This window comes from Hypanus sabinus, chromosome 14 (genome assembly GCF_030144855.1).
Source record: "Hypanus sabinus isolate sHypSab1 chromosome 14, sHypSab1.hap1, whole genome shotgun sequence".
Lineage (NCBI taxonomy): Eukaryota > Metazoa > Chordata > Chondrichthyes > Myliobatiformes > Dasyatidae > Hypanus > Hypanus sabinus.
In genome coordinates, this window is record NC_082719.1 from 24,699,651 (window position 1) to 24,771,739 (window position 72,089).

A 72,089-nucleotide genomic window follows, 5' to 3' on the forward strand; every position below is an offset into this window, starting at 1 on the left:
GGGTTCTCTTAAGGTAGCCACAATTACTATGAGAAATAGATAAGGTATTCTAGGAGATGGGAAAATAGCTCCCCTTCGGGCCAGTTCTTTCTACATCAGCTGTTAACATCTTAGACCTCAGACCTGCAGGTGTCACACAGAAGTGCAGCTCCAGTGATGAGTTTTTAAAACAGCAGAGAGTGACAGCATATCAGAAGTAACGCAGGAAGTATAGAGATGTTATTTATCGATGTGCCTACTCTATACATATCAGGTGGGCCAGGTTCAAATCAGGGTGAGAAGTTATTTGTTTTAACGAAAGTCAATGCAGGACATTACTAGGTCAAAGCTAGGTGCAGCTGATTACAAACATGTAAACATAAAGGTACTAGTGAGATTGCAGTAATAATATGACCATAAGACGTAGGAGCAGAATTTGGCCATTCAGCCGATCATGTCAAGAATGATCCCAGATCCCACTCAAACCCATTCGCCATATCCTTTGATGTCCTGACTTATCAGCAAACGATCAACCGCTGCCTTAAATATACCCATGGACTTGGCCTCCACCGCAGCAGCCTGTGGCAGAGCATTCCACAGATTCTCTACTCTCTGGCTAATAAAATTCCTTTTTACCTCTGTTCTAAAAGATTGCCCCTCACGTTTGAGGCTGTGTTCTCTAGCTCTACATACCCCCACCATAGGAAACATCCTCTCGACATCCACCCTATCTAGTCCTTTCAACATTCGGTAGGTTTCAATGAGATCCCCATCCATTCTTCTAAATTCCAGTGAGTACAGGCTCAAAGCAGCCTCATATGTTAACTCTTTCACTCCTGGAATCATCTTCATGAACCTCCTTTGAACTCTCTCCAATAATAATATATTCTTTCTGCGATCTGCGGCCCAAAACTGTTGACAATACTCCAAGTGCAGCCTGACTGGTGTCTTATAAAGGCTCAGCATTATCTCCTTGCTTTTACTTCTATTCCCCTTGAAATAAATGCCAACATTACATTTGCCTTCCTTACCACAGACTCAACCTGTGAATTAAACTTGTGGGAGTCTTGCACAAGGACGCTTAAGTCCGTCTGCACCTCTGATGTTTGATCCTTCTCCCCAGTTAGATAATAGTCCTCACTCACTGCCTCCTGCCTGTCAGTCATTCCTCTGTCCATGTCAGTATCTTCCTTGTAATGCCATCAGATTCTTGTTAAGCAACCTCATGTGTGGCACCTTATCAAACGCCTTCTGAAAATCCAAGTAAGTGATTGGCTCTTCTTTTTCTACCCTGCTCGTTACTTCCTTGAAGAACTGCAACAGATTTGACAGGCAAGATTTCCCTTTACAGAAACCATGCTGACTTTGACTTATTTTATCATTAGTCTCCAATTACTGCAAAACCTCAACCTTAATAGTAGGCTCCAACATTTCCTCAACCACTGCTAGGCTAAATGGCCTATAATTTCCTTTATTTTTCCTTCCTCCCTTCTTAAAGAGTAGTGTGACATTTGCAATCTTCCAGTCTTGTGGGACCATGCCAGGTTCAAGTGATTTTTGAAAGATTATGACCAATGCATCTGTGATCTCCTCAGCAACCTCTATCAGGAGTCTGAGATATAGTCCATCTGGTCCAGGTGACCTATCCACCTTAAGACCTTTCAGTTTGCCTTACACTTTTTCCTTTGTAATAGCAATGGCACTCATATCTGCTCCCTGACACTCATGGACTTCTGGCACACTGCTTCCACAGCGAAGACAGATACAAAGTGCTCATTAAGTTTATTTGCAAATTCTTTGTCCCCCATTACTTCCCCACCAACATAATTTTCCAGTGGTCCAATATCAACACTCAACTGCCTTTTACTCTTTATATAACTGAAAAATCTTTTGATATCCTGCTTTATATTATTGGCTAGTTTGCCCTCATATTTCATCTTTTCCCTTCTTATATTTTTTTTTAGTTGCCTTTTGTTGGAATTTAAAAGCTTCCCAACCATCCAACTTCCCACTCACTTTTGCTACGTTATATGCCCTTTCCTTGACTTTTATGCAGTCCTTAACTTCCCTTGTCAGCCACAGTTGACTAGCTCTGTCATCTAAGAATCTGAGCAGTTATTTCAGATACTGTTCTCAACTATTAAACTAAGTCTTTTCTAATCTTTTAAAGGACTCTGGATGGACAGAACATTTAATTTTTTAAACATTCATCATTCATCATAAAACTATAAGTAGACTATTCCAGGCCAAACAGAAATGTGAAGAACATCCCAGCAGGATATGAAACAAAAATTACTACAAACTCCTGATATTTATTTTCTAACTCTATTCATGACCATCTGATGGAATTTGTTTTTCAAAACTGATCCAAAGGATGTACATCATTCCTTCTCTCTTTCTAACCCACCTGTTTCTCCTACATTTCTGTATCATCTTCCCTTTTCAATCTCCTTTTGAGCACCAACAGAAAAAAAATTATTATACCAGCATGCAATGTTATGCCTGTTATCCTATGCCTGACTTACACAGTAAAACATCTAGAATGGGGAGTATAATTTTAAAAGTTACATTAAGAGAATGAATTAGAAGCACAACTACCTTCAGGGAAATTACAAACAACTCAGTATAATAAAAATTATCATTGTTTTAAAATTCAGTTTTCATCCTCATTTTCCAGCAGACTATAAGAAGTGTCTTTTGTTGCCTGTTACAGCTCGTGTCTCTTTTATCTGAACATCAAAAGCTGCTCCCCTGTGCTAGTTAGAGATTGGCCTGCAATGCAGACCTTCCACTGGCTGTCATTTGGTGCCACAGTGCTGGCTGATGCCAGTATAGTATAAATCTAGCCTGCTGAAAGCACCCAGTCTTTTGCTTCAGAGATTTGCCAGCTGATTGCTGCAGGAACAATAGAAATATGTAGCAGTGAGAGAGGACCCAAGCACACATTTTAGATAAATATTTGTAACTGGGAGTACCCTGAAGAGTTTGCTAAATGCTTAGTGTATGTCTTGCCCTGTAGATTAATAATTAACACTGGTGGTGAACGTCTTCTGTCCCCACTCACCGAACCCGCGAACCTAATTACACGATTAGGTACGCGAACATCAATTGGCACAGTCTGCAGGGTCGGCAACGGAACTGAAGATTAAAATGTTTAAAGGCAAATATAAGAGAAAGAACCACATATTGACTGGGACTCCCATATTGCAAAAGGACTAGATAGAGTTTCTCAAATGTGTTGATAAAAGTATCCTCAATTAGTACTTAGAAGTCCCAACGAGAGAGTGTGCGTGATAATTGACCACTGATTAGGGTGACAGAAGATTATGTAGGGGAACGCTTTGCATCTAGTGATCATAATACCATTAGTTTCAAAGCAAAAGTGCAAAAAGATATGTCTGATATAGGGGTTGAGATTCTAAGTTGGCGAAAGGCCAATTTTGATTCTTCCTCAGATATAATTATCCCTCCTTCCTTCTCCTATTTTGTTTTAATGTATGAAGTCGAATGTGTTTTAAGATTTGACAAACCCTTATGCATGTTTGAAAGGATTTTACTACTGTTATCTGAATTATATGCTTTTCTAAATAGCTCTATCAAACATGTACTTGCCTTGGTTACATTTTTAACCCTCCAATTAACATACTGTTGCATCTCTAAATGCTGATTAAAGTCTTGTTTTTCTAGTAAGTGTTTCCCTTTAAGCATTTCAATACTGGACAGTGTTCCTTCTTTCATTATATTACAAAGAACTGTTATTCCTTTAGCTGTCCAGTCCTTAAATCTAGCATCCAGTTTATTCGGTGTAAAATCCGAGTCATATGCACACCATTTAAGAATTGTAATATCTCCCTCTAGTTTATATTCTTTTATAATAGTTTTCCATACTTTAAGAGTCCATTTCACCCATGGGTTATCAATCGTATTTATGTAACTTTGTAGGTTGTTATCAGCCAAAATTGCCTGTATGGGGATGGAAAGTATCCTCTCTTCAATGTTTTTCCATCAAGCATCATAAGACAGGTTGCACCAGCATATAATAATCTGCTGCAAAATGCTGCAAAATAATAATCTCTGAGAGAAGGTAGGCCCCATCCCCCTTTTCCTTGGCTAATTGCAAAGTTTTGAGACAAGCTCTAGGCCTTTTGCCTTGCCATATATATCTTCATAACATATTGTTCCATTCTTTTGGTTAATAGCTATCGGTAAGGCCTGAAAAAGATATCAGAGTCTGGGCAATATATTCATTTTAATGGATTCAATCCCTGAACTGAGACTAAAAAAAAGGAATTAGGTTCATCTTCCTTAATTGTTTTATTTAGGCGAATAATTGCATTCTGATAATTTTGCCAAATCTTTTGGCATAATGAAGCCTAAATATTTGAAAGGCTTTGTTTGCCAAGCCCAGGGTTATCTACTTTCAATTTCTCATGGTGGGCTACAGTTATATGAAAGTAATTGGGTTTTATCTATGTTGATCTTGTATCCTGATAATTGACCATACTGTTCAAAGGATTGCATCAATTTAGGTAAAGAGTATGTTGGTTGCCCTAGATAGATCAAAATGTCGTCGGTGTAACAAGCCAATTTATGCTCTGTCCCTTTAATAGTAATTCCCCTGATATCTTAATTTTGTCTGATGTATTGAGCTAATGGTTCCAGATATAATGCGAAGAGTAGTGGTGACCATGCACAACCCTGTCTCGTGCCCCTTTCTAGGGTAAAACTATTTGATAAATATCCATTAATTTAAATCCTAGCAGTAGGATTGTCATATAGTGCCTGTATAGTTTTAATAATTGTGATATGTAAACCAAATCTATGTAAAACTCTATAAAGAAAATTTCAATTAACTGAATCAAATGCCTTTTCAGCATCCACGGTTATCACTATTGCTTCCATTTTTTTGTATATGATCCATAATGTGAAGTGTCCTTCGTATATTGTCTTGTGTTTAGTGTTGTTGTATAAAACCTGTCTGATTATTATGTATCAGTGTGGGTAGGAACTCTTCTAATCGTTTGGCCATGATGGAGGTAAATAATCTATGATCCACATTAAGAATAAATATTGGTCTAAATGACCCACATTCAATTTTATCCTTGCCTTCTTTCGGTATAGCTGAGATTATTGCCTCCTTCCAGCTGGGTGGCATTTGTACCTTTTTTTAGAGTCCAGTTCAGTGTGGGGAGCGAAACAGGAATTAACTCATTTTTAAATTCTTCACACCACTCTGTTGTATATCCGTCTGATCCTGGTGACTTGCTTAATTTAAGCCTACTAATTGAAGTTTTTAGTTCAGCTTCAGTTATGTCAGCAGTCATCATTCTATTTTGTTCTTTGCTTAAAGTGGGTAACTCTAGAGAATTCAGGAATATAGAGTTTTGTAAAACACTTCAAAACCTTCTTGAATTTCATTTAGCTTATTCTTGATCACTTTTGCTCTTGGATCCCTAATTCTATGAATTGTATTTTCTGCTATCATTTTCTTTCCAGTTTCCACACCAATACTTTCATAGATTTGGATCCACTTTCATAGTGTTTCTGTTTCAGAAATATTACATTTTTTTCCCGATTTCTTGTGTAGCCCAACTATTAATTTCATTCCTATTTTTTAAATTTTCCTCTAATGTATCCTGTGCCAAACTCAATTTGTGTTTTTTTTTCTAGTTCCCTTAGCTAATTTTGTAATTTTTCTGTTTTATTCCTTATTTTTTTCTTACATGAAAATATCACTATAATTATCCCTCTTAAAACAGCCTTCAGAGTATCCCATAGAATCGAGGTGAAACCTCTTCATTATCATTGAATTCTAAGTAAAGACCAATTTTTTTTAATTTGTTCCTTAAAATAGGGATCATTGAGTAGACTTGAATTTAGTTTCCAAGTAGTATTCTTTGGTTGTGGGTCAAAATCAACAGATAAACATATAGGTGCATGGTCACTTACATCAATTGTCCCAATTCCACAGGTGTTTATTTTGTCTTTGTCTTTTCCAACTGTTATGAAATAGTCTATTCTTGTATATACAGAATGGGGGGGGGGGGAGAACACAGAATAATGAGAGTATTCCCTTCTGTTGGGGGAAAGGTCCCTCTATATATCAATTAAACCAACATCTTCAAAAAAGTGTATTAACTTTCTTATTTAAAGACTTTGTTTCATAGGTTTTTTCTATTGGAAGAGTCTAACTTTGGTTGTAATTGTAAATTTAAGTCTCCCCCACATATCAAGAGACCTTCCGTTTCCATTACCATATTAGTAATTTTCTGGAAGAAACTAATATCACGTCCTCAGGGTGCGTATATATTCGATAGTGTAACTGAATTTCCGTCTATATTCCCCCTTACCAGAAAATATCTGCTCTCCTTATCTCCCATTCCGAATACTTTTTCAAAATTCAGCTTGCTTGAGATGAGAATAGCAACTCCTCTCCTATGTCCTGATTTATACATGGAGAAAATTAAATTAGTGAAGCCTATTATCTTTAGTTTTCCATGCTCATTACCACTTAAGTGAGTTTCCTGCAAATATACTACATGGGCTTGTTCTTTCTTAATTTTTGATAGAATTTTACTGCATTTGATTGGATTTAACAGCCCATTGACTTTAAAAGCAATGAATGTTACTTTGTCCTTAGCCATGTGTGTATTTATCTGTCAGCATCTCATTGAAATTAGCAGAATAAAACTTAATCGATCTCCTGCCTGAACAAATAAGAATCAAGAAACGTGAATAAAAAGAAAGGTAATGAAGGTGTGATTCCAAGGCTAAGGTCTCTAGTAGGTGACCTTGGACTGAGCTAGAGGAAACGTCTAGTGTGGAGTATAGCCTCTTCTGCCTGTGTAGCCTCTCCTACCTGTGAGTTGAGGGCCCCCACTGCAGTACCCATAAAAGTAAATGAAAAAATCTATGTTCACTACACAGAAAAGATTTCCCTGTGCATTCCTCCCTTGTATATATTCTCATTTAAGTGGGGAAAAAGGAGTGAAGGAATGAATAAAAATAAAATAATTGAGTAATATAAAATCCATATTGTGATATGTATTTCTTGAGATAAGTATAGCACTGTCAGTTTTTGCTTCTGTTTAACTAATCAACACTTTTGAAATTAGTCAGACCTTATGGCTCTTCTGGAGGGTGTGAGGGCTGTCTTTGGAAAACTCAGTCTCTTCCTAATATTCTTCTCTCGCCCTCCTCCCATCCCCTGCTTTCTCGATTCTCTCACTATTTCCAAAGCAGAGCGGGATAGCTGCTCAGTCAGACTTTCCCTCGGTTTGATCACACTGACGGGCAACCCTCTGGCCTTCATGTCAGCAGTCGCCTCTTCCACTGTCTGATACAGTTGCATCCCACCTTCATAAAACACTCGCAGTTTAGCAAGGTACGGAGTCTGGAAGCTAATCTTTCTTTGTTTTAATACTCATTTTGCTTCAGAATATTCCTTGTGTTTCTGCAGGATCACTGGGAGGTAATCTTGATCAAAATATATCAAATTCCCATTCAAAAATACCTTCTTTCCCCAGGCCTTGCGCAGAATCTCTGCTTTGGTTTTGTGCTGAAGGAATCTGATTACTATTGACCATGGCTTACCCTCCCTGTCTCCAGAAGGCCTCGGAATGAGTGCTCGGAGTGCTCTCTCAGTGTTGAGTTCCTGAGTCGAGGGAATCTCCAGCATGTCCCGTAGTAACTTTTCTGCAAACTTCACCATAGACAACCCCTCCGCTCCTTCAGGAACATTATATATCCTGATATTCTTCCATTGTGACCTTCCTTCTTGGTCAAGTAGTTTATCTTCTTGTTGACTTAACACTTTTATCATCTTACTTAGCATCCGTTCCATGTTTTGAATGCGACCTTCCACCTTTTCAATTCGTGCCACCACTATTTTTTGATTAACGTTGGTGAACTCTGACTTGATATCATTTAATTGCTGTTTTATGTCATTTTGGAATTCCCACATCTCTTCCAGAATTTTTATTAAATTTGCTGCTTCGTCTGAACAAGGTCCGGTGTTAGCCTCGCCTCCACGTGCACGTTCGGAGAGCCACCCATTGCACCCCTCTCGTCCACAGACTCCGCAGTGATGCTTTTTTTGAATCCATTCCTTTTCCCCATTCTTGCCCCCCCCCCTTACCAGTTCAGATATTTTCGAGAGATCTTGTATTTTGAGGATTAACAGGGCAAAATATACATTTTTCAGGAGGAGCTATTATTTTAGTCTGCCATTCTGGACGATGACACTCAGAGTACATTTCTAGTGTCCTCTGTAAGAATGTTTGTGTGTTCCGCCCATGAGTGCATGGGTTTCCTCTGGGTGCTCCTTTTTCCTCCCGCAGTCCAAAGACATAACCAGTTTGTAGGTTAATTGGTCATAGTAAATTGTTCTGTGATTAGGCTAGAATTGAATTGGTGGATGCTGGACAGCACAACTCAGTGAGTTGGAACAGCCTGTTCCTCACCGTATGTCTGAATAAAATTAAACATAGAACAAAACAGTCTTTGGGTTTCTTAACCTTTGCAACAGAGAATTGTTTCTATTCCCCTGTCTATAGTAGCACAAATTACAACTACATTTCTCTTCTCGATCACCTTTTGAATGGCTCCCTGAACCACGATGCCATACTATGGCTGCTCATCCTTCCAGCAGCCCCCACCATCATCCGCATAGGGAGAACCAATCTCAGACCAGCTGGGCAAGCTGAAGGTCTAAGGCTCCTCCAGCACTACCTCCTGAGTTCCTCCTACCCAGTTCACTCTCCATTACATCCTCTTGTTGCAGTCCAAATTTGTTACCCTAATGAGTGTGACTGTCCTAGAGTCCAGGTAACTCTCCACTCCCCCCCCCCCCAATGCATCGCAGTGTATGAAGCTCATCAAATTTGAGCCTGTAGCAGAGGACAAGCAAAAAACTGTTGGAAAGCTAATTCAGAGACCTAGAGTAAATTAAATAGAAGGGTGAAATCAAACTTTATTTTGCACACTGCAACTATGTTTCACATGTTAATCTACCAGACTTTCTAATAATCTGATAAAAGAATTATCAGATTCTAAAACAGATTATTATAAGAATCTGTTTAAGAATTAGTGTTAGCTTGGGCTAAAGTTATGGCTACATTTTTGTGAGGAAATATACAGGCAGCTCCACACACAGCATCTCCCTCATAATTACTGTTTCATTCAGGGCTTTAGCTTGGAAGTTGTGAAGCTGCTAACCATTCATCACCAGCCTCAAATATTGAACTCCACCAACTTGCTCCAATTCCTCAGCATTTTTTCCTGGGGATTTGCCAACAGCACCCATGTTGAGAGACCTAACACTGCAGTGGCATCTTCATGCAATCCAGCGAAGAGAACTGGTGGCAAGATCCAAATGTAATCTTTGAGTAATTTATGAATGGTTTGAATTAATTTTAACAAGCTCTACCCATGAAGCAGTTGCCTAAAATATACAGTCCAGGTATAGCTGCAGCTAATCCTGTCACAAAATTTTAAGAACTATTAACATTAATTAGAGAATTAAAAATATTTTAAACTACTAGAGATATAAAACCATAAAAGGAAGAAAAATACCTTTAAAATATTTGATAATTCAACAATTAGAACATAGTTTCAATTAATTTAAAGCATCTATAAATTATTTAAAGCTTACTTTTGTCATAATGTGGGGGCATTGGGAGCAGACCCAAATGCAAGACACAGACACTGAACTACCAGGAACAGGACTAGGTGTGAGACAGAAGCAAGGAACGTGGGAAAGAAAGGACACTGGACATGACACCAGCCCCGACGAGACTAGGACTCCGGACCTGGGCTAGGACCCGACTAGGATAGGGAACCAGGACATGGAACTGGGGACTAGAAGCCTGGGCTTGGACTCTGAGCCAGAGACTGGACAAAGACCCAGAAGCTGGGTCCTGACTCAGGCTCAAAGTCCAGAACCATACAAGGACATGATGAAGTTACAGGACGAGAGACTCCTGTATGGGACAAGGGAACCTCAGCACAGGACAAGGGAATCCCAGCACTGGGCTGGGCAAGGTACTCCTGCACTGGGCGAGGCACATCAACATGATGACAACAGAGCCTACAGAGATACAGGGACATGGAACATTAAGCAGGGACACCTCCCTGAGTACCTAGGATATAGGGCCAGGACCCAGTACACTGAACACCAAACACAACAAGACAATTCCCAACACTTGGTAGCAGCAAAACAGTTAGACCTATCTAGCAAAGGCATGAACATGGAGAGGAAGTTCCCAACATTAGCTAGCAGCAAAATAGCCAGGCCTACCTAGCAAAGGCTTGGGCATGGACAGACAGTTCCAAACAGGGCAATGCAAGGCAAGCCTGGACTCCAGGCAAGAAGGTGAAGTGAAGAGATACAGACAGGAACAATCCAGCCACCAGAGGCAGAATCCTAAAGCTATTTATGAAGCCAGCCCAAACAAGAAGCAGCTGCCTCAATAGAAACTGGGGAAACCTGGAAAACCTGGAATAAGGAACATGGACCGGACCACAAACCGGAATGCGGATTTCACGGACCGGACCATGACAACTTTTGCCAACAGGAAACACCAGGTTGGTATTAAATAAATTCAGAGAGCTATTAAGACAACATTGCATTAATGAAAGTATTAGCTTAGAAGCTACATGATTTCATGCATACCTTTATAAAAATCAATAAATGCAGTAGAGTATTTTGTCTGCTGCCAAGGATCTTGCCAAGTTTGAAACTGGGTCCTCTGTTCATATGTAATATGTAAGCCTGCAAGCATCCAGGCATGCTCTGTGGTGAAAAATTGTGTGTGATACTCTATTAGCTGTCACCTGTGAGGATTGAAGTTCACAGGTCAGACCGCTGAATGACGTGAGCTTTAGACACGTAAGCAGGTCTATTCTACTTGTGTTTCACTTTATTTGCTCTCATCTAGTGAGTATATACTGTCTATAATTCTGTAGTAAGTATCTCACTAGGGTGTCTTCTTTAAGTTTACTGATTGCTCTCCCCTTACCCATGGACTCTATCTCACAATACACAGCCTACCAACCCCTACCATGGTTTGACCCTTCCCAATGACACCTTCCCCCTTCCATTCCTATAGTCTCTCCTCTCATACAATCCTCTCTTTCCCTCTATAACCAATTACTTTCCATCCTCTTCTTAAATATTCCTCCTCCCAACAACCCTGAAAATGTCTCCTCCACCCATCACAGTTCCCCTCTTCAATTGACTTCTGCACCCACGTAGTTCATTAACTCAGTCCCCAATTGTTCCACAAGCTCCCATTTCAATGAGATCCCCCTCATCCAGCGAGCACAGAGCCCGAGCTATCAAACATTCTGCATATGATAACGCATTCATTTCCAGAATCATCCTTGTGAACCTCCCCTGGACTCTCTCCAATGCCAGCACATCTTTACTTAGATGAGGAGCCGAGAACCGTTCACAATACTCAAGTTGAGGCCTCACCAATACCTTATAAAACCTCACATCCCTGCACTATGACCTCTTGAAATGAATGCTAACATGGCATTTGCCTTCTTCACCATCGACTCAACCTGAAAATTAACCCCTAGGGTGTACTGCACAAGGTCCCTTTGCATCTGACTTTTAGAATTTCTCACCATTTAGAAAGTAGTCAGCACATTTATTTCTACTACCAAAGTGCATGATCATGCATTTTCCAACAATGTATTTCATTTGCCACGCTCTTGCCCATTCTCCTAATCTAAGTCCTTCTGAAGCCTACCTCTTTCCTCAACACTAACTACCCCTCCACCAATCTTTGTACTATCTGCAAACTTGGCAACAAAACTATCTATTCCATCTTCCAAATCACTTATATAGAGCATAAAAGAAGCGGTCCCAACACCGACCCCTGCAAAACATCTCTAGTCACTGGTAGCCAACCAGAAAAGGATCTTTTTATTCCCACTCACGGCCTCCTACCAATCACCCAATGCTCTAACCATGCCGGTAACTCTTCTGTAATACCATGGGCTCTTATCTTGGTAAGCAGCCTCATGTATGGCACCTTGTCAAAAGTCTTCTGGAAGTCCAAATATCCACTACATCCCCTTTATCTATCCGACGAGTAACTTCCTCAAAGAATTCCAACAGGTTCATCAGGCAAGATTTTCCCATAAGGAACCCATGCTGACTTTGTCCTATCTTGTCCCGTGTCACCAATTACTCCATAACCTCATCCTTAACCATTTGCTGATCATGTAACTACACATTTGCAACACAAGGGAAGAGCTGACTGCTAATTTAACTGTCATTGTAATTGTCTGTAATGTTCTTTTAGAGCAGGGATTCTCAATCCTTATTATGCCATGGACACTTACCATTAACTGAAAGCTGCATGGAGCCCAGTTGGGAACCCTTGTTTTAGACCAACTCCAAAGAGGATAATTAATAGAACTAAATAACTATTCAAATGGTAATTTTTCCTTCAACAAAAACACAAAATGTTTGAAACATGCAATTGGTTAGGTAGCATCTGTGATAAGAATGAGTTAACATGTCAGGTTTTTTTCTGTTCCTGCACCATCCAGTGTCTCCTGTTACGTACCCGTGGGTATCTTGTGCCTGTCACATGGCAAATGATGTATTTGAGGCTATGCTTGGCATAATGTAATGGTCTGGTAATGGTCCAGTGACGTAATTTTCCCACCAGTGAGAGGTCATGTGATAGTTTTTTCAACAGGGTATAAAAGGAGAACCCCTCCCTGTGACACGGGGCAGGTCGTAGTTGAATTCGCCACTGACTCCGTTTTGCGGCTGATGCACCATCAATAACTCTCGGAGATGGGAGGCGAACGATAGGCTTTTATTAGCTGCAAGAGACCACGATTAGCAGCAAGAGACCACCACACAACATCCTGGAGACTGAGGGAGGAGCAGAGCCTCCAATTGCCTTTATACAGGGGTCTGTGGGAGGAGCCACAGGAGCAGTCAGCAGAGGGGCATGTCCAGACAGGTATATGTAGTTCACCACAGCTGCGTATTCAATGTTATGACGCAGTTTTAGTAACTTGTGTCCATGGTAACTCCTGCTTTTCCAAAAAAGTGCAGAAAGAGTTGGATGCAGAGTTTTGTCAGTTTTGTCAGTGTCTTTAAGCCGTTTTATTACCTTCAATCATAAATCCCTCAGCAAAGCATACTTCGGCTGGGATCAGCAGTAACGTCATGAAAGAGGATTTAATTACTTCAAAGAAAGTCTCTCCCTTAATTGACTGTGTAAATCATTTTGGACTTTTTGCAATACTACTTTAATGAACTGTTTTCGCATTATCGCTTTAAGAACTGTTCGAGCTGCTGTATCGCAGCCGACTTCCGGTTAAGTTAGTCGTTTGTTTATTTTTGAGTTTTTTTTAGCAGTGTTTAATAAATGTTTTATTTGCTATAAAAAACCTGTCTCATCTATATATTCATTGTTGCTGGATCATAACACTCCAATATAATCACCACTTATTTATTGATTTTAAAAGTCCAGTCACAGTGAAGCTGGAGTTGATTGAAATGTCCAGAGAGTGGATTCACATTGCCTATCTTGCTCTAGCAGAACTTTAATCTATATATCAGAGAGGTATTAGCACAGAGATCTTCAAGTTAGAAGATTCCTAAGATCTAGTAGGGTCGACAATAAACTGGGCAGAAAGAGGAACACTGGTTCTTTTCAGTAGAATGAAGCACATCAATTAGGACATCCAGAGGAATTGAGAAGTAGAACGTTATCCATTCTTCGCAAGTGAAAAAAAAAAGGAATTCTCCAGGCTCTTTTGATAACATTGCAATCTGTTGCTAACGTGGACCCTGTCCAGTTTGACACTATTTTTTTCCCTGGCACAGTAAATGTCTCAGGAGGAATATTTAATGTAGGACTCACCCTCAGTGACCAGACAATGTGATAATACCAGTCTCACATATCCCTGATGACCATTTCCTAAATGGTCAAAACACCACTGTCATCTGAGTGGAAGGTGAAGTCTCTTACATCTCTTGATGGCTCAGGTCTGCTGCCAGATTTGTTTTAATGCTGTGAGTTATTTTGAACTTTTGTCCCTTTTGTCATGTTGGTTAAAGTAGATACACCTATGTGTGAAGCATGAACATCAGCATAGGTTGGTTGGGCTGAACAGCCTGTTTCTGTTTTGGCAGTTGCTATAACAATACTTGACATTTCATAGGATTATCACTTCTCTGTTCCTTACCTTGAGGCAAGAATAATCTTGATCCATACGCTTCTGAGCAGCATTGAATTTCAGGTCACTAGTCTGACTTTAGCCTGTTAGCTTTTTGGAGAATACTGTGAAATGTTACTCAGATATATGAAACTGCTCACTGTTTCCCTCACAGTGAACTTAATGTACTTTTCTTCAGTTATTTATCTGCTGTTTAGCAATGTGTATTGTTAAAATGTAGTAAAATGTCTAGCTTGAATTCTTGCACAGATCATTTAAAAAGAAGTATAGGCTAGGGAATCGGAATTGTTCATTTCTTCTTGTACTTTCAGCTGCCGTTGTTGTCACCAGAGGTATTTGCCCTTGACATTATGTAAAAAGGTCAAGGATTGCAATTACTCCACCGCCTGAATTTGGGAAATTAGGATCTGCGCAACTCTGGGAAGTATCATTGAAGGGTCAGTCGGGGAAAGAGCAGCATTGAGATTTGAGCTGAATGAGAGGTGCAATATTTTCATACAGAAGATTGATAGGCTTTGTTCTTTTCAGGATCATAAAGCTAGCATTCGGCCAAACTTTGGAGATCAATCAGTCTTTCTGTGGAAAGTTCAACAGCGCTCCCTCAGCCAAGGCGCACACTGACTCTTTTATGGTACACATCTTTCTACTCCTGTGGTCAAGTACCTTGCAGTTATTATCGCTTATTTGTTCAAGTGGTAAGGAAATATTAAATATCACAAGTTCTCAACAGAGACTGGATACTAATTACCAACAGATGCTTGGCTGCAGCAGGCAGATAAAGTCTGTCTTTCCACAAAGAAGTTGTTGGAAACCTCAGGCAAGTCTTTGCACAATGATCTGGTTAAAATCAGCTTGAAGTTAACTAGCCTCTTTTTCCACTTTGCATGTTATCTTAACCTTTCTTGTGTACCCCAGATGACTAATGCAGAACTTCACCAGCAATGACAGTACTTCAGTGATGCAATAAACAGATCTGGACATTCTCGTTGTTCAGATCCAATTAATCATGCACTTAGCAGTTGCATTTTTATTGATCTTTTACATACCTGCAGTTCCTTTTCTGTTTATCTGCAGGATTTAATTGTTCTATAATTTCAAAGGTGATCATTATTACCATTATTGAGAAGACTATGGACTCTGCACATGAGGCACAACCTTTTTCTATAATCAGAAAGAAATGTGAGTCTTTTGAGACACAGAGTAGGGAACAATGGTTAGGCAGGAAGAAATGTTAAGTAAATGATTGATTGTAAGCTTCAACTTGATTATTGGTAGAAACATCACTGAAATATAACATCATAAATCTGTCGGATTAATCTAATAAATGGCAGCTCCAGCAACAGACACTTTTGGGTTGCTTTTCTTTCTTCACAATACTTCTTCGTTCTTGTTAAGCTTTCAAGTCAAACCAAGAAAGCAGACCATAACGAGGCCGCATTTAAATCCATGCCTGCAGGAATATGGAGTTAATGGTCTCTTTATTTGTTAAAATGGATTATTTTAAATAAATTACAGAGCACTTTCACTGAATAAACAGAGTCTCAGAGGCTGTGGCATGTGTTACATGCTTAATTTAGCCACAGAATTCCTAAATGACTAGTGAGCTGTATAATCACCTTTGAGTTTAGTGATAGATCCAATTCTTCAGGCTAAAACCAAGCTATTGAAAACTGAAAGGTAACACCATCTTGGGTAAAATAGAAAGTTTAATCTGGAACATATACCTATAATATTTAGGAAACCACAGGGTTGGAGTGTTCCATTAACAGAACACAGGCAGCTTTAGAAGTGAATGATTTGCTTGTCAGTTTAACTTGAGGTTGATATGCTCATTATATCCACAATGTTTATGTTGTATAGGTCCACTTAAATGCTATAAAGAATGACTAAATCAAAATGCATCAGGAAATATGTGCATTGACCAATAAATTTCCACCTGAGATGTTTGCTCAGTATAGAGCAACTGTTTATAATTTGAATAGTTGTTATATACAGTTTCTTATTTGCAGTTTTTTAAATTTTCCCAACATGATCCGGGGTTAGAAATTTAAAAGGCATTCACAGTACTAACATTCTTTGTTGGCCTTGTACTAAACTTTAAGAAATAACTCCAAGAGGTGAAGTACCATTGTAGATATTTCAGGTATATCTCATTTGTTACTTAGCCAGAAGTTTACTGTTTCAAGTCCCACCCTAAGACTTCAGCACAATAAGGTCTGATTGACTGACTAAATCTATTCAATATACTGATTAACTGATATATAATTGACTGATTAAATCTATTCAATATACATAATTGATTTACTGATTTATTTATTATTATGTTTTATTCTTTTTTTCTCTCTTGCTGTTAGATTATGTATTGCATTGAACTGATGCTGCTAAGTTAACACATTTCACGACACATGCCAGTGATAATAAACCTGATTCTGACTAACCAATACAGTCCCGAAGAGTTGTTGTGTGGTCTAGAAATTTGTTCTCACAATGACAAATGCATTTGCATTCTATTCTGTAAAATCATGGTAATGCAGGGCAGAGGAAGTTTAAGTGTTCGTGACTGTATTTAGTAATGTCATTCTGTGATTTTCCAGTGCAGTTTTCATATTGGCTTGGCATCTATGTTCAACATGAAACTCTTGCAACTGTTTAATCCATCAGCAAGATTTTCAACTGAGTCCGTCTAAAAGGCAACCTTCACTAAGCAACCAGATATCACTAATACTGATTGCTGAGGAACGTTATTTAAGAGAAGTAGTGATGATGATTTCATTTGATCTTTGTTCAATGCTGCAGGGAAGATTGTTCTTAACTGAGGCCTACTGCCCCCACCCCCATCTACGGGTCGCCTGCCTTTGTGATACCCTTGCACTAAATAGAGAAGCTTGGCCCATCAGTCTCTCCTGGTACCTCACACTACATATAGAAACATGGCCAGCCCACTCGAGAAACTGGTCCAGACCTTCAAAGGGATCAGCATTCTCCTGAAGAGTCTTGGTGGTGAATGGGTGCATTTGAGATCTGGCTGGTAAGATCTCAGCTACTTGAATAATTGTGAGACTCTATGAGGTATCTTTCAAATGCAATACTAAATTGAGGCTCATCTAAAAAAATCATTTAATATCTATTACTGGTGGTACAATGTATTGTTTGCCACTCTAATGCAAGATTCAAGATGCAAGTAGACATGTACCCCTGTGCAATAATGTGCTTTGTCAGTTAATTATAATTCTACTTTCTTGATCTATTGCAAATTGATACAGCTACTTGCATTTAGACTAGCAGATTTGAACTAACCAATCATTTCTGAAAGTGATGTACCACAATGCAGGCAGCTTCCTTCCATCTACTAAGGTTTGTGCAAATGTCCTCAAAAGGTTCAGAGCACTTTGGGCAAAGTAGCAGTGGACAGTACATGCAGGCATGGAGGCATAGAGCTATGATTTTCTCTCAAAAGGTTGCCAGACTTTATAAGTAATACTTTTGTGTGTTATCCACAATTGCCTTAACTTTGAGAATAATTGAAGAATGGCCCTGCCCACTCTGCATGTTAGAAACATAGAAAACCTACAGCACAATACAGACCCTTCAACCCACAAAGTTTTGCCGAACATGTCCCTACCTCAGAAATTACTAGGCTTACCTATAGCACTCTATTTTTCTAAGCTCCATGTATCTATCCAAAAGTCTCTTAAAAGACCCTATTGTGGCCTCCACCACCATTGCTGGCAGCCCATTCCACGCACTCACAACTCTCTGAGTAAAAAAACTTACCCCTGACACCTCCTCTGTACCTACTCTCCAGCACCTTAAATCTGCATCCTCTTGTGGCTACCATTTCAGCCCTGGGAAAAAGCCTCTGACTATCCACATGATCAATGCCTCTCATCATCTTATACACCTCTATCAGGTCAACTCTTATCCTTCATCTCTCCAAGGAGAAAAGGCCAAGTTTGCTCAACCTATTCTCATAAGGCATGTTCCTGTGGACTAAAAGAAAAGTTGAAGTCACCTTTCTTTGGGATGAAATTTGGGTGACAATGTTAATGCAGTAGTGGAAAGCAACAAATAAATGGCAGAAGTCATCAACAAAAACAGTTTGGGGTGATCCTGAGGGTCAGAATTGAAACTGATACAGGCTCCACCCTTCAAAGGCAAAATCGTTCTGGAAAAAAAAACTCTTGTTTAGCTGTATGATTGAATGGCAATTAAACTTGAAATTGATCTTGAACCTGAGCACATATGAGCCTGCATTTAAGGTTGCAAGAGGTCACAGATCTTGGTGAGGAGCTTATGGGATATATAAATGGAAAATTTTTATGTGTAGATTAGTGACCTCATTTCATCCACTGCAGCAGTGAAGAAACCTCAAAAGAACTTCATTGACTGCAAATTAGGTTAGAGCGCATGAAAGGACCATGAAACTTTACTATTTATATATGACTTTCTTTTTCAGATTGTTATGCTTTAATCAACAGTAAATTTGTAACAAATCATTTGCTTCACGTTCCAAATAATGCAACTGGCATTTAAATAATATACTTTCCTTTGATCATAAACTTAAACAATTCTATTTCAAGTAAAAATAAGTAGTCAATATTTTATAATTAAGACAGCTAATGGGATTTTTCATTAATTTTATGGACAATGAAAAGCTTTAGTAACTATATTAAAAGATCTACAATGCACTGTTCTGAAGTTTTCTATCACTTTTCTGCAAGAAAAGCAGAATAATTTGTTTGTATTCTAAATCAAACAAGTTACATGAATGCTTTAAAAGTTCATTTCCATATGTGTATGTCTGTGTGAATATACAGATAATATATAAATATATAATATAAAAATATTAGTGAGTGTAATATTGTTTAAATTTATCTACAACAGGATGTTTGATGGAGGATGAGTGATCCCTTAAGTACAATAGACACAGATGATATAGACATAAGGCATTTTATTAATATCTTATTACTGGATTTCATATAGAGACTGGACAATAGTTGCTTTATTCCACTTGATGCTGTGCTCTCACAGAACAGGGTACGAATTCCGTAGGCTGGAATTGGAAGATAATATTCCAATGTCAATATGGTGGGGGCAGAATCCAATTCACATTAGCTGAGTGGAAAATTCTGAGCTATGTTGGCTTGAGGATAGAGGTGGATGAAGGAAGGACAATTCTTCACGCTGCTCTCCAGTTTTGAAATCATGGAGATCAGCATCAGGATCAGGTTTGTCGTCTCTGACATGTCACAAAACTTGCTGCTTTCTGATAGCTATACATAACAACTTACTAAGTTACAATAATACATAAATGGTGCTAAAGAGTAATCATGAGATACTGCTTAGGAGGCCTTGGAGCATTCAGGAATCTGATGGAAGAAGAAAAGAAACTGTTCCTAAAACATTGAGTGTGCGCCTTCGGTCTCCTGTATCTCCTCCCTAATGGTAGTAATGAGAGGAGGGCATATCTCAGATGGTGGGGGTCTTTCATAATGCACCACATTTTGAACAAGTTCTCAATGGTAATGAATCTTGTGCTCAAACAGGATTTGGGTTTGTTTAGTAATAATATGATCTTGGAAGGATGTACTTCATCCTGGCATGTTTTTTTAATTAGACTATTTTTGTAAAACAAAGTGCCATCCAGCTACTCTATCACAAGGAAAATTATGTTAAGATCTACAATCTACAATGTCATCAGGCTAATATGATCAGGCTTTATTACAGAGGCAAGCCAGACTTAAAATGTAAGGTGTCAAGAAATAGTACTTATAAATTCTAGCTTAATTTGGCAAATATGTTCCCATCACCAAACTTATAAATGTTTGGAATACCGGAAATCTGGGAAACAAATTGCTGCCTGGTCAGCCAGTTTCACTGGAGGGAGAAACATTGATATTGGGCATGAAAATAACTCTCTGCCATTTATTTTCATTGAGCAGAGATTGAATGTCGTCCTAAAATTATCTATGAAAATTGCAGAAAGCAAGGGAACATCAGTTGCAAAGATTACAGAACACCATTAATTAATGTTTGCTGTGTGGCTGTAGTGACATGGACATTGTTTGTTACAGAGTATCATTCCCATCTGTTGAGTTGCACTTAGCAGCTCAGCTGATGCTGGTTCTGTACCAGCTCCTCGAGAGACTCAGACAGTATAAACAATCCACTCAATGTTATGCAGGAGAGTTGCTGTTGCAGTCATAGGTAGGTGCTCACAAAAGAGTCAAAGGGATCTTAGCAGGATTTTGAAGAATGGGAAGCATGTTTCTCCCAGGAAATAGAAAGGAGATTAAGAAGCAAAGGTAGTGGTCATGTGCCATCAGTACCAACGTCTCAGGTAGGCAGTAAGTGACAAAGGCATTTCGCACCAACCACCAGCGTAGGCAATTCGCTAACAAATTGAGTCTGGACAATTGATTAGCCAACTTGGGCACTGAGTACAGGTGTTGGTTAATGAATTGTCCAGACTCAGCTCTACAAGGCATTGGTAATGCTGCACCATACTGTGTGTAGGTTTGGTTACCCTGTCAGAGGAAAGGTGGCACTAAGCTGGAAAGATTTATAAGAACGGTGTCAGGACATATGGGCTTGAGTTACAAGCAAAGGTGGGCAGGCTACAGCTTTACTGTTTGGACCACAATTGACTGATGGATGGATGACCCAACAAAGGTGTACCCATGAGAGCCATGGGTAGGGTGAATGCACATAGTCTTTTACCTAGGAAAGAGGAATGAAAAACAATAAAGTATGGGTTTAAGCTGAGAGGGGAAAGATCGAGAAAGCACCTGAGTGCCAATTTCTTCATCCAAGGGGTGTCAGACGTATGGAACAAGCTGGCAGAGGATGTGGTTGATGAAGGTACAAGAAAAGTACCTTCTTCTGAAGGCACAACATTCAAAGGACATCCGTGCAGGTACATATGTACTTACGTAGGACGTATGGATATGGAGAAAATGCAGACAAATTGGATTAGCTTAAATGAATATCTTGATCATTGTGCACAAGATTAAATGGTTAGAAAAGCAGAGAAGACAAAGGTTTAAACATGGGCAGAAGAGTTTAACTCTGCATAATGATTCATGTCCAGATGCAGGAATAAGGCAAATGAGTTGAGGGTATTGAAAGACCCTGGAAGTATAAAATTGTGACTGATGATGCAAATACAGTTTTAAGATGGGGAGGACTGGAAGCTCAACAATGAAGGGAGTTAAAGGGGCAATTCTACTTTAGGAAGTGTATAATAGATACAGCATGCTAATAGTCCATAGAAGAGTGAACTTACACACAAACTTCTCATGTGAAAATTTACTCAAGCAGTATTAGTTGGAGATTTAAAATACAGTTAATGTATTAGACTGGGTCCATTTAGTGTAAAAATTACATTGTGCACAGAATACCTAAATTACTTTCAGGAGACTTAACCAGAATGTAACAAGCGAAGAATGAAGCTTGAATGGTAAAAGACCTTTTTTGTGATGATGATCATAATTCAGTTAGTTTCAGCACAGTGATAGAAAAGTTCGTAGATTAAAAAAAAAGAGTAAATGTCTTAAATTAAAGGAATGCTAATTTTAATGAGAAGTAATTCTTCAGAAGTGGATTGAAAGTTCTGTGTAAAGGATAAATCGGTCTCTGATCTTCAAGGGATTCAGGATAGCGATGTTCCCTAAAAGGAAAATCTTGCGACTGTCAAGTCTAGCGTTCACCGAATGATTAATTCCATTGCGAATCAGATGTCAAAAACAGAGAGCTAATTGCAGCAGAGAGCTTAGGATTGCAATTAAACCAGAAATTAGGAAAGCAAAGTATTGAATAAATATCAGTAAATAAAAGAAAAGAAAATCTAAAAATGTCTTACAAGTACTTAGAAAGCAAAAATATAATTAAAGAGAGCATATGACAATTCAGGGTGAGACGGAGGAAATGGGTAAAATACAAGGGGTGATTGATAAGTTTGTGATGAGTTATTAACTTCAAACTTTCTGCATAATCACTCAAAGAGTTGAACTGCACATGCATGTAATAAGAGCGGTATAACGCAGCTCCTTTTACTTTAGGCCACAAACTTATCAATCACCCATGCTGTGGACACTTTCTTGAGGTCCGAGATGCCAATTCCACAAAGATGGGATCCATATGCTCCACAACAGCTGGACTAAGTGTGTAAATGTAGGAGGGGGCTATGTTGAAAAATAGATGTGCTAGGTCTTCTAAAATAGACTCCTTCTACCTTAGACCACAAACTTATCAATCACTCCTCATACTGTATGAATCTTTTGCAACCATTTCTCAAACAACGGAACTGATGTTGTAGTTAGCTAATGAGTGTGAAATATTGGATCAATTAAACACAGTGAAAGAGGAAGTATTAAGGGATTTATCATCTTTTGGTATGGTTATATCACCAGAACTGAATGAAATGTATCCTAAGCAGTTAAAAAAAAAGGGAAATAGCAGAGGCTCTGCCAGCAATATTTCATTCCTCCCAGGAATAGTGCCTAAGGAGTGGACTGTTAACATTGTTTCACTGTTTAAAAAGGGAGGAAGGCATAAACCACAGGGAAGTGACTGAATGCTTTTATTAGAATATGTTCTAAGGGATAGTATAATCTGATATTTAATTAGAGACTGATTAATCAGTGACAGCATCAATTTGTTAATGGAAGTACTTATTGATCATCTTGATTAATGTTGCTGCCAGTTTACAGCTTGGTTTCACTCCCATACTGTTCATCATTAACTCTTACTTTCCATTTTAGCTTCTCTACATTCAAATTGCTGCCAGCTGCAAATATCCACTACATCCCTGCACCCTCTCATCGCCATCTTGATTAAAGTTAGCTTGTTCTGAAATTGACTCTGTAACCTTGCAGTCTCATTTGAACTTGTTGCCAAATCTATACAATTGTCGCTCACTTTGTATAACAATCTGTACAATTCCAGGCCAGGAATCATACCTGACAACAACATACAACACCCAAATCTCTCACTAAAGTTTTCATGAAAGAAATCAATATTAGAATTGAGTTTCTGGTAGGTAAATCTATAACTACCTTCTCCCATCAATGACATTTTCCCACTTTGTTCAAGAATACTTATTAGCCCTCAGTCATCAGACTTGTAAACCAAAAGGGTTCATTCAGCTCCACTTGTGCCATCAATAACATATTCCCTCAACCTATGGACTCACTTTCAAAGACTTTTCATCTCATGTTCTCAATATTTATTGCTTATTTATGTATTGTTATACTTCTTTATCTCTGTATTGTTTGTTGTCTTTTGCACACTGAATGCCCAAGTTAGTGCAGTCTTTCATTGATTCCATTATATTTATTATTCTGTTATGGATTGTTGTGTAATGCCTGCAAGAAAATGGTAACATTCTGCATATGTACTTTGATAATAAATTTACTTTGAAATTTAAACTTTTGAATTGCAGACACTTTTTGACCAGCAATGCATGAAGCAAGGACTGGCTTTCTATTGTTTGTAATTCTTCACTGTAATGGCAAATTTGACATTATCCTCACATTTCCAAAGGCATTTCTGATCACTGCCTGATGAATCAGAATTAGAATTTTATTTCTTACATCTGTCGCACAACATGAGGGAGTAAAAATATTCATGTTACATCTCTGTCACAATGTACAAGCAATAAAGAAGGGAGATGTGTATTGCCCAAACACTAAGATTGTTTTGTATACCTGTGTGTACAGTCAAGTACACAATGTGTACTGATCAATCTGATGGCCTGGTGAAAGAAACTGTCCCGGAGGCCTTTGGTCCTCACCTTAATGCTGTGGTACCGTTTGCCACATGGAAGCAGCTGAAACAGTTTGGTGTTGGGGTGGCTGGAGTCCCTGATGATCCTCCAGGCCATTTGGGTTCAGCCAGTGAGATCAGATTTATTATGATATTGCTCTGTAGCACTGTTGCAGTTCTGAGACAATCCTGTTTGCTTCCAAAGGATCACAGAATAAAAAAACATTTTCTTACACCTACTATTATTGGAGAAGTTAACTTGTTACACAAAATCCAAATGGTAGAAGACTGGCAAGGACAGCATTGATTGTCCTTCTGATGCCTGAGCTTGTAAAATTGACTGGGTGGCTCTATTTTACCTAAAACATTTACTCCCTGGATTTCCTCCCTGTAGCTGAGATCACTGTCCTCTTCTTTAAATAATCCTCCAAAGCTTATCTTAAGAACTGGCAAGCACATTGTGCTCTTGAAGCACATGAAAACATGTTGCATTTGACATTGCTTAAAATAGGTCATACTGGCTTGATAAGGATGAACAGAATATATTGTTAGTAAATTCAATGGCTTTACTTAGCAATGGGTGGGGCAGATGCATCAATAGCAACTTCAATAGAATAAAATAGGTAACGTCAAAGAGAACTTCCAAAAACAATGAAAACCTATTTATCCATCCTTGAGAATTTCCATGTAGATTGGAAGGCATACCGTTGCGTCAGAGAGCTTCTCCTGGGCTTCTGTTCAGCTGCTGTAAGGCTGCTTCTCTGCTTGATTCTGAGATACAGATGTCCTGACAATAAATCTGTTGTTCCTCGGCTGGCTCCAGACTCGCAGGTACCAATGTGTGCGCCTGCAGTCTGGGGCAGCATGCAGGTGCTCTGACTCTGATAAGGGGACGGTCTGAGAGCCAGAGGCAGCAGGAAGAATCCAGATGTTCTGAGGGAATAGCATCTCTGTTCCTGCACAGTCAACTGGACTCTCAAAGAAGAAGGCAGACGACAGTGTGCCCAGACGGCATGACTCTTATCACAGCTTCCAAACAACTGCACAGACTTTAACATGTCTTTTTCTGCTCCTCTTCCACAACAGACAAAGAGGAGCAGAATAGGAGAAACGCTCCTAGGCATCTTTCAGCTGGATATGGATACAGCTCTGAAACTGTAATCTCCCCATAAACTTTGACTCCCTGATTAGTCAGTAGTCTAGCAACCTCTGCCCAATAACATGGCCTGCACTGCCATCTGTGGCAATAAATTCCACAGATTCACCAACCCTTGGCTGAAGAAATGTTTCCTCATCTCTGATCTAAATGGATATCACTCATTTCTAAGGCTGTGCCCTGTGGAAATGGATTTGCCCACTATAGGAAATAGGAAACATGATCTCTACCTTCACTTAATCCAATATTCAAATGGTTGCAATGAGATCACGCCTCCCCCCCCCCCCCCCCCAATTCTTATAAACTCCAGCAAGTACAGGCCGAGAGCTATCAAACACAGCTCACATGTTACCCTTTCATTCCTGGGATCATTCTCATGATTCTCCACTGGAACTTTTTAAATGCCAGCTCATCTTTTCTTGGATAAGGGGCCCAAAATTGATCATAATACTCCAAGTACAGTCCGACCAGTGCCTTTGAAAGCCTCAGCAGTACCTTGCTTTCATATTCTAGTCCTTTTGAAATGAATGCCAGCAATGCATTTGCCTTCCTCATCACTGAGTCAACCTGCAAGTTAACCTTCAGGGAATCCTGGAAGGGGATTCTCAAGTCCTTTTGCACCTCTGACTTTGGAATGATCCACCGAAACCCGCTTCCAAGAAGGGCGCCAAGAAAGCTTTGTCCAAACCGGCGAGCAGGTCTGGCAAGAAGCGCTAGAGGTTGAGGAAGGAGACTTACGCCATCTACATCTACAAAGTGATGAAGCAGGTTCACCCCGACACCGGCATCTCCTCCAAGGCCATAAACATCATGAATTCATTCATGAACGATATTTTCAAGCGCATTGCGGGTGAGGCTTCCCATCTGGCCCATTACAACAAGCGGTCTACCATCAGCTCCCAGGAGATCCAGACCGCCGTGCTCCTAATGCTGCCCAGGGAGCTGGCCAAGCACGTCGTGTCCGAAGGAACAAAGGCGGTGACCAAGTACACCAGCTCCAAGTGAAGACAAGTTTACTGAAAAAACAAACCTGAAAATCTTCTCTCCATTTACAAAATAGTACATATCTTTATTCCTTCTGCCAATGTGCATGACCAAGCACTTAGCCACTTTATATTATATTTGCCATTTCTTTGCCCATGCACCCAGTCCGTCTAAGACCTTCTGCAGACACCCTACTTCCTCAGAACTACCTGCTGCCCCACTTATCTTAGTTTTGTCAGCCATCAATTCCAAATCATTGACGTACGACATGAAAAGAAACTGTCCCAATACCGACTCCTGTAGCACACCACAAGTTATTAGCAGCCGACCAGAAAAGGCCCTCTTTATTCCCAACTCTACTTCCTGCTAGTCAACCAATCTCCTGTCCGTGCTAGTATCTTTCCTGTAAGATCATGCATGGGCTCTTAACTGGTTAAGCAGCATTATGTGCAGCACCGTGTCAAAGGCCTTTTGAAAATACAAATAACATCATCAAATAAGTCTCTTTTGTCTATCCTGCCTGTTATTTCCTCATAGAATTTCAGCAGATTTGCAGGCAAGATTTCCCCTTAAGGAAACTATGATGACTTTGGCCTAGTTTATCACATGCCTCCAAGTATCCTGAAACCTCATTCTTAATAATGGACTCCAACGTCTTCCCATCCGCTGAGGTCTTCCTAACTAATCTATAATTTCCTTTCTTCTGCCTCCTTGCCTTCTTAAAAAGTGGAGTGACATTTGCAATTTTTTAGTCCTCAGTAGTTTCAATAGGTACATTTAATGTCAGAGAAATAAATACAACATACATTCTGTATTTTTTTTCTTTGCTAACTTCCACAAAAACAGAGGCGGAACTATTCCAGAATTTAGTGATTCTTGAAAGATCATTACCAATTCTTCCACAATCTCTTCTGCTACCTCTGTTAGAAACCTAGGTGTAGTCAATCTGGTCTTGTTGACTTATCTACCTTCAAGCTTTTTAGTTTCCCAAGCACGTTCTCTTTAGTATAGCAAAGACACTCACTTTTGCCCCCTGACACTTTTGCATTTCTGGCATACTACTAGTGATCTCCATATTGAAGACTGATACAAAATACTTATTTAAATTCCTCTGCCATTTCTTTGTCCACCTCCCCGCACCCCCCCCCCCACCATTACTGCCACTCCAGCATCATTTTTCAGTGGTCTGATATCTACTTTTATCTCTCTTTTACTATTTATATATTTGAAAAAGATCTTTTTGTATCCTCTTTTATATTATTGGCTAGTTTACCTTCATATTTCATCTTCTCAGCTTTTTTGTGGCCTTCTGTTGCTATTTAAAAGCTTCCCAATCCTCTACCTTCCCACTAATTTTAGCTATACAGTCAGCCCTCCATATCTGCAGGTTCCGTATCTGCGGATTCAACCAACTGCGGATTGAAAATATTCGGAAAAGAAGATTCCAGGAAGTTCCAAAAAGCAAAACTTGAATTTGCCACATGCCAAGCACTATGCTTAATTCCACACAAATGAAGTGATGTGTAGGTTAGTAAAAACTAATTGAGCATTTGCACAATAAAGCAGAAAGAAGCTGAAATTCATGGAAGTGTCAGTGCTACCCCCTACAACGGCAAAAATGGTCTCCCTGGTTCGTGATAAAGTGCTTACAAAGACTGAGAAAGCATTAAGTGTGTGGCTAGAGGACATGTCACAGAAGCATATCCCTGTTGTTAGCAAAATTATGCGTGAAAAAGCACTTAGCCTCTATCAGCACTACTGTGAAGGGATTGAGGGGAGCGAGAGGAAGGAGTTCAAGGCCATTCAAGGGATGGCTGGCTAGCTATGTAAAATGCTACAGCCTCAAGAACTTAAAGATCATGGGAGAATCGGCATCAGCTGATGCTGAGGTGGCATCAGCGTTCCCAGAGGAGCTCAAGAAACTCATAAAAGAGAAAGGCTGCCTTCCAGAGCATGACTTCAATTGTGATGAAACGGGCTTGTTCTGGAACAAGTCCATTCACTCATCATTGTATTAGGTATTATAAAAAATCTAGAGATGGTTTAAAATATACGGGAGGATGTGCGTAGGTTATATGCAAATACTATACCATTTTATATAAGGGACCTGAGCATCCGCAGATTTTGGTATCCGCTGGGGGTCCTGGAACGAATCCCTCGTGGATACTGAGGGCCAACTGTATTATATGCCCTCTCTTTTGCTTTAATGCTGTCTTTGACTTCCCACATCAGCCATGGTTGCTTCGTCTTCCCTTTAGGGTGCGTTTTCATTTTTGGGATGTATCTTTCCTGCACCTTCCAAATTTCCCCCATAAACACCAGCCACTACAGTTCTGCCGTTATCACTGCTAGTATCCCCTTCAAATTAACTTTGGCCAGCTCCTCTCTCATACCTCTGTAATTCCCTCTACTCCACTGTAATTCTGATACATCCCATTTTATCTTCTCCTTTTCAAACTGCAGGGTGAATTCTATCATATTATGATCACTGCCTAAGGGGCCCTTTACCTTAAGCTCCCTAATCAAATCTGGGTCATTGCACAACACCCAATCCAGAACACCATTCTCTCAGTGGGCTCAATAGCAAGCTGCTCTAAAAAGCCATCTTGTAGCCATTCTACAAACTTCTTCTCTTGAAATCCACCAACTGGATTTTCCCAATCCCCCATGACTATTGTGACATTGCCCTTTTTATATGCCTTTTTTTTATCTCCTGTTATAATTTGTAACCTACATCCTGGATGCTGTTTGGAAGTCTGTATATAATTCCCATCTGGGTCTTTTCATCCTTGAAGTTTCTTAACTCTATCCCCCAAGGATTCCTCATCTTCCAATTCTATGTCACCTCTTTCCAAGAATTTGATTTCATTTTTCTTTACCAACAGAGACATCCTACCCCTTCTGCCTTTTTGAAACAGTGTGTATCCTTCGATGTTAAACTCCTAACTATGAACTTCTTTCAGCCATGACTCAGTATCTCCCAATCTCTAACTGTGCTACAAGCTTATCTACCTTATTCTGTAGACAATGTGCATTGATATGCTGTATAATGCCATCAATCCTGTATTCATCACCCCTTTTGATTTTGGCCTCCTGCTACACTTTAACTCATCCCATTTTGCCCTATCATCTGCCTGTGTTTCTTTACAGCCTCACTACACACTGCATCTAGTTGTACACCAACTACCTCATCCTCACCCCTATCATGCCAGTTCCCATCCCTTTTTCAGATTAGTTTAAGCTCTCTCCAAAAGCTCTAGCAAATCTGCCTACAAGGATATTGGTCCCCTTTGGGTTCAGCTGTAATCCATCCTTTTTTATACAGGTCATACCTTTCCTAGAAAAGATCCCAGTGATCCAGAGATATGATACCCTGCCCCTGCACCAATTCCTCCTCCACACATTCATATGCCAAATCATCTTATTCTTACCCTTACTGGCATGTGACATAGAGATTACTACCCTGGAGGTCCTGCTTTAACTCCCTGTACCCTCTCTTCAGGATATGCTCCCCTTTCCTACCTATAGCATTGGTACCAATATGTAGCACAATGTCTGCCTGTCTGCCATTAGAATGCCATAGACCCGGTCCGAGACATCCCTGACTCTGGCACCTGGGAGCAACATACCTTATGAATGCCTCTTTCATAAACACAGAATCTGCTCCTCTAATTATGGAATCCCCTGTCACTCCTGCACTTCTCTTCTCTAGCCTTCTCTTCAGAGCCATGGAGACAGACTCTGTGCTAGGTAACCGGTTGCTGCTGCTTCTCCTTTGTAGGTCATCCTCTTCAACGGTGTCCCACATGGTATACTTATCATTAAGGGGATTGGCCACAAGGGTACTCTGCACTGGCTACCTATTCCATTTCCTTCTCCCGACAGTCACCCAGGTACCTGCCGCCTGCAACTTAGGGTTGACTGCCTCCCTGTAGCTCCTGTCTATCACCTTCTCATTCTCCCATATGAGCTGATGGTCATTACGCTGCAGCTCTAGTTCCTTAACACGTTTCCTAAGGAGCTGCATCTTGATGCATTTCATGCAAATGTAGTTATCAGGGGGACTGAAGGGCTCCCATATTTCTCACGTTTCACACAAGGAACATGTCACCATCTCTGGATTCATTCTCAGTGCACCAGCTATGCACTAACAGAAAAATATCACTAGAAACTTTTTTACTTACTTACTTTGAACCTCCACCTGTGCCTGCCCAGGCCTGTTGAGACAAAGCTGGACCACTCCAACACTGGCCCACTCCAACAATGGTCCCTCAGCTTACACCTCTTTCCTTTTTATAGGTCCCACATGGATTTCAGGCTGCAAAAGAAAGCTGAAGGCTCCAGAACACTTTTCAAACTTCGCGCTGCTTCACCAACGAACGTCCTCTTGTGCTGATTTCATGAAGTCATGTCAGAAATGTGTTAAGTATTAACACATTTATTAAATGTCAGAAAATGTTAAGTATTTTGTGCATGGTGACAAAATTCCAGAGTTAAACAAAATAATGAGTGTACTTTTTGAAGTACTGGGCTTTCCAACAGTACACAAGTGGAAATCAAGAGAAACTATATTTGAATAACAAACATGACTCAGGTTCAGCCTAACCAACTTCTTTTGCTTTGGTTACATGTTCTTGGCCTAGTTGCTCAAACAAATCCCTGACAGGAACAGGACTTTTATCCTTGAACTCTTCATCGCTTCACAGCTCCAGATTTTTTGTTGGTGAGAATCAGTGAAAAGCCTGAGGCAATTTTTTAATCCGGTGGAGGAGATCATGAGGGAATTGTAAATAAAATAAAGGAAGTTCAACAGCAAAAGGCTTGATCTTTCTGGCTTTACAATAAGATTATGACCCCTGGTGATTTAGAAGCTTTGAACAGAGGCAACATTAGAAAGTGGATTCTGTTTTAGTTGCCCATCTTACTCCAGATGCTTGACATGTTTACTGTCATTATCTATTAAGTACGCTGCTCATCTTTGAGTGCCTCAATGGTCACTACTTATAAATTGTTGAGGTGTGAAACAAACTGCTCTAATTCGGGGAGGAAATTCCTATCTCTAAACAAAACAGCCACATAAAACCGTTCTGGATGCTTGTTCCTTCCCATCTAGAGCTATCATTTTTGAAATTCTCAGTTTGGCTCCAAGCCCTTACTTGAACTAGGCCTACCAAGAAATCAGACTGAGCAGGCTTCTACATCAACAAATTCAGCTGCCTTGGCCTCAAAAATATGATCAGTTGTTGTAATAGCAGCAAACACTGTACTTAGCCTTAAGGGAAATATCTGGTCATATGTAAATACTTCCAGGTATTTCATTCCACAAATAATCATTGAAGAGAGGCTACCATGGTTAAGCCATGTACAAGGGAGAGAAGATGAGAGGTTACCAAAATAAACATTTCAAATGGATACCACAAAAAGGAAACAGGAAACCAGGCAGACTCAGACTAACTTCAGATCATACCATGGAAAGGCAGTTTATGAGGATAAATATAAGTAGATGAATCTAGCCCAGGTGTGAGGTGGCACAACAAAATGGCACCTGCTTATTGTGCAATCAGACAAACAGCAATTGGCTTTCATTTAGCTACCTACACCAAGATTTTAATTTTGATGTATGTGGAGACAACGTAGAAGACATGCTAGCTCCAAAGGGTGAAACCAAAAGGTAGCAGCCCTGGCTGAATTGCTGTTGGGATGGTAGCAATCTGACTCCAAGTGGCATGACCTCCAGCTTATTGAAGACCCAGTGCACTGGCCACAGACACATGGAACGCTGCTCCGTGATTGCAATTTTAACAGCAGTCAGTATACTCTGTTGTTCATGTGATTGGTGTGATGTTCTGGCTCACTGTGAACAAAAGATCACTGGAAAATGATCCTGCAGAGGTAGTAATGGGGGACAATGAAATGGTGGATGAACCGAATAACTATTTTGCATCAGTCTTCACCATGGAAGACTCTAGCAGCATGGTGGAAGTCCCAGCTGCCAAGGGTCAAGAAGTGTGTGAAGTTACCATAACGACAGAGAAGGTGCTTGGGAAACTGAAAGGTCTGAAGGTAGGTAAGTCACCTGGACCAGATGGTGTACACCCCAGGTTTCTGAAAGAGGTGCTGAAAAGATTGTGGAGGCATTCATAATGATCTTTCAATAATATCTAGATTCTGGAATGTTCTGGAAGATTGGAAAATTGCAAATGTCACTCCATTCTTCAATATGGGAAAGAAGCAGAAGAAAGGAAACTATAGTTTAGTCAGTCTAACCTCAGTGGTTGGGAAGATGTTGGAGATGATTATTATGGATGAGGTCTCAGAGTACTTGGAGGCACATGGTAAGACAGGCCACAGCCAGCATGCTTTCTACAAGGGAAAATCTTGCCTGACAAATCTGTTGGAATTCCTTGAAGAAATAACAAGTAGAATAGACAAAGGAGAATCATTAAATGTTGTGTTCTTGGATTTTCAGAAGGCCTTTAACAAGACACTTGTGGCAGCTTAACAAGCTATGAGTGGTGGTATGACAGGAGAGATACTTGCATGGATAAAGCAGTGGCTGGAAGCAAAGAGTGGGAATAAAAGGAGCCTTTTCTGGATGGCTGCCAGTGACCAGTGGTTTTCCACACAGGTCTGTGTTGAGACCGATTCTTTTAACATTATATGTCAATGATTAGGATGATGGAATTGATGGCTTTGTTGCAAAATTGCAGACAATTTGAAGATAGGTGGAGGGCAGGTAGCTTTGAAGAAATAGAGAGACTACTGAAGGACTTGGGTTAGGTGAATAGGCTAGGAAATGACTGATGGAATAAAGTGTCAGGAAGTGTATGGTCATGCACTTTGGCAGAAGAAATTAAGGGTTGACAATTTTCTAAATAAAGAGAAAATACAAAAAAACGGAGGCATGAAGGGACCTCAGTCTTTGTGCAGGATTCTCTAATGGTTAATTTGCAGGTGGAGTCTGTGGTGAGAAAGGTAAATGCAATGTTAGCATTCATTTCAAGACAACTCCAATATAAAATCAAGGAGATAATTTTAAGACTTCATACAGCACATGTGAGGCCTCGTTGGGACTATTGTGAGCAGTTCTGGGTTTCCTATCTTAAAGAGAATGTGCCTAAACTGGAGAGGGTTCATAGGAACTTCACAAAAATGATTCCAGGATTGAATGGCTCATCATATGAAGAGCTTTTGATGGCTCTGGGCTGGTATTCACTAGAATCCAGAAGAATGAGGAGTGATTTCATTGAAAGAAATTGAATGGTGAAAGGCCTTGATAGAGTGGATGTAGGAGGATGTTTCCTATGGTGGGAGAATCTAAGACCAGAGAATGTAGTCTCAAAATAGTGAGGCATCCTTTTAGAATGGAGATGAGGAAGAATTTCTTCAGCCAGAGAGTGGTGAGTATGTGGAATTCTGTGGAGGCCAAGTCTTTATGTATATTTAAGGCAGGTTCTTGACTGGTCAGGGCATGAAGGAATATGAGGAGAAGCCAAGAGTTTGGGGCTGAGAGGAAAATTGGATCAGCCTTGATGAAATAGTGGAGAAGACTTGATGGGCCAATTGGCCTAATCCTTCTCCTATATATTATGGACTTATAGGAACCTAATCATATGGCGATGCTTGTACACATCCTATCAGTGAGCTGAGAGATGTGTGGAAGTTGGTTGCTGGCAGAAAATACCATGGAAAAAGGAACCTTGTTGCAGAAGCTGAAATTGGATGGGCTTTGGGATATCTCAGTGGAGCTCTTTAGCAATAAGAATAGATGGTGTAAAATGATGTAGAAATGTTCATACTTATGCTCTGATATTAAATAGTTACATGTACCAGTTTAGGTTTAAAATAGAGTTTGTTGAAAATAAGTAGAAAAGTTGGTAGTTTCATTATTACATCTTTGAAAATCTTCTACCAAATCAATTAATGTCAACTTGCATAGTTAATTAGCTGGTAGTGAATGAAACTAAGTATTCTTAGTTTATTAGGATAGATGAGCATGGATATGATATTTGAAGAGCTCAATTCTATATAAGATTCTTCTTCTTTATTTTTTCATTCATGCCTCTAGTTTCCACCCAGTACAGAAAGAACTAATTTAGACCTTTATGAATATTGGCATGCAGTAGCCTTTGCTGAGAAATAATTAATGTTAGTTTTATAGATGTCACTATTTTGGAGACCAGAACAATTTGCTTGACTCATCTAACTGCTACCAATCCACTTTCCTCCTGAAGTTAAAGAAGGGAAGTCAGATTGACACTGCATCTTACTGGCAAATGAAAGCAAGGGTGGAGGAACAACACCTTGTGTTCCATGTGGGTAGCCTCCAACCTGATGGCATGAATACCGATCTCTCCTTCTGGTAAATAAACTTTCCACCCCATCCTCTTTCTTCTATTCTGCACTCTAACTATTACCTCTTCTCTCCTGCTTATTACTTACCCCTGGGATCCACCCCCCCCCCCCTTCCCTTTCTCTTATGGTCCACTCTCCTTTCTTTCTTCTCCAGCCCTTGATCTTTCCACCCACCTGGATTCACCTATCCCCTTCCAGCTAGTCTCCTTCCTTTTCCGCCGCCTTTTTAATCTGGCATCCTCTCCCTTCCTTCTCAGTCCTGATGAAGGGTCTCAGACTGAAGCGCTGACTGTTTATTAATTTCCATAGATGCTTCCTGACCTGCTAAGTTCCTCCAGATTTTTATGTGTGTTGCCAAGGGCATTTCCTATTTCTTTTGGCAAAACAAAGCAAAGTTTGCCTCAAAGTCCTGGAGTAACAGAATCACATAGCACAGAAACAGACCCCTCAGGCAGCTATCCATGTCAACAGTTCTTCTACCAATTTACACTAATCCTGTACTAAAATCATTTTATTCAATATAGATCCCCCTTAACACCCTTCCCACTCTTCTACACATTAGAGACAATTTAAGTGCCCAATTAACCCACTAATCTGCATGCCTTTAGGAAGAGACTGCCAGAATATAACCTGCAAAGGGATCAAGAAAGAATACAAAAACAGCATTGAGTCCAAAAATGTATCAGTCATGAACAGCAGAGTCACAAGAGCTGATTGGCCTATTTCTGATGGTATCTTTTTCCATGTTTTGTACAAATAATACTAAATTATTGTTATATACCTTGCTTCTTTTATTTTACCCCGCAGATTTGTTTTGTTTCTTGATTCCCATTACTCAACTGCCAATTATGTAAGAAATTCAAATAGGTAAAATATATATATTTTTAAATCCAAATACTTAAATTGACCCATAGAAGTTTGGATGAAAAGATAGTTAAGGAAGCAGGAAAAGCCCATAATCATTAGTTTATCAGAGTAGGACTGACTTTTGAAACAAACTGATCATAAAGGATATAACGCAGATTCAATGCAGGAACAATTTGGCAGACCCTATAGTTACTGTACTGAATCATCTTTGTTAATAGCTTAATTCAAAGTACATTTATTATCAAAGTATGTATGAATCATACAGCCTTGAAATTTGTCTGCTTACAGGCAGTCACAAAGAAAGAAACCCGAAAGAACCCAATTAAAAAAAGACCAACACCCAATGCGCAGAGAAAAAGAAAAAAAAACACAAATCATGCAAACAACAGAAGCAAGCTAAAGCACTCTGAACCAAATTGAGTCCTTTACTCCAACTTCCTGGACCAGCCAGACTAGGTCCAAAGCCTCTGTCTCAATTCATCATATTGCGAGGCAAGTCATTGTGAAGCTCGTAGACATGAAGCACATCAGCCAAACCAGTCTCTCAGCCTCAGTATCATGGAGAGATGAGTGAACATCATGGGAGAGTGAGCAAAATCGGCCTGACCTTGCCTCCGGTCCCAACACCCTGCCTTTCCAGTCAATCTGGGCCAGCATTTAAATCGTCCAAACCATAAGATCATAAGGCATAGGAGCAGAATTAGGCCATCTGGCCTATCGAGTCTGCTCCACCATTCAATCATAGCTGATCCTTTTTTCTCTCTCCTCCTCAACCCCAGTTCCTGGCCTTCTCCCAGTAACCTTTGATGCCATGTCCAATCCAGAATTTATCAATCTCTGCCTTAAATACACCCAACAACCTGATCTCCACAGCTGCATGTGGCAACAAATTCCACAAATTCACCACCCTTTAGCTAAAGAAATTTCCCACATCTCTGTTTTGAAAGGGTGCCCCTCTATCCTGAGGCTGTGCCCTCTTGTCCTAGATTCTCTCACCATGGGAATTATCATTTCCACATCTACTCTGTCTAGGCCTTTCAACATTCAAAAAGTTTCAATGAGATCCTCCCTCATCCTTCTGAATCCCTGTGAGTACAGACCAAGAGTCATCAAACGTTTCTCGTATGATAATCCATTCATTCTTGGAATCATGCTTGTGAACCTCCTCTAGATCCTCTCCAATGCCAGCAAATCATTTTTAAGATGAGAGGCCCAAATCTGTTCAGATTACTCAAAGTGAGGCCTCCCCAGTACCTTATAAACCCTCAGCATCACATCCCTGCTCTTGCATTCTAGACCTCTTGAAATGAATGCTAATATGGCATTCACCTTCCTCACTGTCAAACCTGCAAATTAACCTTCAGGGTATTCTGCACAAGATCTCCCGAGTTCCTCTGCATCTCATATTCCTAGATTTTATCCCCGTTTAGAAAACAGTCCACACATTTATTTCTACTACATGATCATGCATTTTCGAACATTTTCAAAGACCAGATCATTCCCTGCACTAGGCCTCAGGCCCCAGCACAGCAATCCTCTCTAGGTTTAGACCTTGCCACCTAGCATGAAGCCATTCTCAAACTCGCCAAATCAGCTTGATGCTTAAGCAATGCACCCAGGTCAGTTGGATGGGCATCTAAACTCCTCTGCTTTGACTCCCACCCAAATCATTTGCTCCAATGTGTAGTCTGTTGTGGAATGATATGAAGGATATTTGATATCAAATTTATCTCTACTGCTCAATAAGCAAGTTATTTGTTCATTTATTTAGATCAGGTGGGTAGTATTAGTATGCAAACCACACAAGATAATTTTCTAAACTGGTAGCAAGTTCAAAAATAAGATTCAAAGCAACTTAGGAGTCCTCGTGCAGGATAGCTTAAAGGTTAACTTGCCGACTGAGTCAGTGGTAACAAAGGCAAATGCAACATTAGCTTTCATTCTGAGAGGACTAGAATGCAAAAGAAAGGATGTAACACTGAGGTTTTATAAGGCATTGGTCAGATGGCACTCAGGGAATTGTGAGTTGTTTTGGGCCTCTTATCTGGGAACAGATGTGCTGGCATAAGGGTCCAGAGGAGGTTCATGAGAATGATTCTGGGAATGAAAAGGTTAACCTATAGGGAACATTTGGCTCTGGGCCTGTACTCGCAGGAGTTTAGAAGAATAATGGAGGAATCACATTGAAACCCATTTGATGATCAAAGACCTAGATGGAGGGTATGTTTCCAATAGTGGAGGAGTCCAAGACCAGAGGGCACAGCTTCAGAATAGAGGGGTGTCCATTTCGAATAGAGATGAAGAGGAATTTCTGTAGCCAGAAGGTGGTAAATCTGTGGAATTCATTGCCACAGATGGCAGCAGAGCCTAAGTTATATTTAAAGCAGAGGTTGAGAGTTTTTTGATTAGTCAGGGCATCAAAGTTTACATGGAGAATGCAGGAGAATGGGGTTGAGAGGGTAATAAATCAGCCATGATGGAATGGCAGAGCAGATTCAAAGAGCCAAATGCCCTAATTCTGCTCCTATGTCTTATAATCTTATGATTGACATTCCAGGGTTTCTCAGGCAATGTGCATGTCTTTCCTTTAGTCGGCCACAGACTGATGACTGTGGAAAGAGTGAATAGTTGATGCTCCATATTGGAAGTAACAGTCTACCTCTATACAGTTTCAGCCCATTGGCCATTCATGCATGTCAGAAAAATAAGGCCATGGACTTGGGTTTTCATGGAATGTAGATTTCCCAGCACCCTGGGTAGCACTGCTGCAAACACATTGCCTCGTGTCAATTGAATTGTTTCCATAAGCTGAAGGGATTCCACATGCTCACTGTGGATAAGCCATCAGAGGCACTTTAGGAGAATGCAGATGAGAAGCCGTGATATCCAGGGCAAATTCCTTGTTCTTCCACAAATGGTGCAATGGAAACTCTTATATCAGAATGTAAAGTATCACCTCTGGTGCTGTAGAATTCCTACAGTTATTTAGGCATCTACATGCATTTTTGTGTTCATGTTCTGAAGTAGGACTTAACCCACAACCATCTGGCTCAGAGGCAAGATAGCTTTCAACTAAACCATGATTAATGTCTGTAGGATGTGCACAGGGAAGTAAAGGAAATCAAAAAATCAAAAAATCAAAAAAAGACTACAGTATAAACAGTACTTCTTTGCCTGGATCAATAATTAAATAATTCATAAGCAATATTGATACCCTCTATTCAACTTATCATTTGCCAACAATCCCACAGACCTTCTCTTGCTTTATCTCTGAGCACGATTCCAGATCCAAAGAACCAAAGTAAAAATCACCTAACAAGTGAGTTTTTCATTCTATTCCAAGTGTATGTTTCCACGTCAAATTCCAGCTTTAATGTTATGAATGTTCTCATTGTATAATAAAACAGAAGTAATCAGGTTTTTGCATCCCTTTACTCGGCATCTTAGTCTGCCTTTAGATGGTCAATCAGTTGCATAGCATTTGTATAGGGGTTACTGAAGCCCCATCTGTACAGACTCTAGATGGTATTGGAGGATGTCTTTGGCCCGAGAAGTGTGCAATTCAGATTTCACCACCTAGGCTTGAGTGGCAAATGTCAGTAATCACATGGATGTGGTAAACTATAGGTTGTTAGACTGACGACCAAGAGGCCCCTTTGCACAGTGGTACTTGGAATCGATGACGGCTGCAACCCGGGATTGCCAGACAATGTTACAGTGTTCACATTTTTGGAGTTTCATCTGTTGTGGTGGAATCTCAAAGTTGTCCTTCAAATGTTCCATTGGGAAGTGGCCACCAGCACTGTGTTGGATAGGATAGGCTCTAAGCCCCCCCACAAAGTTCAGGAATTAGCTGGTTTAGACCCTGATGCTCTTTGAGATTGTGTAAACAACCCTCAAGTGCTTCACTTAAGTGCTTGGCCACAGAACTCAAGTGGAACCTGGCCCATCAGTGAGCTCATATCTGTACTCTCTTGGTTTCTGTACATTTGATGCTGATGTGTCATCAATCACAGATCCTTCCAATATCTTATTCAGTAAAATAAACAGTCTCTCAGCTTACATTTGCAAAGTTGAGCAATAGCACCTCTTCATCATCATTCTAGTCTCTCTCCAGGGAAATCAGAACTGAGGAAGGGAAATGGAGTAATTTGTGGTCAAGGGAGAGAAAACCTATGACCCTACATTATTTGAGCATTGTGCAACAGAAGAGATTGTAGAATGGTTGGAAGACTTGACAAGCTGTTACCCTCAATGTTACTCCCAAATGGCCTGTCATTAAGTATTACCTCAGCAAAGTCTCTTCAAATATCCCTTCTAGTGAAATGAGAAGTTTGCTTGCATTTCACCTCCTTCCTGCTGCAATACATTAACCTACTTAGGCAGCTAGTGTGTTGTGCTATTGCAGGATGAATTCTTTTCTTTCTTTCTTTCTAAATCTTTTTATTAATATTAGTAATATGGACAGAATACAGATGATATATTGATAAAGAAATTACCAACATACACATTCCATTACATATGAAAAAAACATACATAATAGTTACAATATAAATGAGTTTACCAAGACATAAGCCATAAGATATATGTATGGACATAGTAAATCTAAATATTTCATAATGTATAATATAAAAAAAACAGAAAAAAGAAAGAAAAAAAAACCAAAAAAATTTATATAATGCAAAACTAACTAATCTAATCTAATAACTATAACTAATAAGTAATATAAAAGAAAGAAAAACAAACAAAAGAGAAGGAGAAAAAAAAAGTGGGCTGTTTATAATATCTCACAAAAATAAGTATTCATCAATGCCGTCACTTCTGGTCCTCTCAAAATACATAAGCTAAAAGCTAGGAAATCAAATGTACTTGGCACAGGGTCATATTACATCATATGAAAATGTTGAATAAATGGTCTCCATAACTTTTCAAATTTAATAGAAGTCTCAAAAGTACCACTTCTAATTTTTTCTAAATTTAAACATAACATAGTTTGAGAGAACCAATTAAATACAGTGGGAGGATCAATTTCTTTCCAATTCAACAATATAGATCTTCTAGCCATCAGAGTTAGAAATGCAATCATTCGACGGGCTGAAGAAGATAAATGCTGTGAATCTAACATTGGTAAACCAAAAATTGCGGTAATAGGATGAGGTTGTAAATCAATATTCAAAACCGCAGAAATAATATCAAAAATATCTTTCCAATATTTCTCCAAAAATGAACACGACCAAAACATGTGAGTTAAAGACGCAATTTCAGAATGACATCTATCACAAATAGGACTTATATGAGAGTAAAAATGAGCTAATTTATCCTTGGACATATGGGCCCTATGTACAACCTTAAATTGTATTAGTGAATGTTTGGCACATAACGATGATGTATTAACTAATTGAAGAATTCTATCCCAATTCTCACTAGAAATACTAAAACTAAGCTCTCTTTCCCAATCCTGTTTAGTCTTATAAAGGGGCTCTGAACGTATCTTCATAATTATATTATAAAGTTTTGAAATAAGCCCTTTTTGAAAAGGGTCTAATTCAAATAAACTCTCCAAAGTATCTGAAGGCACAAAATTTGGAAACATAGAGAGTACAGAACTTAAAAAATGTCTAATCTGTAAATATCTAAAAAAATGAAATCTCGGCAAGTTATATCTGTTGGATAATTGTTCAAAAGACATGAAACAATTATCTAAAAATAAATCAGAAAATCTTAGTAATCCCTTAGTTTTCCAAGCTGAATAAGCTTGATCTATAATGGAAGGGTGAAAAAAACAATTAGATACAATAGGACTATTTAAAACGAATTGAGTCAACCCAAAAAATCTCCGAAATTGAAACCATATACGCAATGTATGTTTAACTATCGGGTTGTCAATTCGTTTCGACAATTTAGAAAGAGCAAAAGGGAGAGAAGTCCCTAAAATAGAACCCAAAGCATAATCTGATACCGATTTAGTTTCTAAACTCACCCAACAAGGGCCAAAAGATCCACCCCCATCTTTCAACCAGCATAACAAATATCTAATATTAGCTGCCCAATAGTAAAATCTGAAATTAGGTAATGCTAACCTGCCTTCCTTTTTTGTCTTCTGTAAATATGTTTTACCTAACCTGGGATTTTTATACTGCCATATATATGAAGAAATTTTAGAGTCAACATTAGTAAAAAAAGATTTCGGGATAAAAATTGGTATCGCTTGAAAAATATATAAAAACTTAGGTAAAATAACCATCTTAATAGCATTAATCCTGCCTATTAGAGATAGAGACAAAGGTGACCACTTAGTAAACAAACCTTTAATCTGATCAATTAAGGGTAAAAAATTAAATCCAAACAAATCTTTATGGTTCTTTGTGATTTTGATCCCTAAATAAGTAAAAGAGTCATTAACTAATTTAAAGGGTAAATTTCCATAAATTGGGACCCGTTTATTTAATGGAAACAATTCACTTTTATTAAGATTTAACTTATACCCAGAAAACTCACTAAATTGAGCCAATAATGATAAAACTGCTGGAATGGATTTCTCCAGGTTAGAAATGAATAGTAATAAATCATCTGCATACAAAGATAACTTATGAATATCTGTCCCACGATTAATACCCAAAATATCCTGTGATTGTCTGATGGCAATTGCCAAAGGTTCTAAGGCAATGTTAAATAGTAATGGACTAAGAGGACATCCCTGTCTAGTGCCCCGAAATAGGTGAAAAAAGGGAGATCTTTGATTATTGGTAACCACTGAGGCTACTGGAGTATGATAAATCAATTTAATCCATGATATAAATATCGGACTAAAATTAAACTTCTCCAACACATTAAATAAGTAAGGCCATTCAACTCTGTCAAATGCTTTCTCCGCATCTAATGAAATCACGCATTCTGAAGTATCATGTGAGGGAGTATAAACAATATTCAACAATCTCCTAATGTTAAAAAAAGAATAACGATTTTTAATAAAGCCAGTTTGATCATCTGAAATAATTTTGGGTAATACCTTCTCCAATCTAGATGCCAGTAACTTAGAAAAAATCTTGGAGTCTACATTCAATAAAGATATAGGTCTATAAGAAGCACAATTAGTAGGGTCTTTATCTTTCTTCAATATTAGAGAAATGGAAGCTCTATAAAAAGATTGTGGCAAATTCCCTAATCTAATGGCCTCCTCAAAAACCTTACCTAACCAAGGGGAAAGAGTAGCGGAAAAAAATTTAAAAAATTCAACTGTATAACCATCTGGACCCGGTGCTTTCCCAGAATTCATTGAGGAAATAGCCCCTTTAATTTCTACATCCGTAATAGGAGTATCCAATATCAAAAGATCATCAGATGATAACCTTGGAAAGTTTAATTTCCCCAGAAAATCAGACATGGTATTATAATCTTGAGGAAATTCAGATTGATACAGGGAGGTATAGAAATCTTGAAATGCCTTATTTATCTCATCATGATTAACTGTCAGATTCCCATTCTGCTGACCAATCTTAGTGATTTGACGTTTAACCAGAGCATTCTTCAATTGACTAGCTAACAGTTTACCAGATTTATCACTATGTATATAAAAATCAGATTTAGTTTTCATTAATTGATTTTCAATCGAGGATGTAAGTAATAAACTATGTTCCATTTGAAGTTCAACCCTTTGTTTGTAAAGCTCCTTACTAGGAGCAATCGAATATTTCTTATCAATCTCTTTAATTTTATCAACCAATAAAAGAGTTTCCATCTTGATACGTTTCCTCAAACCAACAGAATAAGAAATAATCTGTCCACGTATATAAGCTTTAAAAGTGTCCCAAAGTGTTCCGCAGGAAATATCATCTGTAGAATTAGTTGAGAAGAAGAAGTCGATCTGCTCCTCCATAAATTTAATAAAGTCAGAGTCTTGCAACAAGGTAGAGTCAAATCGCCATTGTCTAGCATTAAAAGCTGTATCCGTAAATTTCATAGAAAGTAATAACGGAGCATGATCAGAGATAGCTATAATATCATAGTTACAACCGATTACCAATGGAATAAAACAAGAGTCTACAAAAAAATAATCAATTCTTGAATAAGAGTGATGAACATGTGAGAAAAAAGAAAACTCTTTGTCATTAGAATGCCGAAATCTCCAAACATCAAAAACTCCATTGTCAGTCAAAAAGGAGTTAATACAAGTGGCCGACTTATTAGGTAAAGTCTGAATAGATAAAGATTTATCCGAGGATTTAAACAACAATTAAAGTCACCACCCATTATTAACTTATATTCGTTTAGATTGGGTAAAGAAGTAAATAAAGACTTAAAAAAGTCAGGACAATCCACATTTGGAGCATAAACATTAACCAAAGCAACCTTTTTATTACACCCGTAATTAACAAAAATCTGCCATTCGGATCCGAAAAAATATCATGTTGAACAAATGAAATAGAGGAGTCAATAAAAATTGAAACTCCTTTTACTTTAGCATTCGAATTTGCATGATACTGTTGACCCTGCCAAAATTTAAAAAAACGAAATTTGTCCTCCCTCCTCACATGAGTTTCTTGTACAAAAATGATATGAGCATTAAGTCTTTGGAATACTTTGAAAATCTTCTTTCGTTTAATTGGATGATTTAAACCATTAGTATTCCAAGACACAAAATTAATGGTCTGAGCCATAATTCTATAATCAACCCTTTGGTATAGAAAGGGTTAACCAACTTATAAACTCATGCACCTGGAAGAGGAACAAAAGTAGTGAGAAGACCCGGAAGTGACGACAACACAGACATATTTGAAGTTCAAAAACAGCCCGAATAAAAAAACTAACACAAACTGGTACAAAAAAAATAGAATTAGAAAACAGACCATCCCCCCACCCCCCGAGAAAAAGAGAAAAAGCCAAAATATGACTTAAAAAGAGAAAAAGTAAGACTAATCCTACCCCCATGTCAGCTGAAGAACACTCCATATAAAAAGGATAGGGATGAATTCACACAACTTGACTACTCACGTCACATCTCCATGCATTGCATCCATGTTCCTGAGCATTATCTCTCTTGTTACACCCCTCTCCTCTCCATATGCAAGAACTCAAACAATTATAGAATGAGGCTAGAAGCAAGAACTGTGTTTTAATTAAAGAAGTATAAACTATTAATTATGAACATAAGAGATTTTGCAATTGCAGGAAATCCAGAGCAACACATGTCAAATAATGGAGAAATTTAGCAGGTCAGCAACATCTATGGCAGGGAGTAAACAGTGACTGTTTAGGGCTAGGACCCTTCAGCAGAACTAATGCTGCCCTAACTGCTGAGTTCCTCCAGCATTTTGTGTGTGTTGCTCTAAACTTTTAATTACTACATTTAATTCCTCATGATAGATTTAGTTGTCAACTAACATGCTGAAAAAACAATTTGCCAGACGGAGAATGGTGAAGTATCGTTTCTATGCCATTAATGATGGGGTTGAGCAAATCAGTCAGTAATATGTGATATCTTACAATGTACAGAATACCATAAGTTGCTAGTAGGTATCCATAGCAATAGTGATACTGTGGCGACCCACTTCCTAGCACACTCGAACCGGCTCACAAATAGCCAGTGGCAGGCACAAAGGCCAGGTCCGCAACAAAGGGAAAAAGCCTGCAGGGGTTTGTGAGTACTTGTCCCTTAGAGCATCCGCGCCCGGGGAGGGCGGGATGAAGGAGGCTTTAAAGCAAGGCTGTGAAGTTCGAATAAAATCATCTTTAATTGCAGTTTATCGACTCTGTGTCGTTATTTTAGCGCTGCATGTAACACACCGCTACAATTGGAGACCCCGACGGTCCAAACGATTTTTGGACCAGAGATGACCGACGCCACATCTATTCATACGGTTTCATTAAAACTGCCAAGCTTCTGGGCGCTGCGACCTCACCTATGGTTCCAGCAAGCAGAAACCCAATTCCACGTTCGGCAGATAACCTCAGAGGACACACGTTACTACTACGTGGTGAGCTCCTTCGACCAGGAAACAGCGCCCCAGGTTGCGGAGTTCGTACAGTCTCCCCCGGTGGACGGCAAGTACACGGAATTCAAAGCCCTGCTCCTAAGGACTTTCAGACTCTCACGGCGCGAGCGGGCTGCCCGTTTACTGCACCTGGATGGCTTGGGAGACAGACCTCCATCAGCTTTACTGAATGAGATGTTGTCTTTGGTCGGCGGACACACACCCTGCCTCATGTTTGAGCAGGCATTCCTGGAGCAGATGCCCGAGGGCATACGCCTGCTGCTGTCTGACGCAGATTTCAGCGACCCCCGGAAGGTGGAAGCCCAGGCTGACTTGCTGTGGAACACCAAGAAGGAGAGTGGGGCGTCCGTCGCACAGATCACCAGGCCACGCTCCCAGCAGCAAACCAGTCCAGGCCCAGCCGCAGAGCCCGCTAGCCCCAGAGGCAGGGGTGGGGAGCCCAATAAACACTGGTGTTTCTACCACCAGCGGAGGGGCGCAGAAGCCCGCCATTGTCGCCCGCCCTGCCAGTTCCCAGGAAACGCCAGTGCCAGCTGCCGCTGATGGCTACGGCTGCTGGCCATCGGGATAGCCTCCTGTATGTGTGGGACAAGAGGTCGGGACGCATTTTTTTGGTTGACACCGGTGCCGAGATCAGCGTCTTACCTCTGACGAGTTACGACACCCGCAGCAGGGCACCGGGTCCCCCTCTGAGGGCCGCGAACGGCAGCACGGTAAGGACCTACGGCACCCGTATGGTGCAGCTACAGTTTGGCTCCAGCCAGTTCACGTGGGACTTCACACTGGCCGCCGTAGCCCAACCGCTTCTGGGTGCGGATTTTTTGCGGGCTCACAGCCTGCTGGTCGACCTGCCGAGGCAGAGACTGGTCCACACCGAGACCTTTCACACGTTCTCCCTGGGAGAAGCCCAGTTGCCAGCCCCACACCTCGGCTCCATCACGCTGTCTGACAACAACTTCACCAGAGTCCTGGCGGATTTCCCATCGGTTCTGGCACCGCAGTTCACGGCAGCCATGCCCTGACACAGTGTGCAGCATCACATCCCGGCCCAGGGACCACCCCTCCATGCCCGTGCTCGACGGCTTCCCCCGGACAAGCTCTGACTGGTGAAGGAGGACTTCAAGAGGATGGAGGAATTGGGGATCATCCGGCGGTCCGACAGCCCATGGGCCTCCTCCCTGCACATGGTGCCCAAAGCGACAGGGGGCTGGAGACCATGCGGCGACTACCGCAGGCTGAACAAGGCTACCACACCGGACCGCTACCCGGCGCTGCACATTCAGGACTTTGCAGCAAACCTGCACGGCGCACGGATCTTCTCCAAGGTAGACCTCGTCCGAGGATACCATCAAATCCCGATGCATCCGGACGACGTCCCCAAAACGGCTCTCATCACCCCGTTTGGCTTTTTTGAGTTCCTCTGCATGCCGTTCGGCCTGAAGAATGCCGCACAGACATTCCAGCGGTTGATGGACACGTGGGACGCGACCTGGACTTCGCTTTCATCTATTTGGACGACATCCTCATAGCCAGCAGTAGTCGTCAGGAGCATCTGTCCCACCTTCGTCAACTCTACGCCCAACTGAGTGAATACGGTCTAACAATCAACTCGGCCAAATGCCAGGTCGGGCTCGACACCATTGACTTCCTGGGCCAGAGGATTACTAAAGACGGGGCAACCCCTCTGTCCGCTAATGTAGATGCGGTCCGCCATTTCCCCCGACCCACCACGACCAAAGACCTTCAGGAATTCATAGGTATGATCAATTTCTACCACCGCTTCCTCCCTTCAGCTGCCCGAATCATGCGCCCCCTGATCACCCTGCTGTCGGGTCTGGGCAAGGACATTGCCTGGGACGAGGAGTCCGCCGCCACTTTCATTCAAACGAAGGTAGCTTTGGCGGACGCCGCAATGCTAGTGCACCCCAGAATGGATGTCCCTACCACCCTCACAGTGGACGCATCTAACACGGCAGTCGGTGGGGTGCTGGAACAACTCATCGCAGGTCGCTGGCAACCCCTGGCATTTTTCAGCAAACACCTGCAGCCACCCGAGCTCAAATAAAGTGCTTTGGACCGGGAACTGTTGGCACTACACCTGGCAATCCGGCATTTCAGGTACTTCTTAGAAGGTCGGCCCTTCACCGCGTTCACGGACCACAGACCGCTTACCTTTGCGTTTACGAAAGCGTCCGACCCCTGGTCGTCCCGCCAGCAACGCCACCTGTCCTACATCTCTAAATACACGACGGATGTCCGGCACGTCTCGGGTAAGGACAATGTTGTGGCAGACGCTCTCTCTCGCCCTAACATTCATGCCCTTTCCCAAGGGGTAGACTTTGAGGCGCTGGCAGAGGCGCAGCAGGCGGATGAGGAGATCCCGAGTTACAGAACCACAGTCTCCGGTTTGCAGCTCCAGGACCTCCCTGTAGGCCCAGGTGAGAGGACCCTACTCTGTGACGTTGCCACCGGCCAGCCCCGTCCCGTCATCCCGGCAAGCTGGCGGCGCCGTGTTTTCGACTCCATTCATAACTTAGCGCACCCCTCCAACAGGACAACTGTCTGGCTGGTAGCCAACCGATTCGTTTGGCACAGACTTCGCAAGCAGGTCAGTGAATGGGCCAGAACATGCGTGCACTGCCATACGGCCAAGGTGCAGTGGCACACCAAAGCTCTGCCGCAGCAGTTCCACCCCACCCGCCAGCATTTTGACCACATTCACGTGGATATCGTGGGCCTCCTGCCAGTGTCGCGAGGAGCGTGGCACCTCCTGACTATCGTGGACCGGTTCACAAGATGGCCAGAGGCGATCTCGCTCACGGACACCAACTCCAAATCTTGCGCCCGGGCACTGATCGCCACCTGGGTATCCCGCTTTAGTGTACCGGCCCACATTACCTCCGACAGAGGCACCCAGTTCACCTCCAGCCTGTGGTCAGCTATGGCCAGCCGTTGGGGGACTCAGCTGCACCACACAACTGCCTACCACCCACAGTCGAACGGGCTAGTGGAGCGTTTCCACCGTCACCTGAAGTCGGCCCTCATGGCCCGCCTGCGAGGAGCCAACTGGGCGGACGAGCTTCCCTGGGTCCTACTCGGCATCCGCACGGCGCCCAAAGACAATCTGCACGCCTCGTCGGCTGAGTTGGTGTACGGCGCCCCTGGTCGTCCCCGGGGAGTTCCTACCAGCCCCACGGGGGCAAGAGGAAGAACCCACAGCAATCCTGGGCAGAATATATGAGAGGCTCGGTGACCTGGCCCCCATACCCACTTCGCAGCATGGGCAGAACCCGACCTGTGTACCCAAAGACCTGCAGAACTGTAAGTTTGTGTTTGTACGAAGGGGCGGGCATCGGCCACTGCTACAGCGGCCTTATAAGGGGCCGTTTACGGTGATCAGGAACAATGGGTCCACGTTCGTTCTGGACATTGGGGGGGAGAGAGGAAGTTTTCACAGTGGACCAACTCAAACCGGCCCATGTGGACCTGGCGCAACCGGTCGAGTTTCTGGCACTGCGGCGCAGAGGCTGACCTCCCAAACAGGGTCTGGCCCAGACTGTGGACATTGTGGGGTGTATCGTCGGTTCTGGGGGGGGGGGTTATGTGGCGACCCACTTCCTAGCACACTCGAACCAGCTGACAAATAGCCAGCGCGCAGGCACAAAGGCCAGGTCCGCAACAAAGGGAAAAAACCTGCGGGGGTTTGTGAGTATGTGTCCCTTGGAGCATCCGCGTCCGGGGAGGGTGGGATGAGGGAGGCTTTAAAGCAAGGCTGTGAAGTTCAAATAAAATCATCTTTAATTGCAGTTTACCGACTCCGTGTCGTTATTTTAGCGCTGCGTGTAGCACACCGCTACAATACCTTCATTTTAGACACAACTAATTGGTCAGCAAAATCTGAATTGCCGCCAACCCTCTTAACTGATCTTGTTGGCAAGCTCTGTTGAAAGACAGCGAATACTGACCAGGGATTGTGATTCATTGCTGTAAGTAGACAGTTCCAATCAACCACTCTGTCAAAAAGTAAACATGCTGGTAAGGAGTTGCCTTGGCCTGTACAACCTCAATGAGCTCACTGCATGGATGGGCAAAGAGCTCTACAGAGGGGCATTGGTAATTTTGTGAGTAACATAGAAATTGCTCTACTAGAATAACAATTGCATTTAATCATCCTCCGAATTAATTTTGGACAATTAATTTAGGTGCGCCTCTATCTAAATGCCATTTTCTGAATGAATGAATCATGAAGTCATAGAGAGATCCAGCATGGAAACAGGTCCTTCATCCCGTCAAGTTGACATCAATTATCTAATTACACAAATGTGTATTAATTGCTTTTTTATTCTCATCACATTCACTTCAAATGCCCCCTGGTTCAGTTAGTCACCTATAGACCAGGGGCCAGTGAACTTCCTGTCTGTTTATGGGATGTGGGAGGAAGCCTGGACACCTGAGGGAAATGCATGAAATAACAGGGAGAACGTGCAAAGTTCACACAGAGAGCACCTGAAGTTAGCATTGAGCCTGGGGCTCTGAGGTCTGTGAAGCAGAAACTTTTTCCTTTTTAATCCTACAAAATCAATTGAGCTTTTTTTTTAAAGTAACACCTGCAGTATCCCACAGTGTTGTTGGTGAAGGATTCCAGGGTTCAACAATAAATAAAAATCCAGGTGGAATATCACTTTGAGGCAAACTTAAAGGTGGATTTAGCTTTATGACAATTAGCCTGCTAGGCAGAGTAGGTGGGTTTGGAAGATATTGCTAAGGAAGCCCTAGGGAGTTGCTGTCGTGTATTTAGAAGTGGGACCCATCACAGCATAGACAGCGGAAAGTGTGAATACTTAAATTCTTGGATGGCTGCCAGTCATATGGGTTGCAGGAACTGGATGTTGTTGGACCTATAAGCTACTGTATATAGGGAAGTGGAAAGTATTCCGTAACAAAGTTTAATCATGGTGTGAAATGTTGAGTCATGCTGCCTAAATAATGTAACAGCTTCAGAATCAGAAAGTGGATTATTCTCCACAGCATGTTCTCTCTCCGACCTGCCACTAACATCCACTGCATTCGTGGTCAAATTCTATCAACAATGAGTTCCAGGTTAGAATGGAAACTGGGGTTATCATGAAAGATTAAGGAAGTGGTTATACTTTCTCTCCTCAGCAACATTATTCTCTGCAGGTATTGGTTAGGTACATAGAACACAGATCGTAGAACAGCACTGCACAGGAACAAGTGCTTTGGCTCAGTATGCAGTACCAAACTAATTAAGCTGGTGATTAAAAGCCTGCTGAACTAGCCCCTCCTGCTTACATGTGCATATCCCTCTATTGTCTGTAGAACTACAGTTTGTGCCTCTTAAATTCACCTACATTACTTTCCTCCACAACCACCCCTGGCAGCACATTCCAGACATCTCCTTTAAACTTACACCCTCCGCTTTATATGCATTTCCTCTACCAGTCGATATTACAACTCTGGGAAGAAATACCGGCTGCCTACTCTGTCTATGCCCAAAATAATCCTGCGATCAGCCTCAGCCCCAAGTTGGCGCAAACACACCTCATGGCAAATGCCTTCTAATCCAGGCAGCATCTGGCACAAATTCTTATGGGCTCTCGACAAAGCCCCCACACCCTTCTTATAATGTGACAACCAGAAATGACTGCAATACTCCAGCTGGAGCCCAGCCAGGGTTTTATAGAGATCAACACACTGACTCAGCTAATAAAGACAAGCATACCACCTGCCTTCGTTACTTTTCTATCAACTTGCACAGCCACTTTCAGAGAGCTAGAGACTTGGACCCCACAATCCTTCTGCACATCAACATTCTTAAAGGTTCGGCAATTAATGTGCCCTGTCCCTGTACTCTCCCAAAGAGTAATATCTACCCATATCTGCTACTGATCTATATCCCACTGTATACACGAAAGCATCTCACGTCTGAATGTCACACAGGTGTAGGTACATGTGACCAAAGTCTGTAAGGTCAAATTTATTATGGGATTGAAAGTATAAAAATCAGTAAACTTCTTTAAACTCCAGTAGAAGGAAGTTATCAATAAAGCAATAGGAAGGATAGGGTGCTGCCTTGGGGGGTTCTTTTAGTAATGTTTAGGAGCTGAGGTGAACAGCCTCTCAATACTACAGCAACCAAAGCCAGTTTTCTGAGATTTATAAACCCACTGTGCCATTCAGCACAGAAATAGGCCCTTCAATCCATCATGCCTATGCATCCTATTGTGACTATCTACACTATTCCCATTTCCCATAACAGTTGTGTAACCCTTAATCCTTGGCAATTCAAGTGCTTGGCTATATTCTTCATGAATTTCATTTTCATAAATGTATCTGCTTCACCACTTCTATGGACATGTCATTTCAATACCATTCAAATATATATATATATATATATATATCCCTCTCAGATTTCCTTTAGAACTCCTACCCCTCTTGTTTAATCTATGTCCTCTTGTCTTAGATGTGCACATCACAGGGGAAAAAAGATTTTTATTATCTATCCTATCTGTTCCCATCATAATCTTACATATCTCTATCATGTCATATGTCAGCCTCCTCTACTCAAAAAGAAACAAAGCCCAACTTTCTAATATCCCTTTGTACGTCTCCAGTCAGTACACAATTTTATCCCTAATCTCACTGAGCTCAATTGTTTCAAGAGCTTGATAACTTGACCAATAGAGTAAGTGATTTGCTGCTAATGATTGACCTCTGGGGTGAATGAGATGTCAAGAAGAGGGGAAAGTGGATCGTTCTACTCTGAACTTGTGACAGAAGCAGGCTTCAAATGATCCATTTTGCCTTTTGAAATCATATACTGAGATATGACAGCACTGTGCCCAACGACAGGGTGCATATCTTATTCATATGTGACTCCCCTCAGAGGTGACTGGATAACAGTAGAGGTGTACCATCTGAATGAATCACTCTCACCCTAAGCATTCAGGAGAATTCTGCCTCATGGCAGTAGATATACCAACAACAAATCTGGGGGAAGAATTCATAAGGTTTGTTATCTATATATGTTAAATACACACTGTTCAAGCTTATTGAGACAACTGAGATTTACAGCTGAATTCTAAACACGTCGAAGACTTGTACTTGTACTTGGGTTGATTGTAATTTAGATGTGAAAAGGAAGCACTCCTATTTTCAATTGTCTTTAGAACATCAATGCTTTTAATCAAACCATAATCTCGCAATCTTATTGCAGCATTAAGAACCACAATTCCAGAACCCCCGATTAGTTACAACAGTCTGTTGTAATGTAAGCAGACAAAACCACATAGAGGCATTGACAAGCCAAGACACCAAGTGGAATTTTCCTATTTTCAACTGTGTTGTGGTTTCCTCTATTGCATAACTTGTTCTTCCCTGTTTACTTATAGGAAAAGTGAAACACTGACATTGATTGTGTACCTTGGCTCTCCTTCTAAGCGGCAGGGGTGTGGTGTGTCTCATTATTTGCCTTGCGTCATTGTCACACCAGACTTCAAGGTTCTTTGAAGAATTCCTCTCTAATTATTTTGGAAGGCGTGGTGAATTTAAATTTTTGCCTGATGCAGGAAGGGTTTTAACTCTACCTCGTGTATGAATGAAGTGAGCCTTGGCTGTTATGCTGAATAGATTTCCACTGCATTCGTGAACAGAATTTTGAGTATCAGAGAGAGAGAAAAAAATCCTGAATCATTCCAGGAAAACTGGAAATTTGGTTTCTTCTACAATGAAGGGTTTCTTACACCTATTTGGGGCCTTGACCTGAGGTGTTAAAAAAATGCATGTAGGTCAAAATTACCTGTGGGTTACTACCCTGAATAGAATAAGATCATCTGAAGATGTTGAGGTCTCTGGCGGGAAACCACAAGAGTAAATGAGTTCATAGAGTCACATAGGAAGTTACAACACAAAAACAGGTCCTTTGGATAATCCAGTCCATGTGGAACCATTTAAACTGCCCACTCCATCAACCTGCACCAGGGCCATAGCCCTCCATCTATGTACCTATCCAAACTACTTTTAAATGGTAACATCAATCTTGTATGCACCACTTATCCTGGCAGCTCATTCCACACTCTCTCAATCCTTTGAGTGAAGAAGTGTCCCCTCATGGTTCCCTTAACATTTCACCTTTCACCCTTAACCCATTACAATTACAACCCATTCGTTTTAGTCTCAGCCAACCTTGTGGAAGAAGCTTGCTTGCACTTAATCTATAACCCTCATAATTTTTATACCTGCATCAAATCTCTCTTCATTCTCCTATACTTCAAAAAAGGAGTCCTAGTCTATTCAGTCTTTCCCTATAACTCAGGTCCTCCACTACTGACAACATCCTTGTATATCTTCTCTACACTTTTTCAACCCTATTTAGATCTTTCCTGAAGATAAGTGACCAAAACTGTACACAATACTTAAACTTGGGCCTCACCAATGTCTTATACAATTTCAACATAACTTCCCATCTCCTGTACTCAGCACTTTGATTTATGAAGGCCAATGTGCCAAAAGCTTTCTTTACAACCCTGTCTACCTGTGCTCCACTTACAATGAATTATGGATTCATAATTATGATTTAAATTGTGGACCTGTATTGCCAGCTCCCTTTGTTCTACCATTCTCCCAGTGGCCTACCATTCACTGTGTAAGACCTACTCTGGGTGGTCTTTCTGAAGTGCAAGACCTCGCACTTGTCTGCATTAAATCCTATCTGCAATTTTTCAGCCCAAATTTCCAGCCTGTGCTCTGATAGTCTTCCTCACTCTCCACTACACCCCAGTCTTGGAGCAATCTGCAAATTTGCTGATCCAGTTGACCATATTATCATCCAGATCATTGATGTAGATGACAAACAATGACAGACCCAGCACTGATCCCTGCAGCACTCCACTAGTCACAGGCCTCTTGTCACAGAGGCAGTCATCAATGACCACTCTCTGGCTGGTCCCACAAAGCCACTATCTAATCCAATTTACTACCTCATTTTCAATGCTGGCAACTGATCCTTCTTGACCTACCTCTCATGCAAGACCTTGTAAAATGCCTTGCTAAAGTCCATGTAGACAGCATCCACTGTCTTGTCTTCATCAACTTTCCTGGTAACTTCTACAAGATTGATTAGATATGACCTATGACACACAAATCCATGCTGACTATCCATAATCAGTTCCTGTCTATCCAAATACTCATCTGTCCAGTGCTTAGGTACCTTCCAATAACTGTCACACTACTGATGACAGGCTCACCGGCCTATAGTTTCCTGGTTTACTTTTAGTACCTTCCATAAACAGCAGAACAAGATTATCTAACCTCCATTTGTCCGGTGCCTCACCTGTTGCTAATGATGATTTAAATATCTCTGCTAGGGCCCCTGCAACTTCTGCACTTGCCTCCCACAGGGTCTGAGGGAACACTTGTCAGGCCTTGGTGATTTAACCACCCTAATTTGACTCAAGATGGTAAACATCTCCTCCTCTGTAATCTGCATACAGCTATGATCTTGCTGCTGCTTTAACTGACTCTGTGCCCATCTCCTGATTAAATGCAAATGCAAAAGATCCATTTAAGATCTCTACTATCTCTTTTAGCTCCATGCATAGATTACCATTCTTGTCTTCCAGAGGAATAACTTTGTACCTTGAAATCCCTTCAGCTTGTCAGCTAGAGTAGCTTCATGCCTTCTTATAGTCCTCCTGATCTCTTTCTTCAGTGTTCCCTTGTATTTTTTAAACTCCATAAGCACTTGATTTTTTCCTACCTGCCTATACCTGCTATGTACCTCTTTTTTATTCTTAAGCAGGGCCTCAATATCTCTCAAAAAGCAAGCTTCCCTTAACCTGTTATCTTTTCCTTTTGTTCTGACAGAAACATGCGAGCTTTGTACTCCCAAAATTCCACTTTTGAAGGTCTCCCACTTACCAACAACAGCCTGTACCAATCCACACTTCCCAGATCCTTTCTGATACCATCAAAATTGGCCTGTCTGCAATTTGGAATTCTCAACCTACGTACCAGAACTATCTTTGTCCATATGTACTTTGAAACTAAGGGCATTATAATCACTAGGTGCAAAGTGTTCCCCTACACAGACTTCTGTCACCTTCCCTGTCTCATTCCCTAATAGCAGATCAAGTATATCAGTATATCCAAGATGGCGGTGCGATGCAGCTTGCAGTGGCCACTGCGGAGCTGATTATCTGTTATTTGTGAAGCAGGGTGCCATGCACAATCATAATCGGATGAAAAACCGACATGGGAGCACAGAGGAACATCTGGAAATCTCCAGGAAGACCTTCTTCGTTGCTGCTGCTGCTGTGAGGTCCAGGACTCTGCTGGGAAGAGCAGGCCCCCGGTCCTCAGGGTCACGTTGCCGATGGCCGTTGGTGAAAGTGTCTTAATCCGCTTGGCAGAGAATGGTGCTCAGAGAAGCTGTGCCGGAGTGGATGGTTGGAGGCTCGGAGGTTCGACGGTTTCGGAGTCCGCTGTGGTCAGGGCGTTTTCACTGTGTGCTGTGTCTGTGAGGCTGGGTTCGACGGAGCTTTCACTGTGTGCTGCGTCTGCGAGGCTGAGTTGGGCGGCACAGTGGAAGTCCATAGCAGGGATATTCCTTTCTGCCACCGGTGTGGGATGACGAGTCTATCGGGACCCTGAGGACTTGTGGAAACTGTGTGGTGGTTTCTTTTGCACTTACAGTCTTTTAACATCTTTGGACTATTTTTACTGTGCCCATGATCTTTTTTTTTTATCAATTATGCTATTGTTTGCACTGTTGTAACTATGTGGTTCTGTGAAAGTTTTGTAGCTTTAGTTTTCAGTCTTGTTTTGTCTGCTGGGATTGGAGCTCCTTTCTCGGGAATGCGCTAAGATGGTAGCGCAATATTAATACGCACCAGCCTCTCCGGATTCTGGACTGGTGATTGCCAAATGTAATGTGGATTTTCAAGTGTAGTCTGTTTTGTCATATGCTTTTGTGATATCATTCTGGAAGAAAGTTGTCTCATTGTTTAACTGCATTGCATTTGTGGTTTCTAAATGACAATGAACTGAATCTGAATCTGAAGTATCGCACACTCTCTCGTTGGGACTTCTATTACGGAAACTCTCCTGAACACACTTCACAAAGTCCCAGTCCATATCTGGAAAGTTAAAATCATCTACTATAACAACCTTTTGTTTCTTGTAACAGTCTCCGATTGCTCTAGAGATTTTTTCCTCAGAATCCCATGGACTCCTGGGTGGTCTAAATTATATAGTCACATTAACCTGGTTATACTTTCCCTATTCCTCAGCTCCACCCATAATGCCTCACTAGACGAGTTCTCCAGTCCTTCATGAATGAGCACTGCCGTGACCTTTTCCCTGACTAGTAACGCCACTCCTCCCTCCTTATTCCCACCTGTTCTGTCACATCTAAGACAACGGAACTCAGGAATGCGGAGGCATCAGTCCTGCCCCTTTTGCAACCAAGCCAGTAGGTTTCAAATGTAAAGCATCACCAAACAAGTTTTAAACATGAAAGAAACAGATAAGATTCAAGCACAAAGGTCTAAATAATCTGCAGATGCACCGCTGGACTGTTACAGTTGCCATCTCTTCAATAATCTGCTAAATTGATGCTTTGACTATTCTCTTTGATGGACATAAAATATATTGGGAACTATTTCAAAAAGAGTGGTAGTGTTAACTCTGGTGACCTGGACAATGTTGATCTTTCCGTCATATCACAAAAACAAATCAAGTCGTTATCACTTCACGTTTATTTGTGCTTTGTGCCATACCTCGTAGAGCACAATGACCAGTCCTGCAAAACTGATTATAATACACTTTGGACATTCTGAGTAAGAATGTTCAGGTATGGCCCAAATGCAGAGAGAGACATACACTGAAGCAGGGTCGATAATGATAATCTTAATGAGAACTAATGATAATCTTAATGAGAACTAATGCAGAATTTAAAGGGAAAGAAAAATAATAAGCATTAGGCCAACAGGGGTAAACCTCTGCAACTTCTAGCTGGTGACTAACAAAACGAGGAAAGCAACTAAATACTTTGTCAATCACACTTTTCTGGCAAACAATCATTGCAAGTAATAGACTGTAACTTCCCTTTGGACTTGAAGGTGATTCAGTATGGCAGAACTGATGTAAAGCAAGGCTGTGGGCCCATCGCCAAGACTGAGGAAGACCTGAGGTTCAATTGATTTAAACACTATGCCAAATTGGTGAGGTGGGTTACCAGCCGAATTGAGGCAGTGAGGTCCAGAGTGTAAAGAATTGACTGAACTTGGTGTTTGAACAGAGACTTAAGAGCTGTGCCAAATTGGGTACACGCTGAATCGAGGTGGTGGGATCCGACCACCAGAGCATATCAAGGCAAGTGAACCCAATGTATGGGAGGAGATTTAAGAGCAGGGCCAAATCAGGCACAGGCCAAATCTGGGCAATGGGGTCCTGGCCTCAGAGCTCATCAAGGCATTTGAACCTGATGTTTGGATGCCGATGCCCATGGAGGACAACTGGAAGATATTATGGAATATTTCTGCCCAAACCAACTGGGAGCTCCAGGACATGGGGTTAGAAGAGGCAAGGCAGCACAGGGTTATCTCCAACTCCTGATTCACTCTCTCAATCTAGTTGTTAGACGAGATGACTGTGGCTCCCACGAAAGAACAGAAAGTGTTACCAGGTTCGGATATGGCCCAAGTGCGGAATGAGAGACACTGAAGCAGGTCGATGGTTCGCAAACTTCAATGCGAACAATGTTAAAGGGAAAATAAAACAATAAGTGCTAGGACAGATAGGGTCATTAACTAAAACCCTCAAATGACAAACAAAGCCAACACTGTGGCTGATCTATTTCTGCCATATATTCCTCCTTAATTTTAGAAGTGTAACTTATTATCTGGCTTCTTAAATATGCCTTCATTGCTTCCCACAATATAAATTTATCATCAACTGAATGTGAGTTTGTATCTAAAAAAAAATGAATCTGCTTTTTCATAAAATCACAAAAATCTTGATGTTTTAATAATATTGAATTAAATCTCCATCTGTAAATCAATTCTTCTTTATCCATCATTATCATTGTCATTATCAAGGGGGAATGATCTGACAATATTCTTGCTTTATATTCCATATTTTTCACTCTGTCTTGAATATTCGTTGATAATAGAAAAAATCTATCCTTGAATAAGTTTTGTGTCTATTTGAATAAAATGAATAATCTCTTTCTTTTGGATTGATTCTTCTCCATATCTCAATCAAATTTAAATCTTTCATCAATGATAAAGTTAATTTTGCTACTTTTGATTTTATAACACCCTTTGTTGATCTATCTAAGACTGGGTCTAAACAAAAGTTAAAGTCTCCACCTATTAATATTTTATCATGTGCGTCAGCCAAATTCAAAAAGGCCTCTTGTATAAATTTTACATCATTTTCATTTGGTGCATAAGTATTCATAAGAGTCCATAGTTCTGAAAAAATTTGACAATGTATAATTACATATCTCCCCGCCGAATCAATTAATACATTTTGTATTTTAATTGGTAAAGTTTTATTAACCAAAATTGTAACTCCCCTCGCCTTTGAGTTAAATGAAGCTGTGATAACATTTCTGACCCAATCTCTCTTTAATTTCTGATGTTCTATCTCTGCTAAGTGTGTTTCTTCTAAAAAAGTTATATCTATTTTCATTTTCTTAATGTATGTTAAAATTCTTTTTCTTTTCACTGGTCCATTAAGTCCATTAACATTAAAACTTTAAAAATTCAGTAAATTAGTCATTATTTTTAATTGGGTTACTCCAATCTATGATAATACCTAATCTTTCAATTTTCATGGTACCTTGGGGAATCTTCTTAAAATTCTCCATGTTGCTATGTGCCTTCTCCCCCCCCCCACCCCACCCCGATCATCCAGGTAAAGAAAGAAAGATAGAAGAAAAATAGATTATAAAGAAAAAAGTAACAAAATACCCCCCTACTAATGTTGTGGATAACAAAAAACACAACATTACCCCCCTCCATTGTACAGGTCATGGCAATTGCCATGATTACACACGTGAATCCCATAGCAATTGATCCAAAGTTCCCCCAGCTCCCCCGTAACATAAAAAAGTATATATATGAGAAGAAAAAAATGTCACTACTCTCAATAAATATTTCTCAAATTTTTACCTTTCTCCCCCTGTATCATATAATTAAGAATATATTTAAAAATTATTTTGTCCTTAATTGTCCATCAATTCCATTCACTGTCACTGTCTTCATCTTTAATCAGTTTCACATTTAAATATTTAGTTGTGGTTAGCGAATATTTGGGAGTTTTTGTGCAAACTCTTCCACATCCTGATAATCAGTAAAAAATCTTCTTTTTCCGTCATCCAAAAAAATTATCAGGGTTGCCGGGTGGCGCAATATAAATTAATAACCCTTTTCCCATAAAGCTTTTTTTGCTGGGTTAAATTAAAACAGCAACCAGAATGGTAGTATTTCCAGTATGGGGCAGACCAGTGACGAAATCCACCGAGATGTGGGACCAGAAGCAGTGGGGCACAGGCAATGGACATAGCAGACCCGCAGGGCACTGGCGTGACATCTTGTATTAAGCACAGGTGGTACAGATAGAGACAATCTCTTAGACATCCTGGGACGTAGGTGGCCACCAAACTCGTCTCTTGATAAATTCCAGGCTCCGTTGAATTTACAGATGACAAACCAGATGGGAGGAGTGAGCCAACTCCAACACTTTGGAGCACTCTCTATCAGGAACAAACAGGTGTTTGGAAAGTCCCCCACCTGGGCCTAGGCCCAACTGTTTGGCGGGCCTTGCCTCCGCCTCTATTCCCCAGATCACCCAGTTCCTGTGGATCAGCATTGTCCTCAGACCTGTCAAACTGCCGAGACAGAGCTTCAGCCTTGGTCTTCTTGCTGCTGGGATGATAGGTGAAGATGAAATTACCGGGTGAAGAAGAGATCCCAACAGGCTTGATGGGAGTTGAGTAACTTAGCATCCCAAATGGTAGAGAGGTTCCTGTGACCTAGCAAGACGAAAAAAGTTTGCTCTGCTCCCTTCAGCTAGTGTTGCTATTCTTCTAGGGTCTCCTTAAAAGGCAGAAGTCTCGGTTCCTGACATTATAATTACTGTCAGTTGGAGTCAAGCATTGGGAAAGAAAGGCACAAGGGTGCAGCCAGCTTTCTGCAGAAGAGCACAAGAGAAGTGTTTGAATACAGACACCTGATACATCCAATGTGATAATGAATGGCCAGGATGTGTCTGGGTGTTGCAGCACTGGGGCAGTAGTGAAACGTCACTTTAGTTCTGAGAATGCTTGGTCACTTCATTTGTCCAATGGAATCCTGCAGAGTGTGCTGAAATTTGGGATGGAGTGATAAAAGTTTGCAAACCGCATGGAAGCCCTGCACTTGTTTGACCATAAATGGTTTGGGATACTCCCGAGCTTAACTTGGCTCCATTTTAACACTGGAAGATGTAAGTATGTAGCCCAAAAATGACACTGGTCTTTAAGGAACTCTCACTTTTCTGGTTTGGCATGCAGGTTATTCTCAAGGAGTCGTCTGAGGACCATCCGGACATGCTGGATGTGTTCTTGGTGAAAGTGGAAATAGATCAGACTGTCGGTCAAAATACACAAAAACAAATTGTTTCAACATGTCCTTGAGCACATCATTGACCAGGGCCTGAAAAACAGATGGAGCATTGGCATCATAAGGTGGCATCATAGTGGCTAGTGGAGGTGTTGAAAGCTGACTTCCACTCATCCCCTTCTCTAATATGAACCAGATTATAAGCATTGTGTAGGTCAAGCTTGAAAACTGTGATTGCTCACTGGAGAAGTTTGAATGAAGGGGGAGGGTAGTGGTTCTTCATAATGATATTGTTTAGGGGCCAATTGTCAATGCAGTGACAGAGCTTGCCATTCTTGCTCAGAAAAGAGAAGCCCGCAGGAGGGTGTCATTCCTTTTACGGTAGAGCTGAAGAAGACCAGCATACCCAAGTGGAGTGGCAGACAGGTCCACACCAGTAATGGACACAGGAGTGGATCTGTAGATCAGAACTTGTGCTGGACCCATGGGGGTAATCAGGCTTGCTGGACTCCACTCTTGGAGTGTTTTTAGGGACCATAAGTTATGTCAGGATAACCAGAGGAGATCAAGCACTGGTGGCAGTTCAGGTGAATCAACCAGATAGAAGGAGAGTTGGTCCTTTTCCAGCACGTTGGAGGGGTTTGATGGAAAGATGGATCTGACTGGTGCCCAGAGGACGACCAACCCAGGGCCTCGATATTGACTTTTCCGTCAATTTCTGAGTCGGAACTCCTCACCTTTGGGCCAGAGAGATGTCCATGAGATACCCAGCCGCTCTGCAGTTGGTAAATGAGCCCGAGACCCCCATGACAAGGAAGCTGGCACCATCACACACTTAAGGGAAGCTAACTGCAAGAAGAACCGACCCGTCACAACTCCCCGCTCTGCTGATGGGTATCCTCTTTTGTTGGCCGCTTGGGATATAATGCCCAGAAATGTCCTGGATTGTTGTAATAGAGAGAGGAAGCTGTTCTGTGCTAATCTCATTCCTCCTGAGATAGGTGCATGTGCCCAACTTGCATAGGCTGTGGACTCGATGCCTGGTGGTGAGGGAGAGGGTGAAGACAGACGGTGATTCAAAGAATAAGAAGCTCGAGACATTCTCTCCCTGCACCACTCGATTACTTAGTTGTCAGCTCAAACAGCCAGATCAGTCAGGTCATCCAGACTGTCCTGCTCATCACAGACAGTGATCTCGTGCCTGACCCCCGTGTTCAATTCACGCTGGAAAGCAGCAATGGGGGTCTCTTGTTCCATCCCGTCTCCACCGCAAGCATGCGGAATTTAATTGTGTAGACTCCCACCACACCGCTACCCTGGCGCAGGTCCAGGAGCTGGTGGGCAGCCTCCTGACCCCGTACTGGAAAGTCAAAAACTCTTCTGAATACAGCAACAAAATGTCAGGGTGAATGACTGCAGGGAACCTTGCTCCCATAGAGCATTGCACAGTCTGAATGGAGCACAATCCAGGAGCTTTGCCCTGTACGCCAGTTTATGCAGATCATCACCAAACCCACCAGGCTGGGCTTGGAAAGTCAGCTCACATTGGGTAATGAAATTCCTGCAGGTATCGTGGTCACTGGAGTACCTGTCCAATGGGGGAATACCTGGTTCAGGTACGGATACAATAGTCAGTTCTGGTCTGGACATGGGAGTGGGGGCAGCAGAAAAGGAAGATCTGTGAAATGCTGGGAGTGGACTGGAGTGGCCAAAGACTGCTGAACTGCATGTGTTAGTATGGTAATGGCTGTCAGGTGATGCTAGCAGCCGGCTGTAAGTTCATGGACTGCACCTGTAAAAGTGGAAGTGGCAGATACCTGACTGCAATTGTCCGTGGTGAGCTGCTGAACTGCTGCTGACATCTGTTTGTCCATCTTAGACTGGGCTTGTTGAAACGAGATTATCTGCCGCATTGCTTCTGTCATTTCTCCCAATACAAATTTGATTGCCGTTAACTAAACTCTCACTGTAAGTTAAATGCAAACGCTGTGGCTGAAAGCAATACCTAAATACCTAAATGTTACTGCTCCTTTCCAATGTCAATTAAAGCGGTAGCTCTCTTTCCTGGACAAGGATGAGATTAAGCAGGGAGTGTAGATTGCTGAGCTTTTGCTCAAGGCTCAACAAGACTACAACAAAAGGAAGAGAGTTAAAAACTATCATAATGAAACAGTAATTAACTGGAATGTGCATATGCTGATGAGCACAATTGCTGAACCTGAGAAGGCACGTAAACCCCAGGACAGAATTTATGGTTGGTCAGGACATTCCGAAAGAGGTACAAAGGAGGTTTTATAAATGCAAGTTTTTTTTTAATTTTCTTTTCCTGCCTGTCAACAGCCATGAGTGATCTGTGGAAAATTAAATGGACAGAACTCATGTCCATGCTGCAGGTCTGCTGGCCTATTGACAAACAGCTGATAGTTGCTGAAGATTAGACTGCAAAGACTTTCAGCTAATTAGTGGGATTTATGAAAAAGAAACTGAATCCACTCAGGAGAGGCTGCATCTTTCTGGTGGGAATTTTTATTTCTCCAGCTTCAAGAAGAGAAAGGTTCCCTTGTCATATGGGCCACATTGCCCTCTGAGTCAATAGACAACAGCTTTGATCTGGTGGATCACAATAGCATTTGGAAGGCCCTTTGGAGAAACTATAGAATAGACAAGTGGAAGCACCAACTCAAATGCAAATAATTCAAGGTGTATCGAGAACAGCTTCTTCCCCGCCACCATCAGATTTCTGAATGGACAATGAACCCAAGAAGACTACCTCAGTACTTTTTTCCCTCTCTTTTTGTACTGCATATTTAATTTAACTAAAATATACTTTTTATTGTAACTTATAATGTTTGTTACTATTTATTTCATTGTACCGCTGCTTCAAAACAACAAATTTCACAACATATGCCAACGATATTAAACCTGATACCGAATCTGATACTAATAAAATATCAGTTGAATGAAGTTATCTTATTTTCTACATTCTATGATAGAACTCTTTTTAATCCTAACAAGCAATCCATTTTGGTTAAATAGAAAAATTTAGCAGAAAAACACTAAACAGTGCAATTGATAGGGTTTGGGATTCACAGTCAGAGACACAGTTACTAGGAGGAAAAGATTTGTTCATTACTTTTACTTGGTGTCTGGGCCCAATCTAACCTCCCACATTATTTTCCATGTAGAAAAGCGGAAGTTAGCAAAGGGAAACTTGGAAATACAGTAACATTCTGATTATCCAGTATATCCAGAACTTAGGTAGTACCAAACTGATAGAGTTTGTAGACTATTGAGATCCCAGCAAATACTTAGTCAACTTTTTATAAGGGATATGTAATAAGCTTTTCAGTCAGCCTGATATTAATGAAGCGTGGGAAACAGAAGGTCAGAAAGTTTAAAGTTAGTGCAGGGAACACAGCCTGGCTGGGTTTAAAGGGGATGTGAGAAACAGGAGTTTAAGGAGAGTGTTGGAACCCTGGCACTAGTCAGTAAAGAGAAAAGCAACCAGGGCCTTAGTGAGTTTAAAGGGAGCATGGGAAACAGAGACTCAGTTTGTTTAAAAGGAGTCTAGGAATCGGGGTCCTGGACAGTTTGAAGGAAATGTGGAATGGGCTCCAGTAAGTTTCAAAGAAGCATGGAAACTGCGACTCTGAGTCAATTCTGAATTGGCAATTGTTTGACTGAGTTGTTTCCCAAATGTGGGGGAGGCTGGTGTCAGCATCAACCTGCAGTTAGATTGAGAGCAGGAAGACCTGATGGGAGTGGGAGAAAGTATGTGGTGGGCATGTGATTGCTGTGGTGGTACTCTGTAAGGATCCATTCAATAGGGAAAAGCAGACAGCTCACAGTGTAGGGAAGTTTGCCGGACAGCTATCAGGGATTAGGGGAAAATATGGTAACACACACAAAATGCTCACCATGCCTGTCAAAGGGTTTTGGCCCGAAATGTCAACTGTATTCTTTTCCATAGATTCTGCCTGGCCTGCTGAGTTCCTATAGCGTTTTGTGTGTGTTGCTTGGATTTCCAGCATCTGCAGATGTTTGTTAGGGAAAATATTTCCTCCTTCTCTTAATCCACAGAGTTGTGAAGCATGGCAGACTGGAAGGGTCTGGTCAGCAGGCAGATCATAGCATTTACCTGCCCCTTATTATAGCAGTAGGGACCATGATTACGTGATGCTCCAGTTCAATTTAAAAGCCACTCAGATTTGCATTAGCTTCCAACACTCAGTATTCTCCTGCTGCTGTAGCCCATCCACTTCAAGGATCGCCATGTTGTGCATTTAGAGATGTTCTTCTAAATGACATTGTTGTAACATGTGGTTATTTGAGTTATTGTCACTTTGCTGTCAGCTAGAACCCATCAACCATTCTACTCTGACTTCTTTCAGTAACAAAGTGTTTTTGCCCAACAATCTGCTGCCCACTGGATGCTTTCTTTTGTTTATCACACCCTTTTCTGTAAACTCCAGAGACTGTTATGCAAGAAAATCCCAAGATCAGCAGTTTCTGAGATACTTAATCCACCCTGTCTGGCACCAACAATCATTCCATTGGCAAAGTCACTTATATCACATTTCTTCCCCAATCAAATGCTTGGTCTGAACAACTAAATGCCTTGACCATGTCTGAATGATTTTATGCATTCAGTTCCTGCCACATGATTGGTTGATTAGTTATTTTCACTAATGAGCAGGGGTACAGGTGTACCTAATGAAGTGACTACTGCGTCATGACTGTGACAATAAATCTGATTCTGAATGTAATTTATGGCTTTGTTCTTTGGAATAAAAATTTCCAAAGATTCAAAATACCCATCGAAGCAATTCCTTCTGGTGTCAAGTCTTGAAAGGTCTTGTAGAGACCAAGTAAACCACCTCTCTCCCTGCCTTCCCACTTCATTGCCTTTCATGCATCTGACTCAGCCTCACAACATCTACGCTGTTAATCCTTACATGTTTCATTGAGATCAGTTATTGTTGTTCTGAGATGCAGAATGTAATCACGTGATGTTTAATCTTTCCTGCAATGTCAATCTTTGTGGCAGAAATTAGTCCAGTGAATGTTTATTGTATCCATTGTCATTTGCTTCTGGCTCCCTTCTTCCTCATGCCTTCATCCAACTATACTGACAAACATTATCCTGTTCCTGCATCCATTCCAATCTTCCTTTCCTTTGCTGTAGAACTAAGGACTCAGTTTGGTTTGCAATGTTGTTGTGCTCACTTCTGTTGTTTATACAACCTGTTCAGTGTTTTTTTTTCTCTTTCTGTATGGGCACAGGGGAGTTGGTCTGATTTTTTCTTTTGGCTTCCCTGCTTTGTGACTGCCTGTAAGCAAAGAAATCTCAAGGTTTGCTTTATACATTATTGCTTTCTTTGTAAAAATTAATTTATATTACATTATACTTCATACATTCTTTGATAATACATGATCTTTGAAATTTGAACTTATTTACTCTATTCTTTTCCCTAGTTCTAGTCCAACAACTGAAGTACTGACAAGGATCTTTTCACTCCTCTGTACTAATCAATCCTAAGATAAATAACATGTCTTTAGCCTCTGTGTTTGTAAATGAAGAATGCTTATTGCTACAAAAATTCTGTCTTCAAAGGTATGTTAAAGAAAGAAGCCTTGAAAGAGTTGATCATTGACATGTGAGATTAGATGACATGTTAAGGTATGAGACATAAAAATAAATGTTCCCATTACTAAACATAATAGCATTTCAGCATAATATTAAGCTAAAGTGGATTATTTCATATTGGGGCATTGTAATGTGAGTATGTATTTCATTTATAAATCTTTCACAAACGCTGTCATATTGCTGGCATAAATGCAACATTACGCAACATAAAAATGAAGCATTGATTCATAGAGTCAAGATAGTCCACAAAGTGAATTTTTGAAAGTCTAAACCAGCAAGGCTGCATATGTCAATAACCTTTCCAGTTATAAGTGATATGGTTTAGCCAGATGAGCAGGAAATTCACAGAAGAGGAATGCCAAGCGATGTGTACTTGACGCAAGGTAATGGAGTTAATGTTCATGTCACAATGTTGAAGCAAAGAATAGACATTGTCCCTAAAGTTTGTATTCTGTTTCCAAGCAGAATTGGAAGTCAAAGATTGGGGAGGTAGAGTGGGAATAGGAGGAGAGTTAAAGTGGAGAACCACAAGGAGACTTCCAGACAAACTACAGAAGTTTTAGGTAACAGGATTTGACACAATGCATACCTGGTTGTGCAGCTGGTAGTTTCAGCAGCACTTATGTCCATGACGTTCTACAGCAAGGCCACCAAGCCAAAACCAAGTTGTTAGAATTGTAAATGACATTATCATTTTATATCTATTCCAGTGTGTTGAATGAGAAAGCCAAGTGAGCTGCTGTTTATTTTGTGGAATGCAGGTTTGTCTGGGGCTGTACATGATTTCCAAATTCCTGTTCCATTGAAGCTAGGTACTTTGATTAAATCTATTTGCATAGTGCATAAAGATGATCTGCTATGTAAACTTTCTTGGGCATATAGCTTTCCAGTTAAAGCAGTAGATTCAAAAATCTAATTCAAGTCTCTTCCAATATTATAATAATATTGATGGAATAAATAAAATAAACATTGAACATGCATTGCACTAATCCAAAGCAAGTCCTGTGAACCACTCATCCACTTGCTTGCTGGAGTATATTGGGTTCTAGTTAAGCAATGACATTTTTGTAATACTTTTCCCTTTATTTTCAAATCAGACTTTGTGTTATCCCTCTGGGCTAATAAGTGTCAAGTACCTATGTCATTTCTTTCCTAGCCTCTTGTGCATCTGTGAATTTAATCACTTTCCCTCTCTATATCATGTCTTCATTTGCTAACTTTTGAAGTTTCCCTCCCAAATTTCATTGTGAGTAGCAAGAACACAGAATAAACTCCAGATGGGCCTATTAACCAAGAGTTACTTTATAACACCATCACGATCAATCTGACTAAGTCCTGCCAGACTGGCAGCTGATGAGCAAATTGGTGACATCACTTTCAAGGAAATATGGATCTATATTCCCAGATCCCATTGGCCTACCGCACTCCTCCGTGCCCTACCGTTCACTGTGTAAGACCTACTCAGGTTTGTCCTCCCAAAGTGCAATGGCTCACACTTGTCTGCATTGAATTCCATTTACCATTTTTCAGACCAATTTTCTAGCAAGTCCAGACCCTACTGCAGACTTCAATAGTCTTCTTAACTCTCCACTAGACCACTAACCTTGATGTCATCCGCAAATCATTATCATCCAGATCACTGATGTAGGTGACAGATAACAATAGAGCCAGCACTGATCCCTGCAGAACACCACTAGTCTCGAGCCTCCAGTCAGAGAGGCAAACTGGTACTACCAGTCTCTGGCTTCTCCCACAAAGCCAATGTCTAATACAACTTCAAACAAGAGAAAGTCTGTAGATGTTGGAAATCCGAGCAACACACACAAAATGCTGGAGGACCTCAGCAGGCATCTCAGAGAAGAGTACAATTGACTTTTCAGCCTGAAACTAAAGTCCACATAGAAAACATCCACTGCCTCATCTTCATCAATTTTCCTGGTAACTTCCTCAAAACACTCTGCGATTAGTTAGATATGACCTATCATGTATAAGCTATGTTAACTATTCCTAATCAGTTCCTGTCTATCCAAATACTTACATTTTCGATACATTAGAATACCTTCCCATAACGTTCTCACTACTGATGTCAAACTGATTGGCCTACCATTTCCTGATTTATTTTTGGAGCCTTTCTTAAACAATGGAAGACCACTAGCTATCCTCCAATCCTCTGTCACCTCACCTATGGCTAAGGATGTTTTAAATATCTCTGCAAATTTTTACACAAGCCTTCCACAGGTTCCAAGGCAATCTATACCTTGAGGTTCCAGGCCTTGGGGATTTATCCACTCTGAATTGCCTCAAGACAGCAAACATCTTCACCTCCATAACCTGAGTAGAGTCCATGAACTTCCTGCTGCTTTGCCTCATTTCTATCGGCACTGTCAATATTCTGAGTAATGCAAAGAATCCATTTAAGATCTCCCCCATCTCTTTTAGCTCCACACATGGATTACCATTCTGATCTTCCAGAGAACCAATTTGTCCCTTGATATTCTTCTGCTGTTAATATATCTATAGAAGTCCTTAGGATTCTCTTTCACCTTATCTCTTATAGAAACCTCTTGCCTTCTTTTAGCCCTCCTGATTTCCTTTGTAAGTGTTCTCTTGCATTTCTTATAGTCCTCAAGTAGCTTATTTGCTCCTTCCTGTCTATACCTGATGCACACATCCTTTTTTTTAACCAGGGCCTCAATATCTCTCAAAAACCAAGATTGTTGACCTTACCTGTTATTCTGACAGGAAAATGCAAACTCCATTCTCTCAGAATTCCACTGTTGAAGGCCTCCGACTATTAAGTACAGAAAACAACCTGTCCCAATCTACGTTTGCCAGATCCTTTCTGATACAAAAATCAGCCTTTCTCCAATTTAGAATCTCAATCTGAGAGCTAGCCTGATCCTTTTCCATAATTACCTTGAAACTAATAGCATAATGATCTCTTGATGATCTCCTCAAACTTCTGTTACTGCTCAATCCCTGATAGAAGATCCAGTATCACACTCTCTATAGTTGGGGTTTTAATGCACTGAAAAAGAAAACTTTCCAGAGCATATTTGACAAACACTTTCCTATCCAACCCTCTTATAGTATAGGAGTCATGGTCAATATGTAGAAAGTTAGAATCTCCTGCTGTCAGAACATTATGTTTCTTGCAACAGTCTATGATCTCTACAAATTTGCTCCTCTAAATCCTGCAGACTGTTGGTGGTCTGTAATATAACCCCATTAACATGGTCATTCCTTTCGTATTCCTCAATTCTACCAATAAAGCCTCACTATATTAGCCCTCTCCCCTCTGTCCTATCTGATTGCTACCTATGACATTTCCCCTAACTAGTATTGCCACCACTGCTCCTTTGATCCCTCCCACTCTATTGAGCCCAAAGCAACAGAACCCCTGAACACTGAGCTGCCAGTCTTGACCCCTGCAACCAGTGCTCACTGATACCCACAATGTCATAATTCCATGCCTAAGCTCATCCACCTTTCCTACAATACTCCTTACATTGAAATATACTCAGCTCAGAACCTTAGTCCCACCATGCTCGACCTTTTGATTCCTGACTTTGAATATAGCGTTAACAACATCTTTCCCCACAACAGCTCCACTATCTGTTCTGGTCGTCTGGTTCCCATCTCCCTGCAACTTTAGTTTAGGTCACCCACCTACACTGCTCGCCCTCCCATCCATAATAATAAATGATGGTTGTCTCTTGGGGTCAGAGGTGCAGGGTGGCAGTGTTTTTTACGTGGCTGAGTTGCGAGCTTGACATCAACCCGGCACGGATGGAGAGCATGCCACTGCATTGAACTCGGGAACCTCCTATCTTGAGTCCAGTGCTGATCTCACTGCGCCTCCAGCCGACCTTTGTACAACCTAACCAAAGTGTGAAGGATATGAAAGTGGAAAAGCCTTGCACAGAGACGATCCCACTCTCTCGGCCTCAGAAGTCAGGATCCAGTAGCACGAAAAATCGTTACATCTGGCAAATTCCTCGGCTGCATTGGATGGCTGAGTCTTAAGTGCCCTGCCATGCACTATACACTCCACAATGCGCTGATATAGGAATAGAATTAGGCCAATTGGCCCATTGAGTCTGTTCTGCCATTGGCTGATCTAATTTTCCTCTCAGCCCCAATCTCCTGCCTTCTCCTCATGTCACTTCATGCCCTGAACAATCAAGAATCTATCAACCTATGCCTTAAATATACATAATGACTTGGCTTCCACAGCTCCCTGTGCCAAAGAATTCCACAGATCCACCACTCTCTGGCTAAAGAAGTCCCCCCTCATCTCCATTCTAAAAGGATGTCCTCTATTCTGAGGCTGTATCCTCTGGTCTTAGACTCTCCCACCACAGGAAACATCCTCTCCACATCTGCTCTATCAAGGCCTTTCACTGTTTGATAGGTTTCAATGAGGTCACCCCTCATTCTTTTGAATTCTAGTGAATTCATGCCCATGGTCTGTTTTTTTATCAAATTATGGTATTGTTTGCACTGTTGTAACTATATGTGGTAACTATGTGGTTTTGTAGCTTTAGTTTTTGGTCTTGTTTTATCTGGTGGATTTAAGCTCCCTTCTGGGTAAACGCGCTAAGATGGTAGCGTGATATTAATACGCAGCAGCCTCTCCAGACTCTGGATTGGGGATTGCCAAACGTTATGTGGATTTTCTGGTGTAGTCTATTTTGTCATGTGCTTTGTTGATATCATTCTGGAGGAGTGTTGTCTCATTTTTTAACTGCATTGTATTTGTGATTTTTAAATGACAATAATCTGAATCTGAATAGATGCTCAGATCAACCAGACACTCTTCATACAACAAGCCATTCAATCCTGGAATCATTTTCATGAACCTCCTTCGAACCCTCTCCAGTTTCAGCAAATCCTTTCTAAGAGAAGCAGACCAAAACTTTTGGTCACCTCATTATAGGAAGGATATGGAAGCTATGGAGAGGGTGCAGAGGAGATTTACCTGGATGTTGCCTGGTTTGGAGAACAAGTCATATGAAACAAGGTTAGCAGAGCTGGGACTTTTCAGTTTGGAGCATAGAAGAATGAGAGAGGACTTGATAGAGATCTATAAGATTATGAGAGGCATAGATAGGGTAGATAGTCAGTACCTGTTTCCCAGGGCACCAATAGCAAACACTAGAGGGCATATGTACAAAATTAAGGGAGGGAAGCTTAGGGGAGACATCAGGGGTAAGTTTTTTACCCAGAGGGTTGTGAGTGCCTGGAATGACTTGCCAGGGATGGTGGTGGAGGCTAAAACATTAGGGGTATTTAAGAGCCTCTTGGACAGGCACATGGATGAAAGAAAAATGGAGGGTTATGAGGTAGTGTGGGTTTAGTACTTTTTTAAAGGATTATATGGGTCAGTGCAACATGGAGGGCTGAAAGGCCTGTACTGTGCTGTAGTGTTCTATGGTTCTAAAACTGATCATAATACTCCAAATGAGGCCCTACCATCACTTTACAAAGTCTCAACATTA